This window comes from Dipteris shenzhenensis, chromosome 31 (assembly GCF_047967505.1).
Source record: "Dipteris shenzhenensis isolate YYH24624 ecotype China chromosome 31, Dip_SZ_1.0, whole genome shotgun sequence".
Lineage (NCBI taxonomy): Eukaryota > Viridiplantae > Streptophyta > Polypodiopsida > Gleicheniales > Dipteridaceae > Dipteris > Dipteris shenzhenensis.
Window position 1 is genome coordinate 18,544,767 of NC_141626.1, and position 60,948 is coordinate 18,605,714.

At 42.8% G+C, this 60,948-nt stretch overlaps 1 protein-coding gene and 1 non-coding gene across 8 annotated transcripts; both read left to right on the plus strand.

The window, feature by feature from the left end:
- The first annotated feature begins 16,814 nt into the window (after window positions 1-16,814).
- Window positions 16,815-60,480, plus strand: LOC147881144 (putative protein phosphatase 2C 11). Of its 7 annotated transcripts, none has more exons than XM_087369788.1 (12): window positions 16,816-16,961; window positions 17,333-17,444; window positions 20,479-20,650; window positions 33,148-33,211; window positions 39,816-39,924; window positions 42,078-42,252; window positions 42,637-42,762; window positions 42,961-43,084; window positions 43,217-43,293; window positions 43,403-43,455; window positions 59,808-59,862; window positions 59,990-60,479. In XM_087369788.1, exons 3-12 carry the CDS (start codon window positions 20,534-20,536, stop codon window positions 60,179-60,181), a joined length of 1,092 nt encoding a protein of 363 aa, XP_087225914.1. In that variant the 5' UTR covers window positions 16,816-16,961; window positions 17,333-17,444; window positions 20,479-20,533; the 3' UTR covers window positions 60,182-60,479. The 7 variants fall into 7 exon arrangements, with proteins under 7 accessions (XP_087225918.1, XP_087225914.1, XP_087225916.1 ...); XM_087369789.1 differs by having other exon boundaries at window positions 16,823-16,961; window positions 17,337-17,444; XM_087369790.1 differs by lacking the exon at window positions 17,333-17,444 and having other exon boundaries at window positions 16,822-16,961.
- Window positions 30,344-30,415, plus strand: TRNAK-CUU (transfer RNA lysine (anticodon CUU)). The gene has a single exon. It is a non-coding gene; the product is annotated as a tRNA-Lys (tRNA).
- Window positions 60,481-60,948: the final 468 nt, after the last annotated feature.

Genomic DNA, 60,948 nt, shown 5'->3' on the forward strand with positions numbered 1-60,948 from the left:
GAAATGTGTACGCCCCTTGCTGATAGCAATGGTGAAATCAAATCTAAAAGGATGATCATCCACCATGTGATGCATTCATTCATGCATGGTTTGTTAACCAAATAAAGAAGATCATCATGATCCACAAAGAAGACAAACTTGTTTGCTAACAAGTAATGCCTAAACTTTTTAACTACATACACCATGGCAAGTCCTTCACGTTCAGTTGTAGTGTAATTCATCTTGGCATCGTTTAGTTGGCAACTTGCAAAGTATATCGGATAGTCCAAGTTGAACTCACCCGGTTATTCCAATATGCACCCTATCGCTCGTGAATTTGGAAGCATCAATATGGACATGGAAGATCGTCCCAATTGGGTGCTTGCAGGATGCCAAGACTAACTTAACAGTCTCATAGTATAGTTGGAATTCTTTTAACCAATGAAGTACGATCAGTAGTTTGTACAAAGGGTGGGCAATTTTAGTGTAGTGATAGATAAACCTTGATAATAGACCATGTGCCTAGTGAACTGTTGTACGCCTTTTGCATTAGTGGGTGGGGGTAAATCTAGGATAAGTTTAATCTTATTATAATCCATAGAAATTCCATTCTTGGACGCTATGTGACCAAGTATAACCCTGTGTTCTAGCCAAAACTGGCACTTCAAGAGGTAAGAGAGATTTGGTAGAGTCGGCATCTCTCAAATATGAGTTTCAGATACTTGAGATGATCATCCCATTTGGAATGAATGCACTAAATATCCAAAAAAACCTCTAGAAAATCTCTTAGGTATTCCTTGAAGGCCATGATCTCATCAACCTTTGGAATGTCGCGGGAGTGTTAGTGTGTCCAAAGAGCATTACCTTTGAGGCATAGACTCCCCAATCCATGGCAAATGCAATTTTATGGTGATTATGTGGTACTATGAACACCTGTATCCTAAGAATTCATCTAAGAAGCTATAAGCCTCTTTGCCTATGACTCTTTCTTGGACAAGCTCTGTAAAGGGTAGTGAGTTATGGTCTTTGCGAGTTGTGGCATTCACTTTCATGAGATCAATGCATACTCTAACTTTGCCATTATTTTTTAGCACACTGTCAATGGGAGACACCCAGCCTGTATGTTGAATCTTGTAAATGAACCCCGCATTTAATCTGCTTCTGTATCTCATCTCAGATAATCATCATTAACTTTGAATTCATCAGATAGGGTCGTTGCTGCATTGGTCTAATATCTTCCATCATAGGGATGGTATGTTGTACAACTTCTAGCAGGATGCCCTTCATGTTTGGATATATTTCCAAGCAAAATAGTCTTGAAACTCATGCAGCAAAGCAAGCAAGTCTTGTTCTTATTTGGGGGGGGGATCCGATTGCCTTTCCAAGCAATGGGGAAGTGCATTACCCCATTTCCCACTCGTTCAGGTGGGGGACCTTTGGGAGGCCTGATTGCCTATAGGTCTTGGAGGGAGACATAGGCCAATTTACAGGGGCAAATGCCACTCGACCAGAGGGGGAGGGGCGTAGCCGGTTTCCCCCACAAGCAAGGGAGAAACCGGAGTGCTTATCCACACTTTCTCCTCGACACTTTTCTTTTGCATGCTCCAAAGTGAAGGTTATCTCAGAATGAGATGAAGGAGCGCTTGCCGCACCCTGCACTTCCCTTGGCTCTTTGGGCCTTCAAGCTTTCAACCTACTTTCAAGTGCACTTCATTGGCTTTTTCACGAATGAAGGACAAAGGCGCAAAGCATTCATTGTCATTGCCATACCAGTCATAGTTCTCGGCTTATTATATGTCTGAGATTCCTTCCGATATGCACATAATTTTTATTATCCCCATGTTCAATGTCAGTTGGAGTTTTTTTGCAAGGACTGGCGGGTTGATTTCTCAATTTTTCATCCTCACCGTCCGTATTCATCAAGAATAACATCTGAGCCGAGTTAGGCCATTGGCTATGTAAATCATTTTAGGGTCTTCACCTTCATTAGCAAGGTTCAATTCATTGACCTTAGCAAGACCATAATAACCAAACTAGTCTCCTTACTCAGCTGACTATTTAGCCTTCTCTAAGAGTATCTTGCGGTCCTATACCATGTAAGCCTTGAAATGCCTTGGGACTTGTTGCAAATCGGTTTCTTCCTCCTCCTCATCCTTTATGGCTTTTGGGGCAGGCTACTTTTCCTTGGAAGGAGCCTTAGTATCCTTGGCTCTTGAGGCCTTATTTTTTTTGCAGTGGTTTGTCTTCCGCAAGAGGCTTGACTTCGATAAGAGGTGCCTCCTCTACTTTTAAGAGATCCAAGGGGGGCCTTAATTTTGTCTAACCTAGCTCCCCAAATGGGTGAGAATTCGTGGTGTACTGCAACAACACCCACAAATCTCAACCAAGATACATCTTCACCTTTCACAAGCCTTTATCATTCTCTCGCGCCCTCAAGACATTTATCATATTTAGGGGAACTATAATTCTTGGCACCTTGGGATCGTAAGCCACCATTTTGGTTCATGTCTTCTCGTCCGCGTCTATGGTTGCTAGGAAATGCATTCAATTTTGAGAAAATTTGGGTTCTGGTAGTAGAGCATACCAATGCTCATCCTGGTCCTCTCCCATGTCCTTCTCGTCGTTCCAAGCTTGGAACACATTAATAGATGTGATTGTTTGAGTAGTGTCAAACTCAATCACAAAAAGATTGCCAGTCATGGGGTGGGCTTTCTAGGTTTGTAGGTCAACCTTACAATCTGCTCATCCTTGCACATTAGAGGCCCATCATGGACTAGACCTATAGCTTGCATAAAGGGTCTTCCTAGGATGACAGCATAGCCATCTGGCTACCTGTGGAAGTCCATCACCACTAACCAAACTCGGTAGGTGATACTAAAGGTCTTGATCTTTATGTACTTCAAAACTCCCACTGGATTTATGATTAGGTTAGTGCTTTTCATTTCACGCTTTCCCCATTTTTCCCAGCACTGCTTCATGACAATGCTGACACCTATCCACCATCCAATATTGCCATGGCCTTTTTGTTTTTGCAAAAGTCAAAATCACTTCATTTGCATCATTACTCTCAAAGTACTAGCCCAACATGTTGACTGGTATTTTCAGCAAGTTTGGCTCTTCGACGGGGGTTTTGACTACCTCGCTGGTCACTTCTTCTGAGGTGACCATTTGTCCATTCATCCAATCATAGAGTTCTCTCCAAAGTATGGTGTTCCCTCTTAACAAGGTTGCTATGGGCATTTTGGCTACTAAGACAAATGCTTGTGCATACATTTCCATGGCTGCCTATCTGGGGTTAATTCTATTGTGGGAAGCTCGCCGTTGACACATTCCGAATGGAGAACTATTTTAGACTTTGAAGGGTATATTTCGGACAGAGAACTATTCTAGGCGGTATCCTTAAGGACGTATGGATAGATCATGCTCTAACGGTCTGGTTGATTCCATTATGCGATCCACTGCAATTATAATTTCCCATCGCAACAACAAGGTTATCCACTTTTTGGCTACCAATCTAATGCCGCTTAGGTAGGCTATTTCCGGATGGAGATTCTTCACATTTGGTTTTTGAGAATCAACAATGCAGTTTGCCTTTCCTCTAATCCAATTCGTTGTAGCCTGTGTTTCAATGCCATACAAATGAAAGCGACTATATATTGCCTACGAATTTGTTGTTCTTTTGTTGTCTTTCCACCACCTTCTCAATTCTCATCTTAAATGGCTTTCTTCTCCATCACCCTTCCGTCTCATCTTTTGCTACTTCTCGTCTTGCTCTCTATAGCTTGCTTGCTACCATCTTATCATTCCCTCCGCCTTCCTCCAACTTTCACTCCACAATCCCTACATGAATGTCTCCTCGACTGCATCAATCCGCCTCCCTGGACAACATTCCCATCACCTCTCGGCAGATATCTGGCTCCATTACCGTCAATCATCACCCTGGCTTCTCTCTTTTCTACTACATCATGAAGGCCTCTTCTCTCATTCTTCTAAAATTAACGGTGGTGGCATCTTGCCATCCTCTTCTCAATTCACGATAAAATGGTCCAAACATGAATGCTCCAAGTCTTAAACAAGCTGTGAGATTCAGAATGCGGTTATGATCAAAGCAAGCTAACTCTTGAGATATCTTTGGACGAATAGATGCATAAATCAAGGTAGATTGATCATTATCAGCGAGGGAACGATCGATACCAACCTTTGAGATCCTTGTCCATGACTTGAGCCGTCTTCAATCATCTACCCCTGGCGAGGAGTCTTTAAAAGAAATGAAATGGTGACTCCACGCGCCCAAGAAATGAATCCAAGGGTACCTCTCACTTTGATCTAATCTAACGGTCAATATTTGTTCGATGGTCCTAACCGTTTAGTCTCTTTAATATATTATAGATAGATAGCTATATAGATATTGTCATCAAAGAGCACTATAGTATTGCTACATAGCTCAAAGGATGTGGGATTGAGGGTGAATAAATGATCATCCAACCTAGCATCCCTTAATCCAATGAGGTATTGAGGTAGGAGCCATTCATCACTCATCCTCTCATGTGGTTCAGAGCGGGAATTCAGATGTTTAATCCTAGTGATGTATTCTCGTAGGATTTTGCGCTCCTTTTGCTTAACCTCATACAACTGGTTGATTGGACTCCATTTCGAGTGAGTGGGTGCAAATCCCACTATAAAGGCCTTCCTTAATGTTTCTAAGTTGATCTTTTCCTTACCTCCTAAGGCTCGGTACCATTGGCTTGCCTCATCATCAAGGCTCAAGCTGAATGCATTCACTTTATCCAAGTCGCTGATATCTCCAAAGGTCTCACAGATCTGCTCGAACCTTTTAACATGGGAGACAGGATCTCCTTCTTCTAAAAACTTGGTGATGAGCTTAGATATTATAATGAGATGACTTTGTGAAGCATTAATGTCTCTTTCCATAACCACTTGCGGCGCGGCCCCTCTTCCTAGTGCTTGCACTAGGATCCTCATGGCCTCATCGATGAGTATTGTTTGTGGTACTGGCGGAGGTGCTTGAGGGACTAGCACATTACCATAGTGGGTGGTACTTGGGGTGGATTATAGAAGTTCATTGGCCAAATAGGAATTGTGGTTGCTAGTCCTAGCCTCATGGGACCTGGAGTCTCGACATGCCTGGTGGGCTCGAGTTTACTAGCCTCACTGGTAGGGGCCTCGGCATAGGTACGTTTACATTAGGTACTAGCTTATAAGGTGTTGCCATGGGAAAGGGAGTACCTTTTAGAGCTCCTCCCCAAGTTATATACAGATTAGGATGAGGGGCCATTTAATGTGGTAACGTGTTCTCCCCAAAGTCCCTTTGATCATTCCCCTGCCCTTCAGGACTTATTGCCCAAAACCTGGGTACCCAGGGCTCAGAGTCCTTGTGAAGGATGGTTCCCCCTCATAGAACTGAACATGCGGGCTTTTAGGCTCTTCAGTTGAGATGGGCAAGGGATTACTTTGAGCATTATCTGACACAAAAGTTGGTGGGGGGTCTTGCTACTCTTCAGTCACTCTAGTTTGCCTGGCGAAGGAATTGACTAGGTCAGGGTCAGACAAGCCAAACCATCCCATAAAATTGGAGAATGACTTCCTCATATGCGACCCTATAGTGGAAGGAGTGGGGGATTGGGGCTTTATAGAGCTGGAATTTGGAGCCATGACAGCCCCAGTATTCACGTTTATGATTTCCCCCATTTTAACATTGAAGCTCATGGGGCAACCTCCAAACTTGAGGACTCTATGTGCATAGGATCGTGTACCGAATAGGAACTTAAGGTCAAGATCCTAGATGGAACTAACAGTGCAGTGTTCGATGGACTGGTTAAGATGTTGTTTGAAGCACTATCCTCTGGCTCGGGTTTAATACCTATCACCCTCCCAAACCTCAGATGCATGTGTCACCCACTCAGCCTAGCTACCCAATCATAGTCAATGTGTCTTTCTGGACCTAAAGCAGTAGTCACTCCGTTAGCCTTAAAGCAGCAACTCACTGAGTTGTTGCATTGTCAGTCGCCACATTAGCCTTACACTCGCCTTACAGTAGCAGTCGTGCATTAGCAATATAGTAGTGACTCTTAACACAATGGGTCTTTGTAGCATCAACGACTGATAACACAACGGGTGATTAAAACAACGACTGATTGATGCAGCGGACTAGTAAAGCAGTGATGACTGATTAACGTAGCAGGTCAAATTTAGTGACGATCCTAATGCATCAGGTTGTGAGTCACTGCGTTAACCTTAAAGTGTGGGTTGACCTTTGGAGTAACAATTGTAAGTTCCTTAAATGCCATGTGTGTTAGGTGGGGTTGGGTGGCCAACTGGCAATCCATGGGTCAGTTGTCATTGCGTTATAAAGCAATGACTGGTTGAGTCACTTTGCTACTTAAAGCATCGACTCAGAGTATGTCTATGTCACCGATTGGTTTTTGGTGCTCTTTGAGTATTTCTGATCTTTTGTGCATGTTTTGTGAGCAGAATGGGATGCTATGCTACCTATTCTACCATTCAAACCAAGAAATCACAAAAAACAACAACTTGAAAGCATCAAATTGGAGGTTTTTAAAGAGGGTGTGTGAGAACTCACTTACACCTCAAGTCAATCTGATCCAAACTCATTTTTTAGTGTTTTTGAGTGAGATTTGAGACCACACACATTTAGACGATCACCCAAACTAGCTATTCCTAAAACGTAACAACAAAAAACATAAAAAACAAGCTCAAATGCTTGAAAAACCCCCTATAGGCAGAAATGGCAGTTCCTATTTTTCCTACTCCAAACTCACACTTTCATCCTTCAATCCCATCCTATATTCCACTAACAACACTCCTATTTTAAGCTAGATGCATTGTGCAATGGGTGGGTAACGATAGAGAGCTTGTGCAATACGAAAGCATCCCTCGAACTCCCCTGTAGCGGCACCAAAAATGTGTAGTCTAGCAGTGACTCATGTGTCGTGGGGATCTTGGAAGAATGTCGTCAAAGTCTCTACTCCCGATCAACTCCTCATGGGAGCTACATATGCGCAAGCCTCACGCGTGTGTCACTGAAGCATCTACCGAATTGTGTGCAAGTGATTCCATGAGGGAGAAAGGTTAGAGAGGGAAAGAGGAAAGGAGAGGGAAGAAGAGAATGAGAACAAGAGGAAGGAGAGAATGGGGGGTGCAAGAGAATTTAGAGAAAGAGAGAGCTTCTATTTCAAAAGTTTGCAAGTACACAATGAAGACCAAATTCAAGCTTTTGGGCTTAAATACATTCCAACTTCTGAAGGGAGGGCTAACCATATTACAACCACTTGGGCCCATATGGATCCAAGGCAAATGTCATATGCTAAGCCTCATGCTCTCTCCTATATCTTCACTTGCTATTACAACACATGAACTATTAACCATTGCGGCAGTTAACACATGTCAACCACCTTGCTAGACTTCTCATCCATCATGCTAGATAAAATCTAGCCATTAGTTCTCCCAATGTCAGTTACCTCATTAGGTGTCTAATCCAAATTTGGAAAGGTGTGCCTCTTTTAAATAGTGTTATCCAAACGGTTCATATGTGAGTTCAAGCACTATATGCCATCATGCAAGTTGAATTGACCTTTATTCTTCCACAATCACATGCAAGCCTTAGCCTCACCTTCTCTAGCTTGCACCTTTATCTTCTTCAATGTGCTTTATCTTCACACTTTCACACTTGCTTGCAAGAATCAGCCTATCCATATTACTTCCTACTCTCTTGCTCACTTTTAATGAGCCTTGCACCTTTGTCTTGTTCCTTACAAGCCCTTGCACACATCTCATCCTTGCAATTTTCTTCATCCTATCATGGATCCCTCAGCACATTCCAATCTCCAAAATCCACCATCCATCTCCTCTAGTAGTCTCAACCTCATGCCTTCAACTCATCTATTAGCATTCTAATCATATCATACAGCGCGTGGACTACTCTCCCCCTTAGCAAGCTTACCAAAGGTTGAAATAACTGAGAGATACATTGTATGTCAAAATCAAAAAATTTACATCAACACAAAATATGGTTGAATGGGTGTTTAGCATCCTTGCACATAGTGAGCAAGAGAGTTCCCCAATATGCAGGTTAGCAACGATGGTGTAGGGAAGGCTATGACCCTGGCAATAGAGCTTTAGGTCATTTTGAAGAAACAAGGAATATATTTCCTAAAACTCATGAAGCAACTATGGAGTTTTGGAAAGTTGAATGAGCTATAGAGAGACTTTGTGGATTTTGGGCCTCATTGTCAAAGATGTTCCAAAATACCATGCTAAGCAACTTGAAGGGTTCATGGATGGCATATCATAGTAACCAACTATATGGAGTGCTTTAAGAGGAGATGGGGATGCTAAAGAGGAAAAATGATAATGCAACACTAGCTATGCAATACGTGCAAGGGTGAAGGAAGGGTGCAAAAACCAAGGTAGAGTATGTAGAAACCAATGTAGAGCAAGCATATGCTAAGGTGGTGTAGCCATGAGAGTCAGCTACATTAGTTGAGGCCCAAGCAAGGCCTCCTCAAATGTAGAGCATACATCAACCAAGTGTAGACAGCAAGCACATGCTAAAGTGGTGTAGCCATAAGAGCAAGCTTAGGTAGTTGAGGCCCAATCCCAAATGTTTGTTTCAGTGGAGAGGCGTAGGAGAGAGGAAGAAGAGAACCCTAATAGCTAAATCAACACCTAAAGGACACTCAAATGGATGCGGAGAAGGAAAGAAGAACTACTAGAAGGGTTGGTCAACATCTATCTTATGGTCGATTCATCTAAAAATTATAAGGCTCAAGTAGGGAATCCATGATAAAACATTTGGCATCTCATAAATAAAAAAAGCTGGCCATGTACTAATGGTTTTGTAGCATCAAAATGTCTTGAAGGTAAAAAAGCATGATTGAGCAATTGCAAAAGGATAATGAGAAACTAGATCCATGATGTTGTAGGACTTGCAAGAAAGCTTCAAAACAAAGCATATTGTCTAAGCTTCAAATTACACAAAGCAACCAATATGGAGCACATCGAAAAGATGTGCAATATAGGTAGGATATGTATGATTCCATGCAAAGAAAAATCTTACCTCAGCCCTTGCCTCTTGATAATTCATAGAGGAAATGCTTCCAACTTTGCAAAATGGAGAGTAGGATCTCTTATGGGTAGCCTATGCTAAAGTTGCTAAATAATTTGATCCAGGGTTCAGACCTGGTTCAAAAAGAGTTATTTTTGCTAGTAGAGTGAGCACAGGGCAGAGACCATAAAAGAGAATATCTACATCCTCAAGTTCATCGAATAGCTTGCTAGTGAGCAAGGTGAGAAATTGTTTCTCATTGTAGGATGCCCATCCAAAGATTATACTCCTGAAATGTGATAGGGTACTCCATACATGTTATTCAATGGCCTAATCATAGATGAGTGCATGATCTAATGGCCCTGGTATGGCCACCCTTAGCATTTTTTTTGCTTTGGTGTGTGTACAACATAAAATGCTAGATTCTCTCAATTTTTATTGTCTACATGGATAAAGAAGTTGTGCCTACCTACTAAAATTATCCACAACAAGAGAAAATGGTCAGCAAAGGCGATTAAAAATGACATTTCGAGTCTTCTTCTACTAAAAAATAGGGCAAAAAGTAGCTCCCCAATTAAGGTCCTCAAATCAAAGATGATGCATGACTCCCACATACATACTACAAGATAATTGGATCATGGCAGTAAGCCAACTATGCTACCCATAATTGGCCTTGCAAAAGAAATATTGTGATAATTTCTATGAAAATCGGATTCGGGTGCAAATATTCATTTCTTTCTAGTGTAAATTGGATTTGATAGTCAAAATTTAGGAATAATATGATTCGCCTTGTCATGGACTTTGGGTCAATTATACCATTGACAGTTTTCAGGACTGAAAAGTATGTTGCTAAATCTTGTTATTATGCAATGGGAATATAGTACTGGCCAAAGTCTATAGATTTTTGTGATGTATATAGAACTAGTACGTCTTAGGATATAAATTATAAAATTTGGTAGTTAGTTTTGCAAGCTAACTAGTTTACAATAGCTACCTTGATGTCTAAGCTCTACAAGCTAGATAGTTTATTGTAGCTAGTCCAGACGGTTTGGTTTAGTACAACTTTCTCATTCCTACTAATTAAATTTTATCTACATGGAATTAAAAGGTTTGTATTATATGAATCATTCAATTAGTAATGTGAACTAGCCTAGTGGTTTAATTTAAGCTAGCTACCTTGGAGAAAAATAAGGATTTTAGACTATGTTACTTGATCATCAAGCTTATTGGTGGGACCAATGGGTTGGTTCCTAGAACATCAAGTTGGCTAGATGAGATCAACAAGCATGTTGTTTCAACCATCAAGCTGCTTGAATAGCCAATAAGCTACATAGATTGGTTGTCTAGTTAGCTTCTTGTTCCAACCACTGAGCTTAGGATGGCCAATAAGTTGGGTAGATTGGTTAAACACTTAGCTTTACAATTATTGAGCTAGGCACATTTGGGAACTAGCCTAGGGGTTATCACCATGCTAGCTAGAAAGGGTCAACAAGGTTGTTGATACCTAGACATTTATTGTTGGAACCACCAGGCTAGCTATCTTACAAAAGAATATTGACTTGATCAAGATTACTTCTCAATTCCCAAGTTCACAATGATTCCAAAATGAAAACAAAGCAATTTCATATTTTAGAAAAAAGAAGGAGAGAGGTCAAATTGTGTACTCATTTATCTTGTGTAAAAATCATGTGTATGGTGTTCTTGTCATACTACTTGGCCCCCAGATGTGTAGCATGCATATGTCTTTATTGTTTGGAGACTCTCGTGTTATTGCGTTAGAAAAATTTCATTGTAGTGATGAATTTGTGACTTAGCTGGTCTTTCCTTTTCTTGGATTCAGTTGACACTCATAGGCTTCTCAAATCAAGTTTGGAGTCATGTTTTTACTTTTCATGGAAGACATATTTGATGTTGTTCACCCAAACCACTTTGTGTTTGTGTCATGAAAAAACCCATAGCTGAAGTCACCATCTTTGTAGCTAGCATATGCACCCCTTTTAATCTCTCAATTACATAGTATATTTTGTTGGGCATGCACCTCTTGAGAAGTGTCACGCAATAAATCTTTGGATGCATGGGAAAGGTTTTGAAGATGTGACCTTGGTAGTCATTCAAAGGTTTTGTTGTTGCTTGCTCCTAGTAGTTTTGACACCATAGTTTGAGTTTCTTTGCTCTAATGGCAATCTTGAATGCATACAATTGCTATGTTTGAGGCATATTTCTCTACAAGAATATGTTTTCTTGGACTTGTGTCTCCCTTTTCAAGTGTTCAAACTATTTCCTTTGTTGCCATTTGGTTATTGTACCATTGCTTTTTCCCCTCTTCAACCTCCTCCTCGTACCTTGACTAGGTTTGCCAACTTGCAAAGGATTTAAATATAGAAGTAGTATGTTTGGGAAAAGGTCAGGTGCACATATGGGATGACAACAAAATATAATTGTGTAACACATTCAAGACTACTAGAGAAAAGGATTTAAATAATTGAAGTGATATAGTTGGGAGAGGGATAGGTGCACAGACAAGAAGAATGAAAAGATATAATTGTGTAACATATTCAAGACTTACTAGAGAAAGAGCCATGAAATTCCTCAATCTAGCGCAAGAGATGTGAACTTTTAAGAAAAAAGTGGTGACTATGGTTTGCAATCCTTTGGCATATACATCACCAAATTGGATTTCTTTAGTGCCCACAAAACAAGTCCAAGGAGGCGTAAAATGGTTGAAAATACTAAAAGGGAAAATGGCATGCTAGCAGGTCTGATGTTGTGGATGAAGAAATGCAATCACCTTTGCCATGTTTGTGGTCCTCATTGCAAGCATTGCAAAACGAGAAATACATTCTCTCCCATGGCATTGATCAGGTATTTTGATGATAAATGCTATTGAAGTGTTTATGGATGCATGTATGTTGCCCATTTTTCCCTCCATCATTTTCATGACTTCATCTACTTTTTAAAGTTCAATAGTAATGAAATAACAAAGCCATCCTTCTATTTGAATGTTGTTAATAGTTTAACCCTTGTGAGGTTTCTACAAATGCATTCTCAAGAGTGTACCAGCGGTAATGTAATTGAGTCTCCAATTGTTAAGTGGACTCTAGTGAACTGTGACATTAGCATTGCTTCAACCTTGCTTAAAATTGCTTGTGAATGAAGCTCATGGTTGATTATTAGAACGTACATCAACAATTTTAGATGCACATAATTGTTTCTCTCATTATAGATAAACCTTTGTTTATCTCATTAAATTAAACATTTTAAAATACGAGATGCTATTATGAAACATTCGTATTCATGATGCTGTGCAAGTTCAAATCTAAAGCTAGGAAGCTCAAAGTTGTGTCCATCTTTGCAACTTCTTTTATAGGGTTATATCCAGTGCTCTCTCTCTCTCTCTCTCTCTCTCTCTCGCACGCACACACACGCACATGCACACACACACACGTGTGCATGTGTATGCATACATACATATATATGCATGTATATACATACATACATACGTATATAGGATGGTATGTATGAATGCATGCAACATGCATGTATGTATGTATGTATTTATGCATGCATACATATATGTATATAAATCCATGCGTGATTCATGCATGGATGCATGGGGGGGTGCGTGTGTATGCACATGTATTCATCTAAAGGGTATAAGCAAATGAAACATGAAAAAATATGATGAAATCAAGTTGGTACCTAATGTATAAATTGACCCATTTTATGCAAGTTTGATCCACAATTGAAAATTGATCTTTGACTATAGTTTTGTGCTTACAATAAAAATTAAAATAGGTATGAAAATTTGTGCTGCCAGGCTTCCAAACGTATGATATCTATCCAATTTCTGTACTTTTTTCAACTATCAAACTATAAAATGTAATTGTCTATAGTGTTCTTCTCACTATACAACATTTAATAATATTATTAAAAGTTGTATTTGTTGTTTAATGTCGAAGTTTGGAGAGGTGGCCCAACAAGCGATACAAATATTGCATTTTTTGTGGCACATAATTTAAAGTCAAGGAAAATGGATTTTGTCAACAAATGTCAAATCTTGGAGAAATGTAATGAAAATATTTATTTTTATAGCAGGCAAATTGGATGTTTATAACACACTAAAGTTGTAACCCATAACATTAATATTCTTATAGTAGGCAAATTGCATGCTATAAACTATTTTTATAGCATGCAAATTGGATATTTATAACACACTAAAGCTATAACCTAGAATATTAATATTACTTTTTGGTTCATTTGGCCTAAACTTTTTGTCAAAGTGACAATGGAGTGATCCTCCTATGTCCTAGTTGAAGTTAACTTTAAAATGTACCATTTAAAGATGATAAAACTTTTCCTCTTACTGATCTCAAGGAGATTCGATTGGAAGATCTTAAGGAGAAGTGGATTAGAAGATATCAAGACCAAGGAGAGTGACTAAAAGGTATTGGACTTGATCAAGGATAAAGTATGAGCTCAATTGAATGTTTTAAAGAGAGAGAGAAGAAAGGAAAGGACTTTTAATAAGATAAAAACATGCTTTTTCCCTACAATTGTGCTTTGCCTCCCATGAGATGTCCTTATTCTTGCACTCGCATTCTTGATGTCTTGTTCAAATTATTGTATCATGTAGAGCATTCTATTGAATGTGTTCCTTAATTACACATACAATAGCTCTCATGTCTTAATCAAATATTATATTTTAATGCATTGATAGTTGTAGATCGACAGATTTTATCCAAAATAAGACCAATTGGGTCCACAAATCAGATTCTAATTCTTAAAGCTATTTTCATTATCACCTCAATGTCGTTTTTCAACCATCATATTATCTTTGCATGTTACTTGTGACCTTTATTGAAATTCAAGTCCTTCAAACATAAAAATTTGAATGCATGCATCTTATTTTGGTGGTGAATGAGAATATATAATGATAATAAAGTAGCACAAGCAACAAATTTTGTTTCTCTACCCTTTTGTATAAGATGAGCTCCCAGATACCTTGTTTAGGTTGATGCACAAACAAGACCCCTTGAGGGTGATAAATAGCATAGTGTCACCAAGCATGTGAAGTTTAAGTCCTACGAACATAAAAAATTGCATGCATGCATCTTTATTTGGTGGTGAAGGCTACATAGTAATGATTATAAACCAACATGAGCAATAAATTTTCACTTGTCTACCCTTTTGTATAAAGAGGAGTTGCTATGTACCTTGTTTGAGGTTGATGCACCAACAAGACCTCTTAGGGTATAAATAGCATATTGCTTCCAAACATTGGCTGACATGCTATCACCCATACATCTCCTTGTCGTCGACAATGACAATGCCAATGGTATTGTTGACAAATTGAATACTTACATGATAGGGATGAACAATTAACTTTATAAAAGCAATCCATATTGAATTCCTAGAAATGATAGAAGTTGTACCAACATTATTATTCCATAATTCAATACTCATTTGATGGAGATGAATGATTTCTTTATGTAAGCCAATTGAAAATTTATAGAATCAAGTAGCATCTAATCATGATGTCCCCATCAAGGGTCCACAAAGCTTGGCTACCCATGGCAAAGGGCGGCGGGGAATACTAAAACACTTCATGGGGGCTTTGTGGAGAGGACTTTTATGAGGGGCCTATAATCATAAGTGGGGTTGTATAGCCACATAGTAGGTGCTAAGTAAAAAGAGTGGATGTGTATATGGATGGCGAACAACTATGATGACTCTAATTTGTCCCTCTTGACTAAGATTTAACAACTTGGTGGCTGGTATGGATGTTATTCTCAAGGGGCTCACATACAATTTGCTTACGAGTGAGTGGGAAAAAATGGCTTTCTGGGTATAAGTCTTATAGGGAAGGGCGTATTGAGAATTTCAAGGGCTCTAACAAGTGTTTGTTTAGAGTTCATTATATTTCAAGGTGAGATGCAAATATTTAGCAAGTCACCTTTTCTCATGTGTATACAATGCATGGCATATTAACATACAAAAATCAAAGGAGGATTGACGAAACATATCGATGGCGATAACACGAAGAGCACGATTCCATAAATTTGATAAAGGGACGAGGAGTAAGATTCCTTCTCTTGGTGGGTTATTAAGTGTAGAATGTGATTAAAAAAGATATAGTAAGTAGCAAAAAAGGGTCACCACGTCTTGTAACCATATGTGGTATAGGCACCACCCTTGTGGAAGGTCCATCACAATGTGCCATCATGTAGAGCTCATCAATCAATCAAGGACGATAATCCTACTAGCTCCATTTCATGCAAACATGGAATGCCCTCCATAAGGTTGGCGTTCACCCTTCCACCAATACCTTGTCCATGCATTCCACATTTAGCCAAGATGGTGAACACGTGTTTTATGAGTTTGTACATGCGATTTGTACATGCGATGCATGGATGACCCCTTGAAAAACCCTCAACAAATGAATGGGAAGACCCTAGTGTCTGATGTCATAAGCTTGTAAGGCAGATGTGTGAGAGTTGTTAAATAGTATAGTGCACACATTTGCTTTTGAAGTCTCTCTAGGGTATATGGTTTTGTGATGTCATGATGAGAGAAAACAATGCTAATTTGAGCAAGGATGCTTGGATATCACAATCCAAAGGTTGGATTACATTGTTAATTAAACAAATAGTTATTAGTTTGATAGTACTCTTAGTTTAGTAAGAGCTTATATAAACTTCTAATAAATAGCTGACAAGTTGATCCGTACTCCAATTTGGCCTTGCTTAAGTTCCCCCTATCCCCCATTCACCCCCTCCCATGATGTTAAGAAGGTGGCAAAACCACTATGGCTTTAATGAAAGGAAGAGTAGTTGAGGTAATACTAAAGAAAGGCACCCTTTAATGCTCATTAAGAACTAACACAAAAGTGAACACTAACCTACCTTTTGACATGGCCAACTTTTTTTTCCCCGCAAAAAGTTGTTTATATTAAGGGGGGTGGTCAGCCTAGTAAAAAAAGACCCGATTACAAAAATTGGCCGACAAACCTCGGCCTGTGCTACAAGTAGCCTGGTCACAGCCCATTTCTCATGCAAGACCAGACTACCATGAGGTACCTACTTACTAGGGGGTCCCGATGTTGAGTTATCCAACTCATATCCCTTAGGTTGTTTTTGGTCAGGGTCAGGATGAGAGGCTCCCTAAGGCCAACTTGAGTCTTGACCAAAAGCAAAGGAAAAGGTACCGAGGGCCTGATTAGCCAAAAAACAAAAACCTAGCATTGTTTAGAGATTTTGAGTAGGGCAAGTGAGGCTTTTTGGGTGTTCTAATTGGCCAGTGCCTCGAGCGAAGCACATTGTGCATTACAAAAGGAGGAGGTGTTGCGATTGGGTAGATGGGGGGGCATTGAGGAGTAGAGAGAGCGGGCATGGGGTTTTGCAAAGAGGAGGAGGAGGAGCAGTACATGGGTAGGAGGAGGTGAACGAAGCAGTAACTGCTTGTTGTAGAGTCCGATGCCTGCAATAACGGGAAAAAAAGGTGTGAGAGGGGATATAAAATTGATTGTTTGAAAAATCCAGAGGGCAAAATGGAGTGGGCAAAAAAAAAAAGAAAAAAAGAAAAAAAGAAAGAAAAAAAAGGGGAGTGGGACACGTGGGGGGTAGGGGTTGGAGGTGGGGAGGGCCAGATTTGGGGGGGGGCTAAGTTTAGAGGATTAATTGGGAGGTTTAACGAGAAGAGGAAAAAGATAGAAGAGTTTTTTGTATATGAAGCCGGCGAAGTTTCTTCGTCCTCTTCTTCTTTCTTTCTTTTTAATGCTTTTGTGAATTTGCTTCATTTCTTCTGCTCTCCATTTCTGCTTCTTCTTCTCCTCCTCCTCAAGCTCGGCTATGGCGTCACGCTCGGCTATGGCGTTCAAGCTCGCTACACACCTCTTCTGGTCAGCCTCCTCCCCCCCCCCCCCCCCCCCCCCCTCTCTCTCTCTCTCTCTCTCTCTCTCTCTCTCCTTTTCTGCTTCTTGCCGCTTCGTCTCCCCTCCTCCCATTTTTGCCATCCTTTCATCCCTTGCGGGGACGGGAATGCTAGCCTCTCTCTCTCTCTCTTCGCCGGTCCTCGAACGCATCAGCCACCTTCTTCTGCCGCCATACCGGACCTGCTGGCCTCCCATTTTTTCTTATATTTCGCTGTTTTTAGCTCCCTCTCGACGCAATTCCAAAGTTTCATTGAGATGGAGTGGTCTTTCATCTTCGCTGCTTCCGGAAGAAAGAGTCGGTTCTCATTTTAATAGGATTTTTTTGCCTTTTTGTGAAGCTAGAGCTGCCGGCAGTGACGCGCCATATTTCTTCGAAATGAGATTGCTTCCTCTTTCGCCTGTTCTACTTGCCTTTTCGTCAGTTGATTGACAACGCTCAAGCTCACCTCGGTAATCCCGACATTGCTCTGTTAAAGCTCATAGGGTGTAGATATTAGAGCCAATTGTGGCCCTCAAGATTTTGTTTTACCCACTTGTACACCCTGTGTTATAATCGAATGCAGCTTGCCCGATGAGCTTAGAACAAGGCGTGGACGGTGGCCTCTTAAGTAATTTGAGACGCACCAGCTACGTTCAGGGCTGAATTGAAATTTTGGGACCAGAATGTTATATCTAGAGGTCTTAAAGCGATAGAGTGTGTTAAAAGTCTAGCCCCTCGGTCCAACGAATCAAATATTATATAGAATCTAATGAAATTTCAAATAAACGCAACTGTTTCTGCAGAAGCACCGTGTTTGAATTCAATTAAACAGAGCGATCCAATTCCGATGGTGCAATTATCTTGACCCGCAATATGTTCCGCTGACCTCAAAATCTGCGAGGTAATCTCATTTGCGGACGGACGAGTTTTCATCTAGAATGGGAGCGCCGACTGCTCCAACTGAGAACTGGCGGTGCAATTAGGTTGGGGTAAGGTTTCCAAGGTGCATGCCTTTCACATCGTAAGGTTTCCAAGATGATTTATAATCTGCAAATCAATGCCATTTGATGCGAAACTCCAAGGCAGTATCACATCACTGAGCATCGACTTCTAAAAGATGAAGCATCCTGGTAACCCGAGAGTATTTACGCTTCCTCCTAAAGTATGTGACAAAGAGGATCCTTGGATCACGGACAATACAAAAACTTACTGGAGTATAGACAAGGATGATCCTTGGGTTACGGATAATACAAAAGCTTACCTGTGACCCTTATAATCAATCAAGCATGCTCGATGTTCGGCTTCTTTGGACCTTAATGTCTTTTAAGCAAGGAACGCATTTCAACTAGAAGATGTGTAGGCAAGCTGTAATTGACGCATCTTGTGTTAAGGAACTAAAGTGAATACTGAGGTAGCAAGAGAAGACTGGAAGGAACGGAAGACTGCTTATATATCAGTAATAACACCAATAGCAGAGGGATGAGGGAATTGGTTGAATGCCCATCCCATATCAAAGCCTCTCTTCAACCAAGAGTGAGGAGTCGCAATTGAAAATGCTTGTGCAGCAGAGGGTGTCTGCATGAGGTGCCCACTGAAGCGTTTGATCCTTTTGAAAGGGTGGTACAATGTAAGCATATGAAGAGGGGTAAAACTAAGAAGAATACGGAAACTTTGAAGAGAAGTCCGCCTCTCAAAGGGACAAAAGGCTTGTATCTCTCTCTGAACGGGTGCATCTCTTGGTAGTGTCCATTGAAATTCCCACTGAAAGCCATGCCCTTTCACAAGTGTAGTTTTGATCCATAAGTAGAGTTTTAGGAAAGGAATCACGACAAAACCTGCTCGGAATAGGTGAATGGCTGCAAATTAGATACAAGAGATGATCAAAAGAGTGCTGTAGAAGAGCAGGGTACTCCTGCATAGTATACTCTGTTTGCCATGTGCTGTCGGTCTCAAAAAGGTAAATGCAACTTTTAACTTTAGGTGTGTTTCTTGAGTATCTACAAGGTCCATAGTAGGTGGCACAAACTCGTATTGTCTTGTAGGGATGTGGTGCTCCACTGATTATCGGACCATCCTTGAACAGATAGACGAATATCAAGCTGTCCTCATAAACTATCCAAGCATTATGTATTGAAACAACTGCTGGCCCTCCAGCCTGCGGCACAAAGCCCTTGATTGAGTCTACCAAAACTCTCTTCAATTCAATATACTGCAACGTTGCCTCCATGACAGTTGCCTCTGTCAGCACCATAGCCTTCCCGAAGGTCTTGACATCAACCTTACAAGCATCATGCATTGAGTATAGAATGTCTTTGTAATGAGATGTTTCCCTCTTTCTGGCCAGAAGGACTTCACCCTCCTAGGCAGAGTGTGTGACGACAAACAGCATATCCGAAGTGATTTTCTGAAATCGTCAAAAAAATGCGGAAATAACACATACCCTAGGATTAATCTCCACCTCCATACCCTAGGATTAACCTCGACCTCTGTTGGACTCACCAGCTTTTCTGAACACATACCCTAGGATTCCACCAGCTTTTGTGAACACATACCCTAGGATTAACCTCCACCTCCATTGAACTCGACCAGCTTTTTGAGGTTATGGGTAGCCAGGTAGCCTCCTTTGGGATTTGGTCGCTATGTTGCCTGCCTTCACGGCAAGCAAGGCACTCGTGGAACCCCACTCCCCTCAGCATCTTACCTGTGTAAATCGAGGCACCTCTAGCCCACGGATGGTACTGATGGTGCTTCAACTCATCAATAGATGATTGTTTATGTCTGTTTGGACTGCAGATGTGATGGATACATTTGCCATACACTAACGGTTGTTTCTTAGGTGTTTCCAAGTTTGTGAAACAGCAATTTTTGAAAACCCCTGGAAGCGGAATTTCTGGAGCTTGGTAGGAGATTCATGCAACTAAGGAGTTTTCCAGTTTTATGCAATGTAGGAGTGTTGTGCTACAATTCATCATTAGACCAGTGTTTATTACTGGACTATGAATGGCCATTAAATGATGATGATGGACACAAAGCCATATGCAAAAGGGAGTTCCTTGGTATGTCCAAGTTTTCGGAATGCCAATATTTTGGAATACTAGAAACGGAGTTTCTGGACTTAGAGAGGAGTTTCGTGCAGTTAGGTGTAGCTTTGTTGCTAAGTAGTTTCCTTTCTACTGTAAACCAAAGGGAAGAAACAAAAGAACAATTTTGAACAATTTTGAGAGAGAGCTCTCCCCACCCCCAACACACACACACAAAACCACCCGTCTTCGTAATTTTCGATTAAACCCTTTTGAATTGATAACATTTTGGAAAACAAAGGGAAGAAACAAAAGAACAATTGTGTGTGTGTGTGTGAGAGAGAGAGAGAGAGAGAGAGAGAGAGAGAGAGAGAGAGAGAGAGAGTTAGAGTTTTTACTTGTTTCCCCCCATCCTTTTTGGAATCTGTTTCATTTGTATAGGTCCTGTACTGAATAATTAAATTCTTTGATGTGGTTGGCATAGGTATTAAATCAATTTTGCAAGACTTTACTAGTTGTTGGCCCTGCATTTGGGGAAAATGGGAATCTATCTCAGCAGCCCTAAGACAGATAAATTATCTGAAAATGGGGATAACGGAAAAGTCAAATTTGGAGTCTCAGCAATGCAAGGATGGCGCAGCAGCATGGAAGACGCTGTAAAAACTCCTTTGCACACTTTATGCCTTATGTCTTCTAAAATGAAAGTGGAAGTTTTTTGTTTTTGTTTTACTTCTATTGAAGGGTTAAAGTAACACGGGATGTTCCGTGGTTGCAGAATATGAGTTATAATCATCTGTTCCTTTCTATGGAATGAAAATCAATTTACTCATCATGAAGTGCCCAGAAAATTCGTATATCATGGGTTTCTCATGCCCTAGAACATATGAGAATACCATCTTGTGAGAGGTGTTTTCTTTATGTATATTTCCTTCTTTATTTCATTAGAGCAGGTTATCGGAATCAGGATTGGATAATTTTGGTTTAAAATTGACCATTTTAGAAAAGGGACTATTTTCTTGGATTGTTTAAATTGGTTTAACTTTTTAATATGATGAATGTCGTACAAGTGAAAATATTCAAAAATTTCAAAAGGGTCATGTAAGGCAATTTTGAGTCACAATTAGGGAGTGAGTGAAAAGTGTGGCTTTAAACATTTTCAATTGGTGCAGGATATGATGTTTGTTGTAAATGCCACTGGCTGCTATTCCGTGTCTTGGTTCTATCTTGTAAAGTTGGCATATGGCAGGAATCACGACATCTGCCTTTGCTACAAACCATTAATGCTTAGCAGAATTTTTTTCTCAGAGTTACAATTTCTACTAGCAGGTAGGCAGAATCGGATTAAACAATGCTGTCACTAGCTCTCGTAGATGTGGTTACCTTTGGTATTCCTTTAGGCTGGGTGATATCCTTGCGGAATCATATCTATCCTTTTGCTCAGGAGGCATTTCCATAATACCTGGAAACTTTTCCTCTTATGGCAGAAGTCCATTCAAGCATAGCAATTTATCCCCAGAATTTCAACCATCAAAACTAATGTTCCTGAAATGCTCCTCCAACAAACCCATTGGTTTGTGGGTGGTCGAAGTACATAGAGTTAACCTTGTAACGACATCTCTTGAGAAAACCATTGCATGAAATTAGCATTAGCATCACTTACTATTTTCGAGGGAACCACAAAGCTTAGTACTTTTCAATAAACTGACCGGCAGCTGTACATGCAATCGTCTCATACAATGAGCTTACAATGCAGCCGTACGTGCAGTCATCTCATACAATGAGCTTATAACAACAACACACTCTTCAAATTCTTAGTTTTTAAAGATAAACCTGTTATAAAGGCCAACACTATATGGGTCTATTTTCCTCTTACTATAGGCAAGGTCCTGCTCCTTGCCAAATCATTGTGATGGCAGGGCCTTTATCGCTTGATACAGTCTGCAACATCCTTTCACAATCCTATCCAAAAGGAAGCTTTTTCGTCACAGCTTGATATGTTGAGACTAGTGTACTAGTATGCACTTGATTCAAATTTGAGCTGCTTATAATTGGGAATGTTCTGTTGTGAAAGGAAAGTAAACCTCCTATAGCCTTATTTATGGAAAATAATAAGGGTCTGTAGAGCTTGACATTGTCGATTCCCAACGATTCCTTTGTCATAAACGTTGGTTGTTGCTACATTTGTATAATCTCAACATGAAATGTTGCACCACCTTGGGACAGTTTTGAGTTTATTTGTCTAGTCAAAACTTGGACCTCTTGCGGGTATGATTGTATGGTGGCCAAGTTATGGGATCTGCAAGGTTTAGTCTCAATATAATATGCTGGTAGGGAAGACATCTAGTGTAGTGTTGTCTACTGCAGTGAGTAGCTTTTGTAGTTCACTCTTAACATAATAACTTCAATTCTTTAGTAAAATGAATAAGGGAGTGGATTTTGTTTTGATGCAAATGCTATTACTTCAATTCTTTAATAAAGCCAATTGGTGGATTCAATGTAGATGTTTCCTCAAACTTCTTAAACTCTATCGACTCCTTTAACTCTGTGGTAGATGCCACATCTTATAAGGAACTTGGCTGGGTCTTGGATCTACAAAAAATTGAAAGCTCTGTAAAGTTTGAGTGGGTTGTATGAAGTAATTGGAATATCCCAAGAATGGTGATTTATTGTGGGGGCCCTCGACTAGTCCATGTCCATGGTTAATAAATTCACAAGATTCTAGAAGTTTACAACTCACATGGAAAATATTAGGACGATGCATCATCATCAAAGGCTTATTTGTTGTATGCCTTTAATTTGAAGGACTAGCCACAAATGCCATGTAACAAATCACACGTCCAAGATGAGGGAATCAACCAAGTCTTTTGCCCATATGATTATCATTGTCATTTGGTCACAATGAAATATGGTTGAATTACATGAAATTTCAGGTTGGTATCTCGCTTTCGTCAAACGTGTGCCAAATATCATTGTTGAATGACATGTGCCACATGTGCCACCACAAGCAAAGTGGTGTTTTTAAGGTAATCCAATGGTTTTCAAAAAAAAAAAGCATTATTTAAAAGTTTGAGATTACTTTTTTTGGAATGAATATGTCTTATTTTGGAAGAGACCACTCAACTTGAAAATATCAAATTGAGAAAGGCAAGTTGGAGGCCCATGCAGTTAAGGATTAAAGGTTGTCCTCATTTGGTATTTAAATTGCTTGAACCTATTATTTCTCCCAGTGGTAGATTCCATCTGGAATAGAAATAATATATGTGATATAGCATGATCGTTATCAAACTCCAGTTTCATGTTCACGTGAAAGCTTGGTGTGTCCCTTTCACTTGGGCACTTTATTTTCGAATTTTGGAATTAGCCTTGAAAATACATCTCAAACCTTATTCAATTGTTTCGGTAGTCAAATGATTTGGTTCCTTTAAAAACTCTATTCTTTCCCAAAACCTGTTGGAAATCATGCCATTTGTTGTAGACCCTTAAGATTTTAGGTTTTTGTTCAACCATCGCACTAATTTCTGTAATCGCTAGAACTAAAAATCATAGGATGTCACTTCTAGTTAGTATGAAGTTGGTGAGCTGCTGCAACATGCTGAGATGATGCTGCTTGTTGCGAAATTGCCTGGGCACAGGTGGCAGTGACACCTGGCTGCACAGTTAGCATTTTGTAGCATATTCTAGGATCTTTTTGGCAAGGATTTAGAGCCAAAAAAAGGTGCCAAAGGATGCACCACCAACAGAAGACAACTTGAAAAAACACAGAGTTGACTTTCCCAGCCAAAAAGCCAAAGCATTTACTTTTTGGTGAACGCTGACTTCTGGATGACCTGTTCAACTATCTGCGTTGACCATCCAACCCGGGTTTGCCAGTTTGCCCTAAAAGTCTATAAAAATTGGTTATTTCATTCATTCAAGCATCATCCATTCCAGGCTTCCAGGCATTCATTCTAGCCTCCATTCGCAGCAGTTCTGGCCTTCAGTTCCAGCAGCCAATACTCGCCTTAGCATTTAGCAGCAGATCAGCACGCATACATTAACATTCAGTTCCGGGCACTCCATTCAGGGAGTTCCAGCATCATTGGGGCCACAGCTCCAGCCTTCAGTCTAGGCAGTAGGGCCCTTAGTTCCGGCTCTCCTTCAGCCCTAGTCCTGCAGCATGTAGCCTCAGTAATTAGCCATCAGTTGGTGCATTTACATCCCATTAGCCTCAACATCGCATGAGGCATCAGCCCTGATCCAGTGGGGCATCATTGTAATCAGTTTGCAGCATTCATATTAGTAATAGCACATTGCATTGCATGATATTGCGTGTCTTATGTTAGATTTGCATTCTCTTCTCTCTCTATCTCTCAGTGCTCTCTAGTTCTTTATTATAGTTAGTCTGAGGTTGTTTACTACAGCCAAAGTCCCTTGTATGTTACACTCTTTATCCTATGTTTCTTGCAGAATGTAATGAACTTGTTGGATGTAAACTCTTCCCCTCTGTCTGTGCAGAATATCTTCAATTTCTTGACAGTCTTCTTCTCTACCTTCACAAGCCATTCCTTGAACTTGTTGAAGGCTTGAGACTTCTTCAAATGCAAAAGGCCCTAATCACCTTGCTGAAATCATCAATGAATGTGAGGAATTGCCTACCTTGATAATGGCTTTGTAGGCATGGCTCCACAAATGTATGAATCAACCAACTCTAAAGGTTTAGCTGCCCTATGCGTGGCCTCCGTTGAGAATAGGTTCTGGTGTTGCTTGCCTTCCATGCAAGCCCTGCTGCTCATGCCAAAGTCTTGATGCGCCAGATACTCCTTGGACTAGCAAGCATTAATCATCTAAAGTCCATCTTCTTCAACTCCCTATACTATCTCCTCACCTGTTGATTTGGATGAAATGAGGATTGAGCCTTCATCAACGAGCACCTTGAATCTTGTTCTTGCAAGTTGAGACACAGAAAGCAAATTTTTGCTTCCATCTTATTCTGGACTGAGACACTGAAAGCAAGTTTTTTGCATCAGTATGAAACATCCGCTCCACAGCCCCTGATTGAGAAGGCAACACTTCCAATCCCTTTGATTGGGTAAGTTCTTTTGTCTCGGACTGTTACAACTGACTTTGGATGGACTTCTTAAAGTTCTTGAAACACTCCCTTTTTTTTGGGGGTCATGTGCTTAGAAGCGCTGCTGTCCGCATACCAAGTGTCATCTCCATCATTCACAAATAGTATTGAATGTTCTTATGTGATGACAAACAACTCCTCTATGATGAGATTGGCACTCTTTGTCTTTGTTTCTGATTTTGGATCCTCCTTTGACTTGCCGGAATCGTTTTTCAAAATGCCCACGCTTTTCGCAGTGGAAACACTTTTTCTTATTCTTGGAATCTCCCATCTTGATTTGCAGGCTGAATGTGCAGAAGGACTGAACCAGCATTATTGTCAATGATGATGGCAAGGGCTTCTGACTTCAGCATTTCTTAGAACCCAATCTCTCACTAAGTAGATGGACAGGTGTAGTGACTCCTGCAACCGCCGTATGTTGAGGCTGAAGCTCAACAGTTGTGGGGACCTCCCATTTCATTCAAACTATAAGATGGCTTTGAATCTTCATCTTCCAAAGTGAATAGTTTGTACCATCCAGTTTCCTCATTTCCCCAAAGCTGGGAATGGGAATTTTGTGGCCATTGAAGAGGATATGAATGGCTAGGGGAATCAATAAGCCATGACTTGTAGAAAACAATAGGTCACTGAACCGGAGTCTCAGATGAATCGAACTCCTTCCTTTAGGGCTGAGGGTGTCACAAGAGTTGATAATGAGGCAAAGGGACTGCCGCACAAATTGAATCTTGAGAGGCACCCCGGTCCTTGAGAATTGTTCGAACTATTGGTAGGGGGGTGAAGAGCTGCGCAATCCCTCCTGCCAAGTATCAGGGACCTTTTCTGTGTGGCCACCAATGAGCATCTGGCTAGCATTTCTTGCATACATGGCCGAGACCTTTAAAAATCCATCTCTCCGAGAAGCCCATCCTCTCAGAGTGACCATTGTCACGAATTCGATCAAACAGCCTCTCAGGCTGCAAGAACGGGGGAGACTCCTACTCGTATTGAAACAACTGTCGATAGAAGTTTGTGGTCATCTGGAGGATCTCATAGGGACCCGTATGCATCTGACCACTTGCATCCCTTAGCCTCTGAAGTTGAGGCCGAGCCAATCAGGGCCCAGTGGTCTGGAAGAACTGTGTGGTCATTCTATCTTCCTGTTGCACCATTCTGCCTTGGGAATAATGATAAGAGAACTCGGATCGTTGGACCTTCGGCTTGAAGGTCAAGCCTTGCATTCTTGTATTGGTCTTTGAGCCACCGAGACTCTGGATCCCGCCCCTTTGAGGTGATCTATGGATGCTAAATCCCTTCTCAGTGCTCTCTCTCTCTCTCTCACTCCTACAGAGCTTGCCTCCGATGGAGGGCCTGGGATTGGAGCTCCTCACTACTCCTCTGGATTGCGATTGCCAACTAAGTAGCCCACCTCTCTCGGGTGAACCATCTAGTTTGCTGTCAATCTCCCAGACAGTACCTACTACACCTCCTTTTCTTGAAGTAGAGCATCTGGGATACGAACCGCTAGTGTTTCTGTATTTGTACTTGTCTTGGCTGCAGATGCCCGCTTACAGGCTCCCCCAACTTGGCTGCAGATGCCCGCTTACAGGCTCCCCCAATTGAGCTCATTGTATCTAGTTTTTTAGTCTCATAGACCCTTTGGTCTTTTGAAGACTTTGATAAAATTTCTTTCTTTCTCCCAAGGTTCTTCTTGCAGAAGCAAAGCCACTAGCTCCTTGAAAGTAACCAGTGCCGACCTTGTCCGGAATAGGACTAGTCACCTCCCCACTTATGAGCCCCCAGATGAGGAGTGCATCCGGGGGTGGACCATAGAGTAGTAATAGGCATGGGCTGCCACATGGGCAGCACTTGAGCTGTCATGTGGGCAGTAGAGAGAAAGGACAGGTACCTAGCAGAGGAGATCCAGGGGCCACTGATCATAAAAATGAACTGCTTCCTTGTACTTCTCTCTGTTGCGAGCATTCCTGAGAGAGAAGCTCCTTCTTGCTTGTCCTCCTCAAACGCTAGCTTGTTAAAGTCAACTCCAACTATCCAATTCAATGTTTGGGAGGTTCGTTGTCAACCATCTCCAAAAGGTAGGGCGGTGTTGCCTACAAGTAGGAGCGTTCACGTTAGGATCCAGATCTAGGACTTTGCCTACCCAAAGACCCATTCATATTGCTTGTCCTGTGATAGGATCACCTTAATAAAGAAACGTCTAGGGCCATTTCTTGGGAGATTGAAATGCAAATCCCTCTACTCTAGCCTATTGCGGGGGACCACACCTCTCGGTCCCTCCTCGGAAGCAGGTAGTGACGGGGAGGGATATCCGATGTTGACAACATATGCTCTTGAATCATTAGAAAATCCACTGCCCATCCTACTGTTGCCTTCTTTTACTCCTGGCGTAGCATCAAATGTTGTGGCTTTCGTGCATGATCATGGAGCTCGTGCACGTTCTAGCTCATCATGATCCAACTCATGGGGAGGAGGGGTTGTGGAGAACAAGGCCCACTTGTGAATGGGGGCTTGAACGACAACCGTGGATTTGTGTGACTTTGGGGTGGGGGGGGCGGGAGGAATAATCCTCATCCATGCGAGGGCACGTCAAAGGCATGACGGGCTCAAAGCCTACCTTCTGGGTACATTGCATCATGAAGGGAACATTTGCATCTAGCCTGCTAGCACATTGGTGTAGAGTCCTCAGTCCACCATGTGAACTGAGAGAGCTGAATCAAACCGATAGGGAGCACAACTCCTCCTAGGCCCAATCCACGTCTGTATAATGGCGAAAAACCCTCCTCATAATGGGAAGGTGAACAATAGAAAAAATGACGCTTAGTCGAGGGGACTCCTATTTCACATCTTTTTGAAAATATACAACACTTTTTACAAAGAGAATGGTGCCTCAAGCTTTAATATAACTTTTGACTGTTTTGCATAAGTTCCTCGGCCAAAATTTCCAACCTGCAAGCAACATCAAATTTCAAAGTTTGCAAATGTGTCTCTCACAGTGTACAACTCAATATCTAGGCATTTCACCTCAGCTTCTTGGATAGCCGGTACCATATCCAAGGAGTAGGTGATTTTTACAACATTATGTGCATTAGCAAAAAAATCTCCTTGTGGCTACAGTTGCCTTTGTTGAAAATGGGGAGAAGGTGAGAGACACATGATTGGAGACGAGCTGAGGCACGAACTGATGTGGATTGATAGATATCTTCACAGCAAGTACATAGCCTCTTTTATAGGCTGGGCAAGCCTTATCTTCCCACACAGACACCTCATAGATGAGGTCACACACAAGAGAATCTAGATCCTATAATCTTGGTGAGGAATCACATCTACCACATGAGGTGGCACAAGTGGCCTCAAGACTCTTCACACTCACACAACTATAGGACACTCCTAGGACTCTAGGACCACACACACTAGGACTCCGATTCCAACAAACCCCCCTTCGGAGCTAGGGTGAGAAATTATGACATCATCCAGACTGTGCATCCCAGGCAATCTCAAAGGCTAATAGCTGAGCATAATTCAGAGGTTGAACCAAGCACTCTCATGGCTTAGGTGTCAACGTGATCAGAGACTCAAATCTGAGCATGGATGCATGACCAACTCATAGGTCTAGGGAGTACACCAACATCCTAGAACTCGGCCAGGCCTGATAAAGGAAAGACACAACAACCCCCCTGTCTCCTAACTAGGTACATGGAAATAAGTGGAGCCTTTTATAGGACAAGGCACACAAAATGACAAATTATTACATCATTTTAGGGGGACTACCCAAGGCAGAGTACCTAACACACATGACTCTAGAAAACCCACTCTTCATTTATCACCTCATGGAGGGATAGACCAGATATAGCAGCAGTGCATGCTTGTTCCTCAAGTCCAGAAGGTGTAGCTTCATCGTCTTCGTCCTCGCTCTGCTCCGCAACCAGATTGGCATGTTCTTTGGCTTGTACCTTTGCCATTTTCTTGAAGCAACGATCCTCTGGATGGCCAAGTTTCTGACAGTTTTTACATTTAAGAGGTTTTCCGTTCTTCTTGGGCTTATTCTTGAGAAAGAATGCTTTGCCAGATTTGAAGGAAGATTCTGCTTTCTCTGTAAGCCTACAGTCCTCATCAATGAGATGAGCTACCATATCCTTAAAGCTCATATTGCGGTTGACTCTTAGGACAGCAAGGATCTCATTGTACTTGGAAATGTCTTCAATACTGGAGAGAAGTACAGCAACTTGATCATCATCTTCAACAATGGCTCGGATGGCAGATAATTGTTGGAGAATTGACCCAAGATTGCTCAAGTGTTCATTGAGGGTTTCAGTTTCCTTCATCTTGAGCTTGACGAGTTTTTGTTTGAGAAATACTTTGGAATTATTGATCTTATTTCCAAACAAATTCTCTAACTTTTCCCAAACGTCGTTTGCTGTCTTATCAAAATCCACATGGTGGATAAGGTTGTGAGCTAAATGCTAGGCCAATGATAGCCATTGCTTTATCATTTTGGTTCTCCCACCAACTGATTCTAGCATCATCACCTTGGGGTTTTGGCTCCTTGCCATTGGTGATATTCCATATGCCTTCTCGCATAAGAAGAAGCCGGAGTTTTGTCTGCCAAGTTGGGAAATTGCTCCCTAAGAATTTCTCGATGAACGAGGAGTTTTTTATGCTATCCATTGGTGGGAAGGTCTTAGCTGTTATTACAGCCAGTGTCTAAATCCCTTACAATGGTTACTCAGATTTCAAAAAAGGCCCAAATTTTACATGGTAGGAGCTTCAATTATGCCAAAGGAAGACATTGAACAGAAAAGCCCTAAATTTTAGGGTTAGGGTTGCTGCAAAATCAGGGTTTGCAGAAAATTGGGGCTTTTCAAAATTTCCTAGAGCATAGTGTTCTAGCAATACTAGGGAAGCTTCGGACCATAAAAGCCCCAACAAATTCACCCAAAATGGGGCAAAAATCTTCAAAATCGCAATTTAGGGTTTTGGGCTCAGAAAGGAGCTGGAAAAGTGTGAGCATGAGCATGAGAGTAGGCAGAATATCTCAGACGGACTGTTTGCAGAAGATAGTGCACATTTCAGGGCCGGCTGTACGGACAGTAGGCTAGTTTGTACGGCGCAATAGTCCAGCGTGAGTATCCGTAGCACATGTCGACGTAGATCAGCTCCTTCATGCAGCAGTGCTGTCGGCTCTTAAGCAGTTGCGGGCATCTTCTCAGCCAGCAGCTCACCAGTCAACGCAGGAGGTAGTGCAATCGCCTCTATAGCACAGCGGTAGTGCAATCACCTCTTAAGCGAATGGTCGTGAGTTCGAACCTCACTGGGGGTACCATCAGCGTTGAGCGAGGGAGTAGTTGCGAGGGAGGCTAAAGGTAGCAAGCAGAGGAGTTAGCGGAGGAGATAGCGGGCAGAATGGCGCAGCGTAGAGCAGAAGCGGGAGCAGCAGCGTGGGCTAGTAGAAGAGTGAACAGAGGCGGCAGAAGAGTGGCGCAGCAGAAAAGTGGAGCAGAAGAGTGGCGCAGAAGAGTGGCGCAGCAGAGTGGCGCAGCAAAGTGGAGACATGGCAGGAGAGTGGCGCAGGTGTGGCAGCGAAGGATGGGCAGGATGCTTTTCGGGAGAGTGGCGCAGGTGTGGCAGTGAAGGATGGGAAGGATGCTTCCTCCGCTCATCACCTCAAGGAGAGGCTAAGGAGAAGAGGAAATCACAAGGAGAGGAATGCCATCAGGCAGGAGCTTCAGCATGGCTCTGATACCAACTGTTGAAAATGGGGAGAAGGTGAGAGACACATGATTGGAGACGAGCTGAGGTACGAACTGATGTGGATTGATAGATATCTTCACAGCAAGTACATAGCCTCTTTTATAGGCTGGGCAAGCCTTATCTTCCCACACAGACACCTCATAGATGAGGTCACACACAAGAGAATCTAGATCCTATAATCTAGGTGAGGAATCACATCTACCACATGAGGTGGCACAAGTGGCCTCAAGACTCTTCACACTCACACAACTATAGGGCACTCCTAGGACTCTAGGACCACACACACTAGGACTCCGATTCCAACAGCCTTGTCCTTATGGAAGTTATTCCATCCCTGTTTCGGCGGTTGGCTTTGCTTTCAAGCCTGTGGCCTCTTTGGCATGACCACTTGTGAGGTTGTGCATTGTGTGACCACGGTAACTGCCTCTTGCATAAATCTTGTTCGTGCTCATACTGCATTGAGGCTGCATCTGCTTGACTTATCTCTATCTTTCATGCATATTTCCTTTGCCGAAGTGGGTGCAAATGGTACTCTAACCCTAGAAATGCTCAAGGTATGTTCTTGAATTCATAATTGTGGCATTGAGAGATTTGACCATGCTAGCTACAGGATCCTCTTAGAGATGTAGAGGGCTGGATTCGTGGATGGACTTCATATTGCAGACAGCTTAGAAGTTGGCTTGCATGGAGGGCAAGTAACACCACATAGAGAGCCAAGATTTTGGTGCAGTTGGAACATTTCAACATATACAGAAAGATCTCTGCCACATCATTCTCCAAAGCCTGCTATCTACATACTTTCATTATGATTTCAGCAGTATGGCGTGGGTTTTTGCATAGCAAAGAAAACTTGCAAATCTGCAGAACTCTGGAACTCCTTCCAGTGAGAGGGTTTCGTGGGCTTCCAACCCCTAACAGTGAGCTGAAACGTCCTGGCATTGCTAACAGAATAGTGGAAGCAAGAGAGGCTCCTCATTGGTTTCCTACATGAATCCACTCCCACTCCCACTCCCTCTCCCTAGGATCCCACTGCAATGATTTTAGGGGACACCTCCATAAAGCCAAATCCCCCAGGTGCCGAGAGGGATGTCCTTTGGATGGGAGTCTAGACACCAGCTAGAAGCCAAACTCTGCACCACATGTCACAATTCTGATAGGCTTAAAACATGCATCCACGAGAAACCACAATTTCTTTGTATTTCACAGTGTATGCAACGAACTTATCAAGGTGTCTCCAATTTTGTGTATTCTCTCAACTTCAGAAGTGGTATCAGAGCCATCCCCCAAGGGTATTTCAACACAAGCTTGTGCAATTATGAATCCTTGGAGGTAACCTGGAGAAGACAATAGCAAATTGATGTAGAGGACTCCATGCAGCTTGGGGTGGCATCAAGTGCACACAGCTTGAGGTGGCATCAAGTGATTTTATTCTTTTTGAGTTTGTATGCTGGGATAATGATTGCGTATAGTGTGGAGGGTCTCATAGCTCTGAATCAAGTGGTTGTAGTCTCTTTGATTTTGTATGCTCATTACATGGCATTTTTCATTATGAGGGGGAATGTTTGGTTAATGACCTCATTAGTCATAAACTTCTCATTATACTTGTTTGTCACACTAGCTTAATTTGGTCACTAGGACTGAGGCTTGTGTATGGTGTTCAAGGTCTCATGGCTCGATGTTGAGGCATTTGATAAATACATGAGTAAGCTAAGGTATCAAGGGTCCTCCAGCGTGTAGGTTTAAAAAATATTAGGACCATACATGTGGCATGGCAATGTTACTCTAGGATGTGAACTTAGTTAGAGTTTATTGGTTTCTTATGCAACTATCACCTTCTTTGCAATTTCAAGCGTGCAATTCAGTGTTCTCTCCTCACCATTTTTATTGAGGAGGATATAATGTTCATTAGACCACACACCACTCTGAACTAAACATAATGCTGACATGTGCAAGCATCTCTTCCAATGGTCCATATTTTTTTGCCGTTAAAGTGTATACACCCACAAACAAATACTTGGCATTTTCGCAAAAAATTCAAAGAAGTCAGGATTTGTTACAGCATTGCATTTACATGTTTGTAGTAATCTTCAAATCATGGCTTGGGAAAATTTGTGTATGCTTTATGTTCATATTTCTTGGGGCCAAACACACCATGGTTATGGTGATATTATGCATGTATTTTTCATCTAATTTCTAGGAAAGGACGAGCGTGGCGTTTTGAAAGATTAACAAGATGCAATGGAAGTGACCATTTACCAATACATTTTGCGCTTACTCGTGGTTTTTAAATGATGTTGGCAGCATGCTGCAGTGTTGGACTTGGATGAGAACACGTCTTTTTTTGGTGTGTATGATGGCCATGGAGGTGAGCTTATTGTTTATTATAGCCTTGCATGTCTTTTGGCATTTTCTATATTAACTTGGATATTGTGAATCCTGATTTTGTTTATCAAAGTCCAAATTGCAGTTTTTTTTCATCATGTTGCAGTGTGAGCCTTTTACTGTGCTTGTAACTTGCTATGTTCTTGAAGTTCATACAATTGTTGTCATTTTAAATAGTGAACTCTCCCCCTTCCCCCATGCCTCCTGGTCCCACCGAAGAGCACCATGGATGACTCTTGATGAGCGATGGTTGAGCGCTTGCCTAATAAGGCTTTACTTTTTCATGCAAGGGCAAGATGAGAGTGCTTCAGTTCACTTTGGCCTCATGTCATGTGTGCCATTAGATCCAGACCAAAGGAAGTTTCGTACCAATCTTCTAAGCTCGTCAATGCAAGAGCATTAGAAGAATCAACATGAAGTGATGTACTAAGTAGAGGCTAAAATACATGATTCACTTCAAGGGCTCTAGAGGTTAGATCTATGGTGATGGAGCTCCAATAAAGTAACTTCCTTCTAGCATTCTCTAGGACTGGTAGGAGTGTTGTCCATGCCTACCTGACAACCCAGGTTGTTGACAATATTACTCCTCTCTGTCCATTTGAAGCCAAGCTCAACTCCCCATCCTGAAGTGTTTGTATCCTTCGCCCAAAATCCAACTGATTTGTGCAGTTTATAAGTGCCCTTGCTACAAGATAGAAATCCACATGGCAGCTCTAAAACAATGAAGGTTCCTGATCCAGAAAAATAGTTGTGTCATCTGGGAGCTCACTATTGAGGAGTTTTTTGTCATTCTAGATAGTAAGACCAAGACCTGTAATCTGTGTTTTTGAGTGGAGAAAGCGACTCATAGTTTTGGCCACGAAAAGAACTAGGAAGGGGGCAATCAGGCAGCCCTGGTGAACAGATCTATAGATCTGGAATAGTTTCCTCTGCCATTCTTGTGTGTAAGCTTAGAGATATAGTGATGGAACTCTTAGGATTCAATGCACAGAGAAACCCATGCAGCGTAGGGTTCTCTCCAAGAAACACTTGTCCACCATGCCACATGCTTTCTCAAATTCAAGTAACATAATGTCCAAGGGCTGACGGCTTTCCTTGGCCCATTTAATTGCTTGCCAAAATGAGAAAATGTTATCAAAGATGCTCTTGCCCTATACAAAAACAGTCTGAGTGTCATGAATGATCTAGGGGAAGAGTGTTTGAAGGCTTTCCTTGGCCCATTTAATTGCTTACTAAAATAATAAAATGTTATCAAATATGCTCTTGCCTTATACAAAAACAATGTGAGTGTCATGAATGAGGTTGGGGAGGAGTGGCTGGCGTTTGAGGCTTATTGCCTCGGGGCCAAGATTTTGTAGGCATTGTTAAGGAGGGTGCTGGGCCTCCACTGAGAGATGAGGGTCCTATCCTCCCCAGTTTGGGGGATAGAACGATTAGCCCTCTAAAAGAGGGGGACATGATATCGGTGTCCCAAATCCTATGGAGGGCCAAAGTAATGCAAGCTCCTAAAGCTCCTACAGTATCCCAATGTGTAAGAAAGAAGGAAGGCTGATGCCATCATCGCCTGGACAGTTGCTTGAAGGCAAGGCACAAAGTACAATCTCAATCTCCTACGTTGTAAAAGGGCATCTAGTGGGGCCTTCATCTTTTTTGTGACCAAGCTACGTGTGGTTGGGATGGAGGCCACTCATTGGTAAATTTGTAGCAATCTTCTTGACTATTAGGAGATGAAGTGCTTGAGGCCCTCTCTATCATGTCTTTTTCCCATGATAGAAAAGAAATTCTTGTCGCATCTTTCTCCTAAGGGTCCAAAAGGTCTTTCTCTTCCCAAGGAATAAAGAGAAATCTTTTATTATTGACTCCGGTCAAAGAAGTCAAGTAGAGCAAGTTTCTTTTCGTTTGTTTTTGCATTGGTCAAAGTGCATGGTGGGGACACACACAAGGGACTAGGATTAGTCCAAGAAGTAGAACACATGCATTAGCTAACCTCTAATGGGGTTAGAGTGTGTTGGGTATTGTTTTCTTTGTTGCAGCCTGTGGAACCCTGGAGAGTGCAGAATTTCCATGTTTAAAGGGGAAAGTGTGCCAAGGTGGATGACCAGCTTTTAGGAAGGGAACAGCTTTTAGAAAAGGGCCCTCGTGGGGCAAAGTGTGAATTCCAGCTTTATGGGCACATTTCCGAGAGAAAAAGGAAATTGAGCCAGCTTTTACTTGTTGAAAGATCCAGCTTTTAGGGCAAATCTAAAAATAGCAAGGCTGCCCTTTTAAGCTCTTGGTATTAGAAATCGAGTTCTATAAGATTCATGCTCCGTTGTGAGCCAGCTTGAAACAATTTTCTATTGCAATAGGGACCTTCAAGGGGGGCTAGCCCTTAATTTTGGCCCCTAGTACCGTGTTCTCTCTCTCTCTCTCTCTCTCTCTCTCTCTCTCTCTCTCTCTCTTCCCTTGCGAACTGAAGGCTGAGTGAAATCGCTGCTTTCCCTCCTCCTTTCCTTTAGTTTGAGAGCACTTCCCTGCAAACCATTGTAAGTTCCAGCTAATTCGTTGAGTTCCAATTCCAATGCTTGAGTTCGAGTTCAAGTTTCTGATGAAGGATTGAATTTGCAATAAATTCCATCATGCTTTGAAGGCGTTTCAGATTAGGGTTTGCTGCATTTTGATCATGAATCTGCAATTTTATCTGCTGGTGATGTTTCAGTGGTATCAGAGCTTGGCATCATCATTGTCCTTGGTGAGAGAGAGAAAGGGCCTTAGCACGCCCTTTGCTTCACCCCTTTGCAGCTTATATGAGTTTCTTTCTATTTGCTATACTTTGTCCCATAGGCCCGTGAGGCGTCTCGAGGATGTTTCAGTGGTATCAGAGCCTGGCATCATCATTGTCCTTGGTGCGAAAAGATATATCAACATCCTCGGGAGGCCTCACGGGCCTATGGGACAAAGTATAGAAAAGAGAAAGAAACTCATATAAGCTGGACAGGGGTGAAGCAAAGGGCGTGCTAAGGCCCTTGCTGAGTGATATGCTAAGCTTAGCTATGTATCTAAACAATGAGAGGTTGAGACTCAAGAGCCAAAACCCGGCACCGAAGTAGCTCTCTGGTGGGCTACAAAAATATATTGGATTTGTGTTTGGCGGGTTGTCTCCCTCTGTGGCGGAGGGTGTTCTCTCTCGACCTATGTATCCAAAGAGCTATGTCAAGAGTGACTCCTAGCTCGGGCGGTCTCCTATGAGGAGGACGGAGATGGGTCGGACCTCGCGATCGTGCGCGCTCTGGTCGCTCTTTGTGGCATGCGTGGACTCGTTTCTCTCGCTTGGCGGTACCGTGTCGTGTCTCACTGCTGATCCATGCTGCTCGCATGTCTACTAACTTCTCTTCCTCCATTCCTCTTTGTCCCGGGGTTGACTCAAATGTATAAAAGTCTGTGTTTGTCGTTGTGATTGATCTACCCCAACGTCCTGCGGTGCTGTCAATGTTTGCTACCGTTTGATTTGTTGTAGTAGCGTATCTATGTGACGTCGTATCTTGATTAGATAGAGCCCAATGTAGACCTGGTCATGGAAGTGGATCAGTTGGTAGAGTAGATCAAAGCCATGCCCCTCCTGAAAGAGGAAGTGATATTGTCCCCGGATCTCATAGTGGGTAGATACACATAAAATTCTCCTCTGTCTCAACTGTCTCCAGTGTACATAATCTGTAGATCTGTTGTTCTCTAGGTATGCTTGTAGCTCTCTTGCCTTGATCCTCAACTAATGTGACGAGTCCGCATCTATCCAATGGCAATCTTCAGTGCATGTGAGACTCCTCTATCCTCAAGGTAATGGGGTCTGAGTCCATCCTCCGACACTATTCGGAAATGATCACGATAGAATTGGATCTTGGTGGGGAACTCCTAGTCCCCTCCCCAAGTTCGGGATGTATGGAGCTGGAGGAGGTCTAACCGCATGATACGGTTAATCTCATCAATTGGGATGGACTTGGATGGTGCGTGTGTCCATGCTGGACTGGAAGGGGGGCAGCCGATCCATTTGGATACCAAGACTAGCAAACCATGTGGAGACGTCTGCATATCATGTATCAGCCCCGCTCTCTGCTAGTTCTATAGAGGACTCTAGTGCCAACCTCGGTAGTCTCGAGTGAGGCAAGTCCTATACTCTATGGAGGAAAGTCACGGTCTGGAAAAGGTCATCAACCTGGAGTGGCATCATGGTGAACTCTGCCTGTAATATGTGATGCGGGACTTAGGGCTTGCTCCGAATCATCCTGAAACCCATAATCACCTGTAGCCGCTCAAATCTCTTCCACTTTGTTTCCGAGAGATCAGTCCCCCAAAAAGGTGCTACGTACATGGCAGTCGCTGAAACCGGCCTTCGATAAACAAAAGGGCAGTGATCTTCTTCTACTCAGTCATAAACTTCATAAATAGCCACAATGTAAGCTTCAGTCACTTAAATCACTTAGCACAACTTAGAAACAAGCTTCAACAACAACAAAGGTGAGGCTAGAATGCCCCTGCTCAATGAAAATAATACACAGTGCACCCACTGGCCCCAAATGCCTTGGCGCCCCTTACGGTATTTATTTAATGCTTCTGAATGGAAATGCTTTACAACAAGGGTTCAACCTTGCACTGTTCCTCTCTGCAAATCCTCTACTTGTCTTCAAGGCATCTAATCCTAGTGCACCACTAGAATTCCCACTAGCAAGGCATACTCAGGCATTCACTTCTGATCTGACACAACTTAGAGGCATTCAGGCATCCGAACCACTGGCAAACTGAGCTCAAGGCAGCCTCAAGGCTATCACATGCATCCACACCGTCCTTAGGCCTTCCACAGGATCACCCTTGCCTTCGGGTGCTTCCTAGAACCTGTTGGAGTCCTGAAATGACTGCACACAACACGCATGCACTGCAAAAAGCTGCAAAGCACGAAAGAACAAGGAAAAACCGAACCTGGAACCAACTCCTGCTGACTGTGGCAAAGGGGCGAGCTCCTTCCTCGCACCTATCCTCTATCCAAGCTCCCCATAGGGTGCAGGTGTCTTCCAGCAATCAGGAGAAGAGAGAAATGAAGGTAGAGAGCGGAGGGTGAACAAGAAAAAGCTGTAGAGGAAAGATGGTTCACAGATCTGCCCCGAAATGATTGCCTCGGGATCTGTGCCTGAGTTCTCCTAAGAGAAGGTGCCAAAAGCAACAGGGAAAGTTCCTCCTGCAGCCTGCACTGGTCCAGAACAGCTCCAGAACAGCTCCACGCAGCCAAAAACATGTGCACAAAGGTCCAGCACAGCAAAAGACAACCCCGGGCACCTGCTGGAGGCAGCTGAACATGTCTGTACGGGTTCCGTACAGCCATACGGACGTCCATACAGTCCGTACAAAAATTTTCTAAAAGTCCAAAAATGAGTTTTGGCACTTCCTAGAAGTGTGTACTAGCCTTGGAACAGTCAAAACAGTGTTAAAACGGCTGAAAACAGGCTTGAAACAGCTCAAACAGCTCAAAAACTGCACAAGAACAACTGAAAACGTCCTACACCTCTGGGAGAGTGAGGGGAGAGAGATGGAAGGTGGGGGAAGGGCATGCATACACATGCTTGACAAATGGCACCTCCTTCTTGCCATTTGCCCCTTCATTAAAGTCCTAACCCCCATACCAAGGATGTCCTCATGAAGGAGCTTGAGCTCGTCTTGTGAAAATGATAAGATTGTCCTGGCCAACGTGGTGGAAGGGGACCAGCCCTAGTCATTATGCTGATGTGGGATGGAGAGGCTATGATGTCCTCTTGAAGGACTTTGAACTCATCTTTCGAAAGACATATGATTCTCTTGGCCAGTGGAGAAGGAAGGGGACCAACCGTAGTCATTGCACTGATATGGAATTGAGAGAGGCTGACTCGTCTCACAATTAAAACTTTCCAACTCTTGAAGATGTGTGAAGAGAGAGGAGGAGCAAAAGCGTGAAGATGTGAGTGTGAGAAGGTGAGTGGAAAGTGAGAGAGCAGACGTGAGTGTGTGTTGTGCGTGTTCGTTAGTATCTGATTTGTATTCTAGATTTGTACATTATATAGGTCTGCATGTTTGTTAGTATCTAATTTACCTTCTAGATTTGTGTCATCTTCTAAGTGTGCAAATGCAATAATTCATTATCTATCTCCCCTTGCAAGTTAAAAGAGATTGCTTAGTAAGCAAAAAAAAGAGAAAAACACATTGATAACACTATTAACATAACATTGGATGCAGTCATCTCCAATGCTTTGGCACTTCTGCATTTTGAAAATTTAATTTTTCAAATATGCACATGTTCTCCAACTTAGAGATCACATTTCTAGGCAAGGGGTCATGTCCTTACCTTGTTGACTTGTGATTGAAGAAGGGTTAGGGGTTTAATAATTACCTTTAGACTTGAGCTCCCTAGTCATTTAGTGCCAATGTGTGTGGTCATCCATCTTGCTACTTTCTCATGCCTGCTTAAGATTCCTCACTTGTTTAGAAGTGTGTTTTACTCTTACATGTATTATAGTGACAATTGGATCTATGAATGCTTTCTGACTATTTCTATCAATGGCCACAATAACAAGAGATCATGTATGCAGGGAAGGTAGTTTCTAAGTTTTGCGCAAAACATCTTCATACTCAACTTGTAAGAAGTGAGGCGTATACTAGAGGCGATATCCCTCAAAGTCTACAAAATGTTTTCCTAAGGTATCATCTCAATGTTTGTGCCCGTTTTGTTCCATTGTTGTATCAGATCTGGTTTTTCATCTCATAGTTTGTCCACTTTTGTCTATGGGTGAAAAAATACTTAAGTCATGACTACATGATTCATGTTATAAGATTTTATGCTTTGCTCTGCGCCCGCCCCCCCCCCCCCCCCTCTCTCTCTCTTTTTGAGTCTTAGACCTCATTTTACATTTCAGCTTATATTTGAGTTTTTTTGTCTGAGCTTTTGAGCTGCGTATCTTAGCATAGCATTCAGCAAAAGGGCTTAGCGTACCCTTTGCTTTTGATTTAGCCCCATGAGGCTTGTATGAGCTATCTTTTTATGGTGTACTTTGTCCCATAGGCTTGCGAGGCCTTCAGAGGATGTTAATATATCTTTCTTTTCTCTGTCTTCCTCCCTCCCTCCCTCCCCCCTGCATGCGTGCACTCAAATTATGCATTTGATATGACCTCCCTCCTAATTAGTGGTGCGCGGCAATTTTCATCCTCAAGTCTCATGACATAGAGACTGGCGCCTGTGAGTGCAGAGGAGATCCCAATTAGACAATAATCATGGATTTTCGGTGATTTGAGTGCAGTAGGGGACACGACGGAGTAGAGACCCATAGAATACGATCCAATAGACTCGCCTTTAGGTGGACGCTCACATGAGGACCGCATACATTTCTTTACTATTTGACTTTGGGAGACAGATCATTGGAGTGATTATACCATTGGTCAGGTGACGAGCTACCCCTCAGCAGTTCACATAGGAGAAGGGAGAGGTCTAGACATATTGATCATGTTGAGCACCAGCAAATTTCCATTGCTGCTTTCCTTCCCTTGACGGCAACAACCCTCACCAGATCCAAAGCCACTACTGACCCATATCACCTTGTCTTTCCTTAGCAAACCGATGAAGTTGCTACCACAGACATCATATACAGGTCCCATCACTTGGATGGCTATTTTTAGGACTGCAAGCCTATTACAACGCCCCGCGTCAAGAGTAGTCATTGCCATGTCCTAACATGTATTGTGAGTCAGGTATCAATGATGAGTAGTCTAAGCTTTGCATGGACCTCTGACTGGGGTCCCTCGAGGGTCCTGATGTCTTTGGAACATGCTCAAGATCTGCTGGTGGCATCCTTAGCTCCTCTCTAGAGAATGTTCCCAAGAGCAGCCTGAGGCTGCCTACTATCGAGATGCTGTAATGATGGAACCTCTGATGGGGTGGTGCTCGCGGGACATGTGTCCAGTCTCCTACTACTGACCTGGTGTGCTTAAAATCAAGGTCTTGGTCTCGGCATCCAGCGACCACTTACTTAGCTGTGAAGAAGTAAGCGATCTCATGTTGTATGGGGCATAGTATTCCATCATGGGTCTCATGAGTTTAGACCTGAGTTGGGTGAGGTCTTGAGAGAAAAAGAAGGAAGAAAGAAAGTTTATTAACGCTTGGAAAGACCGAAGGGTCTATGAGACTGAGAGACCAAAAACTGAAAGGGCCAGAAAGGCCTACTAGACAAAAAACTGAAACACCCCTTGTAGGGGAACTAGAGGTGTCTAGTACACCTCTATGATACATAAAAGTAAAAGGAACAACATATGTAATGCATACAAAACTGTCTCTCGGTAATGGGAATGTGAGGTGTCCAAGCTAGGGCCACTGGGCTGTGCTGGTCGCGTTGTGGGACTATCAGCTGTGAGGTGCCATGATAGGCAGACAAGTTGGGTCCAAAGTTGTATATGAGCAAGCTTGGATGGGGTCCCATCTGGTGTTTTTGGAGCAGGTTAGAGATCTGTTTTCGTCAGTCCATGCCTTGCCTGCAGGTCTCACCTGGGGCACTGTGAGGCTGCCTAGTGTTGTGAGGCTATAAGGGTAGTGTCCCGAATGGCCCTTTCTCTAGCTTCATGTTCATTTGGTGTGTGTGGTCTGGCTCAGATTTACGTATGGTCAGGCTCAGATTTATGAATCTGTGGCTTTTTCTCTGTGAAGCAGAAATCTGTAGTCCTCTGCTGTCTGTGCTCATGATCTGGTGCAACACATGTCCAAGATGTATGATCTAAAGGGGGAGAGAGAGAGAGAGAGAGAGAGAGAGACAGAGAGAGCAACTTGTTTTAGTATCATTATGTCTGCAATCTTTATGAATGTGCAGGATGGATGAGATGATGCGTGGCCACAGAGGTTGGAGGGAGCTATCTATGCTAAATCGTGATAAGATTACAAAATTAAACAGTTTCTTTGAGGGACTAATGTCTCCAAGAGGCTCTGAAAACAAGGGTTCTCCAGGACAAACAGACATGGATGTCGACGATTGGGCATTTGAACAGGTGAAGTTGCCTAGAGTAGGGTCTTGTAGACATTGAGCAAGTTTGCCTACTTCTGTCATTAGATTCTTCTGAGCTTTGGGCAGGGTGACAAACGAAGGTTGGTAGGATGTCTGATGAGAATTTTGCCCTGTTAATTGAGTGTGAACAATGTTATTTAAATGGAGGGGTTGTCTGGTTTGGAGTGTTTTTTGTGAAAGAACCTGAGGAGGCTAACTTTTTGGCTTGCCAGATAAATGTTCAGTGTTCAAGGAGTTGTCCAATGGCTCAAATCCATTTATGTTGGAGCTTTGACAGTGACTAAAATTGTCAAAGATCTGTATTTGATGTCCATCATACAAGCACCAGTAGCCCCCTGTTTTGAACACACATTTTTGTTTCTGGCAGGGTGCACATGCAGACTTTGCTGGGCCTACTTCTGGTAGCACAGCTGTTGTTGCGCTTTTGCAGAGTGACAAAATTGTTGTGGCCAATGCTGGTGACTCACGCTGTGTTCTTTCAAGGGGAGGCAAAGTATGTAGGAAGTGTATGAGCTACATTTTACTATTAGTCTTTGCTGCTGAAAAAAAGTATTATTTCTTTTGAGTATGGTATCCACTTTTCCCAGTTTAACCTCAAGGGAAGATTTGTTAGATATATCTGCGAAGATTTGGAAAAATCCATTGATTTTCGTTTGTAACTTTCTGGAATGCTGGTTCTTGTGATTGGCAGGCATATGACTTATCAAGGGATCACAAACCTGAACTTGATATTGAAAGGGACAGGATAATGCAAGCAGGGGGTTTCATTCATGGTGGTCGAGTAAACGGCAGCTTGAACTTGGCAAGAGCAATCGGTAAGAGATTTGGAGCTTTGTATGTCAGATGTGTTGAAGGTGGGATGGCGTTTTATTCTAAGGCATTGCATTCTGTCTTATTTTTGCTCTCCCACACTTCTAGGCTAACTTTAGGATTTCCATTTCAAATAGGTGATGTCGAATTCAAGCAAAACAAATACTTACCACCTGACAGGCAAATTGTAACAGCCTGGCCAGATATACAGATTGTGAGTGTATTATAAGCATAATTTTTCGAAAAGGGGACTATAATTTCAACTTCGAGGGCTCATTTTCTTAAAACAGAGGTTGTGATCTTGTTTCTTAAAAAAAAAACAGGTACAACCAACTGCTGATGATGAATTTCTTATCTTGGCATGTGATGGAGTGTGGTAAGAGTTCTTTGCCTGATTAAAACCTCAGATTATATTGTCAACTTTCTAGATGAACTGGTGCCCCTGCATGGCTATTATTGCTGACAGCTGTTTTCATGACAAAGTGCATTTTTAGGGATTTAGTGAAAGAGTTTCCTTTTAAAGCAGGCGAGATCGTCCCTTTTGTGAAGAATGAAAGAGTTCTTTTTCTTCTGGAGAAAAGAACTTTCTACTCATGGTTGAAAAAACCAACCATACGAATCAGTCAACCATGGGTTGCTGATTGAGAAAGAAATGCTAGAAAAAAAACTGGTGGTTCAACCAGCCCATTTTACAGAGAACCCACCTCACTGCCTAGGGAGTCTTTGAAACAGGGGCTAGCAACCAAGGTTGAGGACTATACGAATGCATAAAGGCACCTGTAGGCCAAGCCTTACCGCACGCCTCTTAGTGGTCGTCCGAGATATTGACCAATGGCTTCCCACGCTTCCAAATTGCGTGTAGGGTGTAGATGATATCTTGCTATATGGCAACTAAGGTGGCTGTCAGGGGAACCTTGCGGCCTCCCATCACAAAACTGCAGCGGGCTACCTAGATGTTCGAAGTACTGATGCTGGACATTGTCTCCCATAAGCTGTTCTCTAGTGAGGGCATGCATGGGGCACTGTTAGGAAGGAAGCGTCGCATCCTATGCCTGACCCGCTGCCCATGGATCCTATATGTTGGAGAGGCCAGATCAATGGAGAAGACAAAACACCCCAAAACAGCCATCCCCCAAGTAAAGTATCGCTGCATCCTCTGTGTCTTGGTAACAAGCCGGAGGGCCCCCATCTAGATCATCTGTGCTATGGGACAGCTCCAAAGACAATGAGCGATCATCTCCATATCTCTATCCACACAACGGTGACATCTGCCATCTACTTGCATCTGCTCCAGCCATGGACCAATGCGCAAACTTGCATGGGTTGCCATACAAAGGAAGTAAGAAATCTTCCGTGGTCTAGGACTGGGGTTCCCCTCAGGATTCCATTCCTGCATAGATTCATTGGATCCTACTGCTCTATCAATACAGAGTTGAGCTTGGTGGCCTTCTTCAGCCCGAGACAGTTGAAGACCCAAGGATGGATGGGCCCTTGGATATGCTTGAGTGATAGAGGATCACAGTAGTGGGCTGCTTGGGCAAGGACTGGACCATTGACTTAGTTCCAATATCGGCAAGGCAAGAGGGGTTGTGATGGCGACTCTGGCTATGGGAGGTGCAATGGGATTTGAGAGAGTAGTTCTAAACGATAAGGTGCTCAAATAGGGTGGAGGTGGTGCCCTTCTTCTCGTACACGGCACGCATTGGTTTGCAGCTTGGATTCCCCCTGAGAGCATCACTAGGTTGAACAGTAGGGTCCACAGGAGGTCATTTCTAGATTTTGGTCCATACCAGTGTTGCCGGGGGGGGGGGGGGGGGGGGGGGAAGGCTATGTGCAACCTCTCCCACCATGACTTTGGGATTGCAAAGTTGATCTCCATCCAAGTGCCTACCCCCTTAGGTGAGAGGGCTAACACTCGTGCGTGTGCCTTGGTGGAGAGGTGACTCCATGCTCTGAAATAACTAGTTGGACCAGTATCCCGATGTGCACATCCAATGCGCATCCTATGTTCAAGCATGAGGCCCCTCCGATCTCAAATCTTCGGATGCCATAGAAGGGGCTTTTGCTCAAACTCTTCACTGCATTGTGGGTTGGGCCGAATGGGACCTCTTAACAAATGTTGCGAAACTCTGAGAAGGCTCCTCATCTGCATAGAGCCCTTCCTTGTGAGGGGAGAAGCCCTCGTTGAAGCAAGAGCTTCAAGGTCTCTAATAAGTTGTGCCTTTCTTCTTCTTGAAGAGCAGAGATAAGACCTTCAAGATTAGGATTAGGAAGATTTTTCAAAGTGGTAACAACATGATCATAATCTTCAGGCATACTCTTGAGCAACACTGCCATAGCATCATCTGTAGTGATAGGAGAGTTGATAGAAGCAAGTTGAGTCATGAGACTCCGCATGTAATTGACATGGGCAGCCAAAGGAGTGCCACTAACCATCTTCAATTCAAAGAAAGCAATCTTAAGTGATAATTTTGAGATGTGAGAGCTAGCACCAAAAATAATGTCAAGCTTCTGCCAAGCTTCTGAAGGAGACTCTAAGTCAGAGATGTGACTATATTTCTGATGAATATAGTCATCTCCTAAAGCAAGAGCAATGATGCCATATGCTTTCTCCTCTCTAGCAGGATCTCTTGCCGGGCGTGTCGGAGCTGAGGATTCTCCAGCATTGGAGGCTGTTGAAGAAGAAGTTGAAGCCGGTTTGACAAGCCCCCAGAGGTTTTCCCTCATTAATGCAAACTTGACCTTCATCTGCCATGTGTGGAAGCCCTTCCCATTGAACTTATCTATATTCAATATGGTAGCCACGAGAGGATCCAACCCAGGAATTGGGCAGTGTCTTCTCTCTTACAAGGCTAGAATAACAATTGAAAAGCTTCAAAGTATAAGCATTTAATGTAGCAAAGACTTGTGACCAAATTTCAATCAATGATGCTTTCACTTACATGCTTCACAGAGGTGGCTAAATGAAAGCTTTCCAATCAAATCCAGGTATAGTAACTTAAAAGAAAGTTGTAGCCATAGTTGTACTAATGCTTTTCAAAACTTCAAAACCTCAGAAATGCTAAAGTAGCATCTAATGTAGCATCACATTCACAACCTTGTCAAAATAGAGGCCTGAACTTGGTGGGCTTGTATCTCACTCTACAAAGCAAAGAAAAAGGGGCTTTCTGAAGCAAAAGAAAGCTCTTATACCAGAGAAGATCCACTGAGGAGGAGAGGCGCAATTCCGCGTCAGTTCGCCATAGCTAGCTTCTTCAAAGTCGACTGGTTTTTTTCTGTTTTCTCCTTGAATATGCAGCCATTGCTGCTCAGATTTCAACAGCAGCTTTCCCTTAGTGTCATCCAGCACGGGTTGAGAGGAATTTGCAGATAGATAGGTACACAGGCGGAATTGCGCGAATTTTCGTCGATCAGTGTGAGTGTTGGCATTTCACATACAGTCGAAATTTCACAGAAAGCTTGCAGCTTGAAGTTCGCCCATACAAGAGGAGTTTGCAGCTCAGAGGGTTTGGGCAAAGGTCGTTTGTAGGCAGAGAACAAAGCTCTCAAAGATTTGGGGAAGAAGGAGGAAAATGGAGAAGAAGAAGATGGAGAAGAAGAAGATAATGTGTCACAAATGGGCTCAAGGGGGATCAAAGGGCTCTGATACCATGTTGGTAAACTGAAAAGAAAGCATGGAGTGAACACAAACTCAGAATTCTTGCTTATTGGAATGAAGAAAGATGAGCTCCTTAAGTAGGCATCTCTTACATGATCACTGACATCACTGATGACCTCTGAGCTCCACAATCATCTTCTCAATCTGCTCCTAGATTTTCTCAATCATCTTATGTGGCTTCTATCACCACCTAGCTGTGCCTCTAGCACACACACATAGAAACCAAGGTGTGCCTGAGGCATACACCTTGAGATATCCCAACAGTCATGTGAAGCTCAGCAAGATAGCTTTCACTACCACAGTGGAATGTGTCTAATTGAGACGTTTGTTTGCAAATCTACTCGCATCATTGGAGGAGCTTGCTCCAATTCTCATTGGTAGTCATACGGACATTGGCTGGACACAAAATCGTGTGTTTCATGCATGCTCAAAATACTTTATCATTATGTAAGGGACAGCTACATGCAAAGGAGATCGGCTTGGTCTTTTCCTCTACGGATAAAAATGTGGTAGATCGCTTCACAAAAGCTTTATCTTGTGAAAAGTTTGTAGCTTTCCGCAAAGCTTTGAACTCATGTTCGTTTGGTGAAGACGTAGCCAAGAGGAGCTGGTTGGGCACAAGGGCCCTGGTTGCAAGAGAGAGCTTGGCCGAGCTCTAATACAAAAGCTTGCGCTGCACACTCTTAAGTTTTGGGGCAATTTGTTGCTCCGCTAGGATGTCAATGCCCACTTGGCAGCGTAAGTATCTCGTTGTCTGCCCTCGTGGAATCCAATGAAAGCGTAATACAGCTTCCCAATCCAAGATTTAAGACAAAGAGTGCCATGTTATCTGCAAACTCTGAGGCAAGCAGCTCTTGGTAGATTGGGAGCTGCAACCCAGTGAGACCTGTTGCTTGAGATTGCATGAAGTAGCCTAGTTCCTTTTCCACAAAGGGAAAGAGGATAGGAGCTAGGGGCAGCCCTATGAAACTGAGCAGGAAAGTGCAAAGGCCTTCCTCGTGTGACCCCCAATAAGCATCCGGATGGCATTGCCTGCATATTGGCCGAGACTCCCTTTATCTATATGTTTTGAAAAACCCAACCTCTGCATGGTGCCCTCCATAAAAGAGTACTCCACCTTGTCATAAGCCTTCTCAAAATCCAAGAGAAGCACTACGATAGACTTAGACTTCTCACGAGCCTAATCCACTCCCTTCCAAAAGGTAAAGATGCTGTCTAAGGTGCTATACTCCTAAACAGAACCTATCTATGTTGTGGATGATGTCAGCAAGATGAGGATGCAATCGCAAGCTCAAGACCTTTTCTAGGATCTTATAAGCGGTATTAAATAGGATAATCGATCTCCAATGCCGAATGTCAGACGTATCCTCCACTTTCGGATTATCTAAATCCACACGCGACTCAATGATTGGGGGTACTAGTTGAGTAAAACATCTCTCAAAAGCCAGATGAAAGGGGGTTTGAATGAACTCCTAGAAGCAGCTAAACCTTGGGCACTTTTGTGGAGGGTGTGGGTGTGTGGATTTGTATGTGTGAGAGCTTACTTTTATACTATGGTCTACACCCACTGTTGGGTGTTGATGACGTTAGTGGGGATGTCATAGTGGCTAGTCCCTGCTATGCGTGATGGAGTTTATGGTTTTCAATCTTATGAGTGACTCTCGTGAGATTGAAATTGCACTATGTCGTGTTTTTAGAGGATGAGTTTGGGAATGTTCCTGGATTCATTTAGGTATATAGACTCCTTCCTAGGGCTGCAAAGAGCTAGGGGGATTCCTTCTTGGACTAAAACAACTGTCAATAGAAGTCTATGGTCATATCTATGATCTCTTGTGGATTTGAATGCATATGTTGGCTTGCATCTCACAGTCGATTCAAGCCATGCGCCTATTAAACGAGAGCTAGCGGTCTGGAAAAACTATTTGGTCATCCTATCTTCCTAGTGCACCCATCGTGTTGTGGATGAGAGAGAAGAAAACTCGGCTCGACAGATCTCCGTGACTTGAATCTAGCCAAGTACTCTCGTAACAGTGTGATAGCCATTGCGACATTGAGCGTGGCTCTCTAAGTCGCTCTATGGAATCCAGGTCCAGTCTTAGTGCTCTCTCCTGCTCCTGGAGAGAGTGATGTTGCTGAAGGGCTAGGGTCTGAAGCTCCTTGTTGCTTTTTGAATCGTCTCGACTATCCAAGTGGCCCAACCATTCGTAGGGGGGCTCTATTGTTGCTGCTAGATCTCTTCCACGGCTGTTGCACCTGTTCCCCCTAAAGCAAAGCATTCATAAAAAATACAGACCGTTTCTATGGGAGTCCACGATGCGGCTGCTCAAGTGAAGCACAAGTGGGAATTGATTTGGCATCGTTGTCCTTGACCCCTGTGCATTGCCCAGTCACCTGTCGATAAAGAAAGATAAGGCTTCATACTCTTTCAAACAAAAGCACTCAAAGGAGATAACACCCTCGATAGAGGACCACAACTAGAATCAAAGGATAAATCTATGATTATTGGTCAAGTTACAAACTGGTTGTCTTGTCATTCGATAGGAGACCACTCGAGTTCGAGGCCTTGTCCTCCTATTCTTCTCCACATGTTTGAACTAGCTTTCCAAGCCACAAACTCAGCTTTACAACCATCACAACTTTTACATGTAGCAACATCAGTTTTCCAACCCCATTCCATGCCTACAGAGCATGGGATAGATTAACTGAGCATAGGGATAAGCTTTTATGAATAAGGCTTTTTAAGGATAGCTTTTAGAATGCAATGGAGGTGAAAAAGAACAAACACACTTTGTTACACCTTGACGGGTCTGCTACGACCTCATCATGACACACCTCACACACATGCTTTGATGGCCTTTTGGTATGTATGCTTCTCTAGTCGTATCGAGAACCATATAACTAGCTTATGAAAACCTATAAACCACATATATTGTTCGATGCTTCATGGGCTGTAGTGCATCCTACACATCAATGTCATATATACAGATAGGTACATGATTTCATGGAAATAGGAAGGTCTTACCAATGTCATTTATTGTGACATGTCAGTGCCTAGTCCTTTACACAAGATATGTCATGTGTATGAGAATGTAATTTTGAAACCATGTATGGTTTCTATAACATAATCACGAAAGTGGAGACTTAATGCATGGGAAAAAATTCATGGATGGAACTCATCATGTACCATCCAATTGATGAAAGAGAAGATAATGGTGAACTCCATATATTACCAAAAGCTGCATATAAGAGTGACCATCAATATACCTCATTGTGACCGAATCCTTGATGATTTTGTTGAAGATCTGCTTCACCTAAAGAATGCAGAATTTCGACGTATCATGCGCGTCAATGTAGATGCAATATTTTGTAGTATATTGCATGCCTATCTAGATCCTGAAAGCTTTGTAGATCGCTTAGATATCATGGCATAGATATGGCAATAGTCTGCACACACTTGTAACATAAGTTTGCAGTTTGCGAGCTAGAACACTCATGGAGGATATTAAATGTCGATGTAGAAGACGTCTTTTTCTTACAATCGACTTGCCAATTCATGGTCTCGAGTAATAAATGCACGAGCTTGAATATAAATGTTCCCACGAATACAAAGACTGCCTGGGCCATTGAAGCCCAAGGAATAATACAAGAAACAGCTTAAAACAGCTCCCTTTTCTATGTGCCTAAAAATACCACAGGGGCTGTAAATTATACAGCCAACAGAATGGTTGACCAGCCCATAAAAACCTTAGCCAATAAGGTCTGCCACATGTTAGTAAATGGAATGGTTTCCAAAACCTTAGCCAAAAACCTTTGGGAAACAACTTTGCACAGAAGAAAGCATATAAAAAGGTTGAAGGAAGAAAGACATCACAGAGCAGCCGGAAGGAACAGAAAACACAGCAATTCTTGAAAAGGAAGTCTCAAATCTCTCTAATAGAGAGGCTATAGAAATACAGAGAAACCTCTCAGACTGAGAGAGTCTAAAAGCTTATGAAACGGAAACAGTAGATAACCTTCGATCCGACTGGTAATATTGCTCTTGAGAAAAAGAACTGCGATGAAGAGCAATAAAAACCCTTATGGCAACCCACGGACAGTAGGTATAGAGCATCCACAAACAACAAATATAGAAAAGCTTTTGTTGATGAACAGTCTGCAACATAATGAGCAAATATACGTCGATTGGTGCAGATTAATAATGAGACAGATCGACAGAATGAGTCGTTGATGACGATGCTCCCCAAACTGTAGCGTTTGATTTAGAAACTAGTGGCATTAGCAACTCGACCTCCTCCTTCAAACCAGGTGAGTACCGCAGCTTTGACAGGTGTGATAGGGAGGAAAGTGCTGTAAGACTGCTGCTATATACCAAACATGACTGTAGCTGGTGAACCACATACAATATGGACATAAAGATAACACCCGACAGCCTAAATTGAAACAGCCTCTCAAAAAGAACAACAACAAATTGTAGATGGAGGAGGTTCCTTCCAAAGTCTTGCATTGATTTTCAATAATACAACTATAGCTTAAACCCAGCAGGAGATAGAAGGTGGTGATGGGTGCAATCTTCTCTTCTCTGTCACATCAAATACTCTCTCTCTCTCTCTCTCTCTCTTAGAACTCTCACACACAGCACTAGGGCCCTGGACAAGTTGTCGGGCTGGACCCCCCCGAAGGTCTTTATTAATTGAGAGAAGAAAATCAACCGACAAGAGATCAGCGTAGAGCTGTCTTACAAGAAATTCCAACGTGAAGGATTTTACAAGGGAGCTCAAAGCTCATTCATTTGGCAACATGCCACTTGTCAAAGCCACTAACTAAATTATAGTTACATGCCACAAAGGGCAAAGCTCTAGGGTCTTCCTAGCCCTTGGTCGCACGAACATCTCCTAGCTGAGCGTAGAGCTCCATAGCGCTTGGGTTCTCAACCCTGCTTGGTACTTGCAATAATTAACTAAAGCGCACAACCACACTCGCTAATGGTTAGCGCTTTGCATGCAATTAATAATATGTGGACTAATCCTAGTCACCGTGGGCATCCCCACCAAGCAAACATGTGCACATAACATAGAACACAATCTTTGGTTGACTGAGGTCAACCCTCTTGGTTGTAATTAAGGGGCTGGACCATCAGTCAAAGCGCCTTAATTATGGCCAAGTCTCTCCAACCGAGGTTGGCACATCTTGGTTAACCAAAGTTAACTCTCTTGGTGTAAGCCAAGTCTTGTTGACCGAAGTTAACACTCTCTGACCGAAGTTAGCGCTTTGGTTCTTTGGTTAACCAGGGTTAACTAAATTGGCCGAAGCCAGATCTTCCTAACTGAGGTTAGGCTTACTTAACCGAGATTAATTATCATTGACGGAAGTTAATACTTTGATCAAATAAATATAACTCTTTGAACATAATTAAATAAAAGAAGAACTCAATAATTATGATCAATAGATGGTCAACTTGAACTTTGACTTTGGAGTATTTATTGCGTGGTGACATCCCCTCGGCTTCTATTCAGTTGACCTCAACTGAAAAGCTTCCTTGTAAATATCCAAAAGTTGTGGATGATTAGACAACATGCGTGCATGAGCGTGAGAATATGATCCATAGTGCCATGATCATGTTGAAAACCACCTGTCCTGTTGCTCGACACTCCGCAAATCGATTGACCTCGGAATCAAGCACGGATGCATAGAATCAAGCAATATCATAAAACACAGTTTTTGGTCGATTGAGGTTAACCCTCTTGGTCGTAATTAAGCGGCTTGACCATCAGTCAAAGCGCCTTAATTATGGCCAAGTCTCTCCAACCGAGGTTGGTGCATCTTGGTTAACCGAAGTTAACCCCCTTGGCGTAAGCCAAGTCTTGTTGACAAAAGTCAACACTCTTTGACCGAAGTCAGCGCTTTGGTTCTTTGGTTAACTATGGTTAACCATCTTGGCAGAAGCTAGATCTTCCTAATCGGGGTTAGGCTTACTTAATTGAGGTTAAGTATCATTGACCGAAGTCAATACTTTGACCAAATAAATATAACTCTTTGAACGTAATTAAATAAAAAAAGAACTCAATAATTATGATCAATAGATGGTCAACTTGAGCTTTGACTTGAGTATTTACAGCTTGGTGATGATGGGTGCTGTATCAACCAGCAGTGGCACATGAGCAAGACAGTGCTGCAGTATGAAATTCCAGCAAGAAGGAAGAGAGGGCTACATAATGGCAAGAGTAAAGAAGGAAAGAGCAACCTTCTTGTGATACCATGTTGAAAAAGAAAGATAAAGCCTCCCGCTCTTCCTAACAAAACCACTCAAAGGGGATGACGCTCTTGATAGAGGACCACAAATAGAATCAAAGGATAAATCTTGTATTATTGGCCAATTTACAAAATGACCCTCTGGTGGTTTTAGAAGAGACCACTAGAGTTCTGGGCCTTGTTGACCTATTCTTCACCACATACTTAACTAGCTTTCCAAGCCAAAAACTTAGTTTTACAACCATCGTCACTTTTACTTGTAGTAATATTTATTTTTCTTTCAACATCAATTCTGTCAAGTCGCTCTAACAAACCATCATGCCGCCACTGATTAAAGGAGAAGAGAAGGCTATTGGGAAGTCTAGAGAACTCCACTTTCCTCCAAGGGTCTCGATCACTGATCGCAAAAATGATCTGTTCCCATGTGCTCTGCTTGGCTGAGGGCATTGCTGAACAGGAGGCTTCATCTTGCTTGTCCTCCTCGAACTCTAAATTGTTGAAGTCACTTCCAACAATATAAAAGTTAACATTGAGAATGCTCTCTAGAAGCAGCCTCCAGAAAGAGCTGCAATGTTGTCTACAAGCCGAGGTGTAAACATTCAAGATCCAATTCGAAGTCACCCGTTTGTGGGCCCATTCACACTACCTGTTCTGCAATAAGCTCTCTCTTACTTACGGGGCTAGCATCTATGATTTTGAGATGCAAAGCCCTCCGCTCCTCTGCACTGCAAGGGACCGCACCTTAGGGCCTTTCCCTAGGAGGATGGCACCGTCTTGCCTGATGTCTGTGCTGCTGTTGAAAACATGTGCTTTTAAATCAAGAGAATATATGTTGCTCGTCCCACCACAACCCTCTACAACTCCTGTCGAAGTACTAGTTGCTGCAGTTGCTGCTGTACATGATCATGAAGTCCATGCACACCATGGTGCAGCTCATGGGGAAGGGGGTGGTGAAAAAGGCCTTCTTATGTGTGGAAGCTTACACTGTGGACTTCTGGGTTTCCCTTTTTTGGGGGGGGGGGGGGGGGGCTGGGCTTGGAAGGAGAATAACTTATGTTTGTGCGTCGACATGCTAGAGGATGAGTTTGGGCATGTTCCTGGATTCATCTAGATATGTGGTTCTTGAATCTCGAATCTCGATTCAAAAAGAGCAATCGTCTACAATTCCATGCCGCAAAAACTTGGTGGAAGCAAAAATTGCTAAAGTCGACCTTTTTCTCCAAAATTTGAACTTGTCTCTCTAGAATGGCCTTTTTTCTAAAGCTGCGAGCTTTTTTGAAGTGGGCCTGCCATCACTTTTAGAAAAACTTCTCTTGGTCCTCTCTCTAGAGAGATAACACTCTATACTTCTCCAAGGGTCTTTTTACCTGTAACCCATCTCTCTAATTAATGGAGAGAGTAGATTCGATATGCTTAATAACCAGCTAATGCACATCCACACTTGGATCCTCCCTAAAATGGTGAAAATTGAGTCTAATTGGTCATATTAGGACTTAAAACTACAATCATAGTGAACGTTGGGTCTTAATAAAGGTCTTATTCTAGGTCCCTATAGGGTTATATCAATAAGCAAGTTGTTCTAGTGGCCATAACAACCGACCCTAATTAGTAGGGCTGGTTTATTGTCAAATGAGAACAGTTTGGACCCCAGTGGATTGGATATAGAAGGCCTTGTTTGTGTGGGTTTGAACAAGAAGTTGGCTCAAGCATAAAGTGTTGATACAATCTTGATTAATTGTGTCAAGAAACCAAGTCTGCTTATGGTGCTTTCTAGGAGAACTTGTCCGCCCTATCCTAGGCTTGCTCGGAATCCAAGAGGAGGATTGCGAGTAGCTAAGACTCTTGACAAGCCTAGTCGTTGGCCTCCAAAGATCTAAAGATGTACCACTCTCGACAACACTCATATGCAAGTCCTAGATGAGGTCAAGAGAGGCTGCAGGCACATACTCGTGACCTTGTAGACTGTGTCTAAGAGTGTGATCAGTCTCCATCAATATCCTTGCCCCCCCTCCCTTTTCTCCTAGAAAGGGCATCCAGCCAAAGTGGTTTCCTAGGAAACAATATGATGGAGAGTCTATCCTCTCTCAGACATAATTACCTTGGTAAGGTGTTCAGGGCCTCAAGCATGTTGGTATTGGTGAATTGTATGTTGAGTTGGAGCATCATCTTCAAGAAAAACATGGAGGGATTTGGGCCCACTCTCCATTTGGGGCGAGGGATAGTTGCTTGTGGAACGAGGTGGTGTTCTAGGATCTCCTAACGCTCTATGTGTATTTGGTTCCCGTCTCATAGGCATTGGAGCCGTGTCCTTGTTGCCTTGGGTCTTGTGCTCTAAAAGATGTGTTGTGAGACTACTCTGATCATCCAATTGCATGGAGTTGAAAGAGTCCTTTGCTCGTCCAATTGCATGGAGTTTCACCTAGGCCTACTTCTATTAATTTGCAAGCTGGCTGGTTTGTTTGAGTCTCTTGTAGATGCAAGCATCCTCTTAGTGCTTTCTCCCTTGACATGAGAGCCCCACTATGTTTGAGTGCTTGCGGTTGGCATACTGAATTGCTCCTTTGAATGACCTTGATCATCTATTAAGCCTAACTAACATAAGTTGTCTCCTCTAGGGAACAAATTTGGGTGATGAGCTCGCTAACCTGCTTCTTGGAATGGAAGTTTGCTAGCCTTACTCCATTTTGGACTTTAGAACATCAAAATTTCTAATTTTGTACCATTGGATATATTCTAGTCGTACAAAGGTATATATAGTCTCCTTTGTGTTAGAGAGTGATTGGACGAGGAGGCTATCTTGTTTTGGCTCATACCAAGGATCTCTTCCCCTGATGGAGAAGGCAAACTATTACCAATGTGTTCTTTGTAGGGAGAGAGCTCCAGGAAGGATGCCAACTCTATTGAAGTCTTCTTCAATGATCCATAATCCATTAGGATTATGGCTGGTTTGCAAAAAAGCTGAATCTTCTAGATTATCATGATCCAAGTGATGGTGAAGGATTGGGGGAGGTGAACAAGGCTCTTTGGGAACCAAAGGCTCGTGAATTTGCTGGATTTCTCATGTCTTTGGGGGAGTAATCCGTGCCGATGTGGCGATGGACCAAAGGCATAAACTCACCCTATAAGCAAGTAAGGTTGAGATAGTGCTCCTTATCAAACTGGAGTGAGACCAAGCACCACACTCCCGCATATATGGTTTAAACTTAAGCTCACAGTCAAGCCTACTACCATACATAACTCAGGGGATGGCTTGTGGGACCCAATTAACATCCTAGCATGAGCATACCTCGTCTCTTTGCACTACCCACAATTCCCAAGAGCCCCTTTCCTAGAACAAATAAAGGCCATCAATTCCCAAGAGGCCCATGCCCTAGATGTCCCTTTCATAGGGACATCTAGGGCATGAGCATACCTCGTCTCTTTGCACTACCCACAATTCCCAAGAGCCCCATGCCCTAGATGTCCCTTTCACAGGGACATCTAGGGCATGGGGGTAGTTTTGTGGTATTGTAATATTGTTCCACATGTCCAAGTGCCAAACTCCATTTGGGGGGGGGGGGGGGGGGGGATGCCCCGGAGAAGGCTGAAATGGAAAAGGATTCTCTAGGTGAGGCCGATTGAGGGATGGGGGGCTCCAAGGAGGGGTGGGGTGTAGCGACTTGCCGGGCTGGTCAGTGGTGAGCATCAAGCTACCCGGCTAGCTATGCCTTTTTTTGGGGGGGGAGGGTTGGGTAGTCCACTGCATTGGCTTCTCGCGAAGAGGATATGAGATTATTGGTTCCAGCTATATCCTACTAGGAGGTTGATCTCTATGGACTCAGTGGCTTATTGCTTCTGTCTAGGATCCAATGGCGACCAATGTCCACATGGGGTCCAGGGCTCGCTGGTTCTTGTGTGCTCGCTGCCTTATACTCTTGGCTGCATATCTATCCTTCTTCTTGCTCAGCATTTCAATACCTATCTTGTATGGAGGGGCGTGTGCTGGGTCTATCTCTTGTGGAGGGTCTTGATGAGGAGGGTGTAGCGAAACTCTTTGCAACAAAGGCACAATTCTGGTTATGATGCAGCTCCACCTATTATTCCTAGGAGCTCTCCTCTGCTCAAAGTGTTCAAATGGATCTTTATAGGAAAAGTGTTTGGTCTTCTACAACAAGGCATGTCCTTGGTACTCCATCATCCATGAGAACGCAGGCTGCGAGTGGAGGTCTCCAAGATCGTGCTAATGTACTTCGATGTGAAGTGAAGTATCCTTGTGTTCCCTAGGCAGTCTTTGAACCTCAGGTTGACTAGAAAATTTGGCGCAAGGTGCTTTATTCCCATGTCCTCCATCATGAATGCTTGGTCTAGACTAAGCAAGCCCCTTGCCAATAAAGAACATTTTGAGTGTGGTGACTGGCTTGGAACCAGTCTAGAACCTGCTGTCTTCTAGGGTTGAGACCCTAGGTGTCCTGTAGCTCCTCTCCTGCATGTTCAACATATTTCCGGCCCTCAGGGTAGAGTGGGAGGCGAGGATGCTGTCATAGTAGCTCCTTGAGATAGACCGTACGGACAGCTTTATAATTATTCTCCTCGAGGCAAATAAAGTGCTCACAAAAGTTCCTGTTGGGGTCTGGAGAAATGCATATGGCAAATGGTGAGGCTGAAAGATAGGGAAGTGAAAAGATGGGAGGGGAATGGCAAGGAGTGAGATGAAAATGAGAACAAGAACAAGTGGTGGGTCAGAGAGAGAGGGCAGATAAAGAACAGGCCACAAGATGAGCTGCAAAGAAAAGGAATAGAGGTTAAGGAGGGGGGGAAAGGGACAGAAAAAGGGGGAGAGGGAGAGGGGGTGCTGTGCTGATGGGTGGGGAAGCCCAAGCAGGCCATGAAGGCTGCAAAAAGCCCTGATGGGGCAACCAAAAGCCCAAGAAGGGCCCGTGGGCACAAAGACAGCCCCATAGCAGCCACAGGGGAAGGACAAGTACCCAAGAGAATATGCTAAATGAAAAAAAGGTGCCAAGGTGGGACACCAAGTATCCCAAAGAGATGCCAAGGTGATTTGTTGGCAGCTTACAATTGGTTCAATTCTTTGCTTTAGACATACAGATACGACTGTTCTTTCCATGGGCATGTGCCATGATTTTTCTGTGGTTAGGATGCCTGTGTCCTTATCCCTTTTGGTTGTTTCTGCTCTAAGTCAATATGACCCATTAGGTGGAGAGCTGTAGCCTGTGCAAGGTCCTTGTTACTTGTTTTGCCCTAGCGGCTATGGTCTTATCGTGCACAATAAAGGGTAAGTCGTGCTGTCTCTCCTTTTCAACTCAAATATTTGGAAGCCTTTGTCGATTTTGCTTACACTTCGCTAGGTTGCACTTCCTTCCGACCTGTCCTTCCACTTAACTGGATATACAAAAATTAACGTAAAGCTATTCCGGGGCAAGACTCACACCAAAGATAAACTTGACATTCCATTGCAACTAGATGCTAGCTACCATTAATGAGCTATCCTACATCGGTGGTTTGGATATGATATTGGACCCATTTCTAGTGACATGTCGATTATCAGATGGGATACTCCAATATTGAAAACAAGCTGCACTACAACCCACCAATCATAAACTATTCTTCACATATAAAATCATTACACCTTATTTTTTGCATGTGCAAGTAAAAAAAACGTTTTGGATAGTAAATATTTTGGAAACCGTTAACTTCTTTTTTTTTTTGAATAAAATTACTTCATTAAGTATGAATGAAAACCGCTAGAGCAAGCTCAAATGCGGGAGTAAATCATGCAATGCATGAGGAAAAAAACAGCTCAAAATGAGCTAATAAAAAACCAAGGCGGAGGCTGAAAATGCCACCTCAACCCTGAGGGAGACTCAAAGAAGAAAGGAGATCCTCTCCAAACTCTGAAAAAAGTAACTCTCCTGGCAGTGGCTACTCTGGAGGATCCCTGCATGCTCGCCCATATAGCCATCAGAGTGTGTACTGTGTCGGTCCAAATACTGGCCATAGTGTGGGAAGGGTAAACCTGGATACTCTCCATCGCCTTTGTACACCTGGCTCTCCAAATATGCCAAGCTGCAATGCTAGCCAGAATCTCCCAAGACGTGTACTGAGGCATGAGCAGCCTGAAAAGGAGTGGAAACCGTTAACTTCTTGTTTGAGCCTCAATTTCTCTCTGTAGTTTACATGAACAAAAGAATGGTAGGGAAACGACATAGGTATTGTTGGTAGTTATCAGCCTACAAGATTTACCTGGATAGGGTACTCTGCATGATAAGGTTGTGAGAATCAAGCATTAGCAAGGCAAATAGGTTGTATTGACTTGAACCAACCTGGAAGGCCTAGAAAGTGAGATTGACATGAGTGGGCCATTAGTCTAAAATTGGGGTCTTGATAATAAACACAAAGATAAACTGATTTACTCCATTCATCGTATCCCAATCTAAACAAATTCACTTCATTAATCTTATGCCATCATGGGTATATCTTGTGCAGATCAGCTTTCCCATTACAAACCTTGTTGAAAATATGAATCTTTGAGGGTTTCTTTGTGAAGAGCTGCGATGTGTTGCACGTCAGTCTTCCCCATTGGAACCATTGGAACTCATCATAACTTGTGGTACAGATTAGTTCTTTAGTTGTGCTGTGCATCGGAATCCATGTGCTGGATTTTAAGCTTGGGATTTTGTCATGCAGTTTTGACCCTACATTTCAGTGATGCCTTTGTGATGCAATCATTGCTTTATATCCACACTGTGCACCAGGCTTTCTTGGATTTCTGGTTGTCATTATCATTATTTTTGTTGTAATTATCACTTTTTGTGTTATCATAGGGATGTGATGACAAGTCAAGAAGTCGTCGACTTCATTCATGAACACATTCATGAGGTACAATATATGAAAATGGTCCTCTTCTACTCTATAGAAGAGTTGTGCTTTTTATATTTCAATAAATATTAGTGCCATGTGAGTGATTGGTATTCAAAAGTATTGTGTTTGTTTTTGGCTGTGTCAGGCCAAATCCATATCATCAGTTTGTGAGAGACTGCTAGACAAATGTCTGGCTCCAACTACTGCTCTTGGTGAAGGCTGTGATAACATGACTGTCATCATTGTACAATTGAGAGACTCAGTTCAGCAATCAAGGGAGATTGATAATAAAGAAAACAGCAGAAGAGCGGGTGAAGGGAGTGCAGCTGTGGCTTAAGAAAATGAGTTTGGAGTGCTGCTGATTGTCAATGATTTCTCCAAATTGCTGGCTTAATGCTCTACTGCCAGTTGTGTAGTGCAAACTCTCTCTCTCTCTCTCTCTCTCTCTGGGGTAAAAGATAAGTCATCTCTGGGGTAAAAGATAAGTCATCCCCGTTCACCTTTGATGGAAAAGGATTCATATTCAATGAAAAAAATGCACTAATGAAACTAAGGTCTCTAACTGACTAAATGCAAAAGAAATATTCTGTAAATTATCAATTTTTCGGAATTCTCATCGAGCTTTTTTCTTTTGAAGATTGGATCACGGCACTCATGCATTTTTTAATGTCATTTGGAATGGTATTGGGCTTATGCAGTTATTAAGCTATGGAAGGGAGAAATGGGGATTATAGGCACCGTTTATTCTCTCTCTGATTGTTTAGTCGGTGGTGGTATTGGGGTGAATACTATATTCTTTTCATGTTACTCAACAGTCCATTCTTGAGATGCTTGTTTTGGGTCGCACAGCCTTTCGGTTTAACGCCTATTTTCAGGCTGAATTCAATTAGTAGATGTGGGGGGGGGGGGGGGGGAAAGGGGGCGGAGGGGAAGGGATAAATTGGAGGTAGAGATGTTGTGCCACATGTCGGATTTCTCTGCACGGCCCTGAGCGCATATAAAGAGATGCCCTCCCTGTTCCGCTGCCATCCACTCCTGATCCTCGCCTCGATCCTCCCCTTTTGCTCCGATCTACCCTTCTCCTTCCAATCTCCTCCCTCCGCT

What these genes read in the sequence shown, in the direction of transcription:
- LOC147881144 (XM_087369788.1), top strand. Translation starts at nt 20,534, where the DNA reads ATGGGAATCTATCTCAGCAGCCCTAAGACAGATAAATTATCTGAAAAT. An exon ending in GCAGCAGCATGGAAGACGCT is followed by an intron (nt 20,651 to 33,147) that starts GTAAAAACTCCT and finishes TGATGTTGGCAG; the next exon opens with CATGCTGCAGTGTTGGACTT. An exon ending in TGTGTATGATGGCCATGGAG is followed by an intron (nt 33,212 to 39,815) that starts GTGAGCTTATTG and finishes TCATGTATGCAG; the next exon opens with GGAAGGTAGTTTCTAAGTTT.